Genomic DNA, 72,089 nt, shown 5'->3' with positions numbered 1-72,089 from the left:
GACGTGACTTTTAGTGATGGAGATATGGCCTTAATGTTATTAAGTTCACTTCCCGATGAGTACGAGCACCTCGAAACAACTCTACTTCATGGGAATGATGATGTATCTCTCAAATAAGTTTGTTCTGCATTATGCAGCTATGAACAAAGAAAGAGAGAAAAACAAAAAAGTGGAGAAGGAGAAGCACTGGTTGTGAGAGGTCGTTCTCAAAATCATATGAGAACGAAGAAAGGAAGATCCAAGTCAAGATCCATACCTAGCAAAGATGAATGCGCCTTTTGCCGAGAAAAAGGGCACTGGAAGAAAGATTGTCTAAAGTTGAAAAACAAGGCCAAACCTAACAATGGGAAGGTTGTCATGGATTCAAATATAGCTGATTGTGACGATTCTGATTTCTCACTAGTTACAACTGATCCATTCAAACTATCTGACATATGGCTAATGGATTCAGCTTGTAGCTATCATATGTGTCCCAACAGGGACTGGGTCATTGATTTTCAAGAAGGGGAATGTGAAGTTATTCACACTGCGAATAACAATCCTCTTACCGCATATGGTATTGGTTCAATCCGATTAAGGAACCATGATGGATTGATCAGAACATTAACAGATGTTCGATACGTATTGGAATTGAAGAAAAATCTCATTTCTGTAGGAGCCCTAGAGTCAAAGGGGCTCAAAGTCGTTGCAGAAAATGAGATAATTTGAATATGCTCCGGTGCACTAGTGGTAATGAAGGGAATTCGGCGAAATAATAACATGTACCACTATCACGGTAGTACAGTTATTGGGAAAACAACAGTGACATCTAGTGATGACAAGGAGGCAGAAGCAACCAAGCTATGGCACATGCGTTTGGGACATGCTAGAGGAAAATCCTTGAAGATTTTATTAGATCAAGGATTGTTAAAAGGAATAAAGACTTGCAATTTGGAGTTTTGTGAGCATTGTGTCAAGGGGAAAAAGACAAGGGTTAAATTTGGAACAGGAATCCATAATACTAAAGGTATTTTGGATTATGTTCACTCTGATGTTTGGAGTGCTTCCAAAACACCTTCATTAGGTGGGAAACACTATTTTGTAACCTTTATTGATGACTTTTTCCGGAGAGTGTGGGTGTATACTATGAAAACCAAAGATGAGGTGCTGGGAAATTTTTTCAAATGGAAGGCGATGATAGAGACTCAAACAGGCAGAAAGATAAAGTGTCTCCGAACAGATAACGGTAGAGAATACAAAAATGATCTTTACAATAAGATTTGTGAAGATGATGGCATTTTGAGACATTTCACCGTCAGAAATACACCACAACAGAATGGAGTGACAGAACGCATGAACCGGACTTTGCTGGAGAAGGTTCGGTGTATATTGTCCAATGCTGGCTTGGGCAAAGAATTTTGGGCTGAGGCAATAACATATGCATGCCACCTCATTAATCGCCTACCATCTGCCGCTATTGGTGGCAAGACACCATTTGAAAAATGGTATGGAAAACCTGCTGAAGATTATAATTTTTACATGTGTTTGGCTCAATTGCATACTATCATGTGAAAAAGTCAAAATTGGATCCGAGAGCAAAGAAAGCTATATTTATGAGGATTACTTCTGGAGTCAAAGGATACCGATTATGGTGTCTAGAGACAAGAAAAATTATATTCAGAAGAGATGTTACCTTTGATAAATCTACCATAACAGATAAAGTGACAGTTGAAGATGTCAAACAAACTGATGGTACTTCAAAGCAGGTGGAGTTTGAGGGAAAATTAATTTTTCCAACACAGGGAGAAAACGAGGAAACAATAGAAGATTTTTCCCTAGAAGAAGAGTCAGTGGAAAGGGAGATTCCAACTCAGGAACCCCAACAGCAACTTGAATCAATAGCAACCAGCAAGCCAAAAAGAACAATAAAGAAACATGTTAGTCTCATAGAGACGGTGGCTTGTGCAGCCTCAATTGTAGCTGATGGTGTTTCTACCACTTATAAAGATGCAATCCAAAGTTCAGAAGAAGATAAGTGAAGGATTTCCATGAATGAAGAAATACAGTCCCTTCATCAGAATCGCACATGAAAATTGGTCAATCTCCCGAAGGGCAAGAAAGCAATTGGGTGCAAATGGGTATTTGCAAAGAAAGAAGGATTTCCTAACCAAGAAGATGTTCGCTACAAAGCAAGATTGGTGGCCAAAGGGTACACTCAAAAGGAGGGAATTGATTACAATGAGGTGTTTTCTCCAGTTGTGAAACACTCCTCCATTAGAGTTTTGTTGGCTTTAGTAGCACAATTGAATTTGGAACTAGTTCAGTTAGATGTAAAAACTGCATTTTTACATGGAGACTTGGAAGAGGAAATCTATATGACTCAGCCAGAAGGATTCAAAGTTGCTGAAAAGGAAAATATGGTGTGCAAACTTGAAAAATCGTTGTACGGATTGAAACAATCTTCTAGACAATGGTACAAACGATTTGACAAGTTCATGTTGCGGCAGAAGTACAGAAGAAGCAAATACGATCATTGTGTGTATTTGCGCAAGCTTGAAGACGGATATTTCATATATCTTCTCCTATACGTTGATGATATGTTGATAGCTTCCAAAAATCAAGAAGAAATTGAGAAGTTGAAGATTCAACTAAGAAAGGAGTTTGAGATGAAGGATTTGGGTAAGGCGAAGAAAATTCTTGACAATGGAGATAAAAAAAGATAGACATTCAGAAAAACTCTATCTATATCAGAAAGAATACTTGAAGAGAGTAATAGATCGATTTGGCATGAATGAGAACACAAAGTCGGTTAGCACTGCTCTTGCTCCTCACTTTAAGCTTAGTGCTTCTATATCGCCGAAGAATGAAGCTGAACGAGAGTATATGTCAAGAGTGCCATATGCGAATGCCGTTGGTAGCTTGATGTATGCAATGGTTTGCATAAGACCTGATATTTCAAATGTTATCGGAGTTGTAAGCAGGTATATGCATGATCCAGGAAAGGAGCATTGGCAAGCTGTGAAATGGATTCTACGGTATATTTGTAATACTATAGATGTTGGATTGATTTTTGAGCAGGAAGATAGTCAGTATCTGGTTGGATATTGTGACTAGGATTATGCGGGTGATTTGGACAAGAGTAGATCAACTATTGGTTATGTTTTCACTTTTGCAAATGCACCAGTTAGTTGGAAGTCTACTTTGTAGTCAACGGTTGCTTTGTCTACTACTGAGGCAGAGTACATGGCAATTACGGAGGCTGTAATGGAGGCAATTTGGCTTCAAGGGTTGCTTAGAGATCTTGATATTGGCCAAGAAAGCATCACACTATTTTGTGATAGTCAGAGTGCTATCCAATTAGCAAAGAACGAAGTTTATCATGCAAGGACGAAGCATATTGATGTTCGATATCACTTTGTACGAGATATTATAGAAGAAGGTGGAGTCATGGTGCAGAAAATTCGGACTACGGACAACCCTGCCGATATGCTAACAAAAGTAGTCACTGCGATCAAGTTTCAACATTGTTTGAACTTGATCAACATTGTTGAACTTTGAAGATTGAAGTTGAAGACACAATCAAAATTTATCAGTAAGAGAAAATTGCAAAAGTAGACTCTTGCCAAGGTGGAGATTTGTTGAATTTGATAAGATTAATGTGAACTAGTGTGAACATTTGAAGCCTCCTTTAAGGAAGAAATTGGTAGATGCAATTTTCATGCATTTACATTGCATGTTCACACTTAATATGATGTCATGCATGACATTATTAAGGCAATTTCCCTTTTATAAATAGCAAGGGTTTTGTTCATTTGAAATCATCTCTCACTTGCCTTCTTATCTCTAAGGCATTTGAATCTTCTTTCTCTCTTGTAGTATTTCACTTGTATTTTTGGAGTGAAATAAATTTGAGTTGATCGTGTCCGAGGACTAGGCAAAAATCAAATTTTGCCGAACCTCATTAATTTCTGGTGTTCATTTTATTATTGTCCCATTTACTATTTTTTAGCTACCTTTAAATATAGTAGTTGTGATTTAATCACTCTCTATATATTCGGCTTCCGCAACAAAAAGTACTTCTGATATAATATCAGTGTCTATGGTACAATGCTGGAAAGAGAGTTCCTCAAATGCTCATCTTCATGAGGACTCCCGAAAAAAAAGGCCAAACTGGGGAGCTTTCATAAAAGGGATTGCATATCATCACCATTTTTCTCAAAAAGAACTAGAAAACATTTGATCTGAACGTTGGTTTAAAGAAAAAGTATTTTATATAATTAGTTCAACACAAGTAAATGGCATTTAAAGAGTGTACATACAATATTCAGGAATCGGGCTGACAAGGAGCAATTGAAAGGTGCTTGAATGGCCAACAAAAGATAATATAGTAATGCCAAAAGGAGAAAGCTATCCACCATAAAAGTAACTCGCAATGCAACTAAGGCTCCACCAAATTAAACTTCAGCAAAATTTGACGTTTTCTGGATGTGCTTGTTCTTTATTTCTTTGTTTTTTATTCCCTCTTTTTCTTATTTTTTGGTTTGGGGATGGTGGAGGCAAGAGGAGGAGGGGTAGAGGTGCACAAACTCACTACTGGACTTTCTACTTCATCGTGACATAAGCAACATGATTGCTCAACACTGCCAGCATCTGTATTCCAACTAGCATAATATGTGTCAGAGTATTCCACAAGGTAAGGATGATCAACTGCCTGCCAATTAAAGAAAGACGTTAGCCAGACATTTGCCACAACCAAATTTGCCTGAAGACCCGTAATAAGACAAATACACATATATTGTGAAAAGTCAAATTGCGTGTTTTAGCTGTTTAAACTGTTACTTTCTCATGAGCATATCATTCGAGAGGCAAGTACAGAAGAAGCAAAAGAAAAAAGGGCTCATGTATAAGGGAGGTAATAGTACATAATACCTGGGCCAAGCATAATAGAAGGGAAAGAAACTAAAAGCAGCCGCTTCAAATTTAAGTTCACAAAAGAAAAGAATAAAGGACTATCACAAAAGATTTAGCTTTGACATAAGATAATTTAAGCAAGTAAATATGTTTAATAACCTTCACCAGTCGTGTGATAAGCTGGATGGTACAATGTACATCAAATAAGTCTTCCATAGTCCAATCTTTACACAGTCCAGTGCCAGATTAATTCCTGAGGTTACATAAATCCCTTGACCAAATTGTATTAACTGTCCATTATTATTGTCCAAATATGCATCCACTCATAAAATTTACCAATCCAAGACTTCATTAAACTAAAACAATGTAATATGTAGTGATGAAATTATAACGAGACAATGTTTATATAATAATTACAGCAGAAAATGGAATAAGAAACAGAAGATGAAATTATAAAAGAAGCTGCAGAACAATCATATACACGCACACATAAGAAATCAATGAAGTTCACTCAAAGGTAATGGATTCAAGCAACTTGAAGGCAAACTTCCTTGAATAACAATGTTAGGATCGAAACCCGGATAGTGCGAAATTTAGCCAAACGACGGTATAATGACAATAACAAATACAATGGAAGTTGATAACAACAGCAATTAAAGCATATAAAGAAGACACAAATTTAACGTGATTCGGTCAAAGTGACCTACGTCCACAAGCGGAGAGGAGCAATTTTACTATACCAATAAGAGTACAAAATTAGAGTAAATACTCTAATTAATCCCAAATACCCTAAGAGAATAACCTCACAAGATCACTCCAAAGAAAGGGTTCACACAAGTGCTTCCCAACGCTAACTCTCGTACAAAACACTCTTAATAAAGAAGGAAAGGAAAAAACAAGAAATGAAGACTCAAGTCTTGTTGGTGTGTCTAAAATGAACTAACGGCCTTCCCTTTTATAGGCAAAAATGTCTTAGTGTCTTAGGTGTAAAAGAAGAGATACAACTTGTGCAAATGATGTTCACCACACAATGCAATATTTTGGGGTCCCAAAGAATATTGCCAACAAAGTCTATACTTTGCAAATATGCTTATACTTATGTGAGATGGACTCCATTAGCTAAAATATTGGTCATATTACAAATCTCCACCTTGGCCTATTTTTGGATGATATAGTAAGTTTGCTCCACCTTCTCCGCAAAAGCCCAAATGGGCATATGTCAAAATTTAATGCCATCAAAATCAGACAAGTTGCCTGATACCGAAACTGTAGTAGGTCCTATAATAGTGGAGCCCAATAAAGTATACAACGAACCAGATCTGTGTGCTTTCATGATCACAAGAGCACCATGAGAAACTTTCAGAACTCCACCTTCACGTGCGTACTTGCACCCAAGAGATTCTAGAGTGCCCAAAGAGATGGGATTTTTCTTCAAGTCAGGAACATGTCTAACATTGGTGAGAATTCTCACTACACCATCGTGCATTTTGATTCGGACTGTACCTTTTTCAAAAACTTTGCAGGCAGCATTGTTGCCCATCAAGACAACTCCACCTACAATAGATTCATATGTGGTAAATAAATCCCGATTGGGACACATATGATAAGAACAACCTGAATCTAAAATCCACTCATTGTTAGAGTTGAAACTATTATTAGTTGCTAAAAAAACAGTTTCCTTAGTCTCATCAGCAGCTACACTTGCTTCGGCAGTGTCAGTATTTTTGTGCTCATTTTTCCTTTTCTTATGCTTTTCTTTATTTTTTAGCTTATAGCATTCGTAGATAATGTGACGTTTCTTATGACTATAGCGACACTCTAAATTATTGTATCTGGATATGGAGTCGAATTTGCTGCTAACAAACAAGTCAACTTCCGCTTGAGTTCCACTAACTTCCCCAGTAATATCACTATCTATCTATTCTTTTGATTTTAAGATAGATTTAATATCCTTATAAGAGATATTATCTTTTGCATAAAACATAGTATCTCTCGTATGCTTAAAGGATGAGGGTAGAGAACAAAGCAGTAACACGGCTTGATCCTCATCTTTAATTTCAGCATCTATATTACTCAAATCCATAAGAATGGAATCAAAGGTGTCAAGATGAGAGAGAATAAATGTACCTTTACCCATACGAATTGTATAAAGCCTCTGCTTCAAGTAAAAATCTATTTTCCACCGTCCTCTTCATATATAAGGTTTTTAATTTTTTCCACATACCTTTGGCTGTGGTTTCTATAGAAACTTCACGTAAAACCTCATTCGAGAGATTTAAGATGATACCTGATTTTGCCTTTTTTATCTATGATGACAAACTCCTCGTCCGTCATTTTATCTGGCTTCTTCTCCTTTCCTTGCAACGCCAAGTCTAAGCCATCCTCAATTAGGATAGCTTCCATCTTTAATTGCCACATTCCGAAGTTTGCACTTCGGTCAAATTTCTCAACATAGGTCTTTGTTAGAGTCATTTTGGCTACTGAAACAAACCCGGTTAGATCTGGCTCTGATACCAATTTGTTAGGATCAGAAACCCGGGTAGTGCGAAATTTAGCCAAACAACGGTATAATGACAATAACAAATACAATGGAAGTTGATAACAACGGCAATTAAAGCATATAAAGAAGACACAAATTTAACGTGGTTCGGTCAAAGTGGCCTACGTCCACAAGCGGAGAGGAGCAATTTCACTATACCAATAAGAGTACAAAAGAGAGTACAAAATTAGAGTAAATACTCTAATTAATCCCAAATATCCTAAGAAAATAACCTCACAAGATCACTCCAAAGAAAGGGTCCACACAAGTGCTTCCCAACACTAACTCTCATACAAAACACTCTTAATAAAGGAGAAAAGGAAGAAACAAGAAATGAAGACTCAAGTCTTGTTGGTGTGTCTAAAATGAACTAATGGCCTTCCGTTTTATAGGCAAAAATGTCTTGGCCTCTTAGGTGTAAAAGAAGAGATGCAACTTGTGCAAATGGTGTCCACCACACAATGCAATTTTGAGGTCCCAAAGAATATTGCCAACAAAGTGTACACTTTGCAAATATGCTTATACTTATGTGAGATGGACTCCATTAGCCAAAATATTGGTCGTATTACAAACAAGAATACACATGAACATGTTGAAAGCAATAAAAAGTTAAGCAAGGATATTATAGATCAGACTAGGATATAAAACAAAATCAAACAATTGATAGCTTGATCCCTTGTAATCACTATCTAACAGTCAAACCCAATTAAGAAGAAAGAAAGGTCAAATCAAATACATGAAGCAATTAGTCCACAACAAGCAACAAGACTTGAGACAAACTAATTAACTATCAAAGGCAAGAAGAGAAAATTGGAAAGATATTGTAGACACAAAGGTCTGGGGAGGATCATGTTGACCAAATCATGAGGGATGGGAGGGTAATACATAGGAGTAGGGACAAGTCAAGAAAAAGAAAGTCGGAGGACGGCAATCTGTGATGGGAGGAAGTTGATGGAAAGAAGAAAGATGAAAAGAAGTTGAAAGAAAAAGAATGAGAAAATGAACGGTTTTCTCTTATCAATTCATATCCAAGGAGCAAAATACCATTCACTCTAATCTGGAGGGATTGTATAATCTCCCCCTCTATGAGTATTTCTATCCAGTGATTCTGGATGACTTATCCTAATCTGGCCTTGATCTCTGATGCTGATCATTTGTATAATAATTCTATCAGGTCCAGTTTGAAAGCTTATTCCACTTATCAAATGACCTTGCATGACGAAGGATAAAACATGCTTCTACTATTTGCACTAAACACCATGAATCCAATAAAAAATGGATAAAGTTGATTTAGAAAGTTTTAGTACTGAAAACACCTCGCAAAAAAATGAATCAAGAAAGAGAGTGAAATCAGAAATAAACAAGTAGATGAATGCAAGAACCCATTACAATTATCAAGAACGTTTAAGGTTCCACGCATGTCAAGCATTTATACAACACAGTCTTGGTACCTGCTGTAGGCGTGTGAACATAGCAAGCAAGTTATTTCTTTGAGTTCCAGCCCGATCATATCTGCACAAAAGACAACACGAGAAAAAATACAGTTAGAAATAACAATATCCTCGTTGTACTTTTTGTAGGCAAGGTAATGACACAAATGATTGAGAATTTTACGGGAAGAAAAAGATATGTAAGATCTTAAGTATTTAGTATACCAGGATACTAATCCAATATGTTCCAGAACTACTTAAGAACAAATAATTGTAGGAAGAACATTCCATGCAAGTAATCTATGCATAAGACAAGAAAACGGAATATGCAACCAAAAAAAGGAAAAAATGAGCCAGCCCCATGAAATAAATTCTATGGAAACACTACTTCAGTGTAAGCAGCAAATTTGTGGAGCAAGAAACAAGCTAAGTGAACTTGCAAGCAAAAAGAGCTCGAGTTTGAGAATAAAAATATCAGAGAAATAGCATACCTATCCATCTTTGACATGGCTTCTTCGCACAGTGATATGTAGTAGTCTTTTTCATTGTCATCCAAAGAATCTTTTCGCAGAGTAATCTGAACCCAAAAATAAGTAACAAGCTCCACCCATGAGAAGATTATATCAAATTGAACCACACGGCATTAGTGTAAGACAGAACTTACAATCTTCGGGGGAAGTGCAAGCTCAGCAGCTCTCTCCTTTTTGGTACGTTTTAGCAATAGGTTTTTCAGAATTTTGTGCTTCAACAAAACCATCGCATCTCTACCAGCCCCATTGTATTTAATCTTTCTTAAAGGTCTTGCGATACACTAGAAAGAGAAGATGTTTCAACTTTACCATGTCAGCATTAACATGAAGCGTCAAAAGTATGTATATTAATTATTAACTTACTTTCTTCCACCAGAGAAAGTGGCGTGCACGGTTGTGGTGGCACTGTGGGCACTCAGTTGAGAAGCTGTAGTACATATAACATTTATCAAAGAACAGATTATAAAAAGTGATTTCAGACAGTTGTTGGACCATTTTCAATAACATTGGTTGAGAAGCAAAGAATAACATATATAAAGTAAAATAGAGTTTAGCCCTTGCATTTTTCACCCTCAAGGATAGGAATAAAGATTGTAAAGAAAAAAGAGAAACTTATTGTCTACCTATAATCAAGTCCTCTGCAATCACAATCTTTGCAAAAGTAATAAGCATAAGGAATAACTTGTAAGAAACGGACCTGTGCAAAAGTAAAGAATTTAATCAACCTCACAACAATAGAAAGTTCTGGAAAAAGTTAAACCTGCAGATGTTAACTTACAAATGAGTACAGTTCTCCCATATGGTTCTGCAGGGATATACCAGTTAAGGCCCACTTGTAAGAAGATTCCAACGCAAAAGCAGCTCTTGCCGTGTTGCAGCGTGCATCTTTTACATAATGAGCCTATGCCACAGAAGTGCAATCAGGTAAAAATGTTGCAGACAAAATGATTTTGTATCACAAAAAATTTAGGAATTCTACTCTCAGCGACTAGTTCTAATGACTAGAGCAGGCAGAAACTACAAATCACATGCAGTGTCGTTCAACATAGGAACCCAAACTACAATTGCAGATAAAATTTCACTTGATGAACAGTTAAGCAAAGCAATTAATTAACTTTGGGACAAAGATAAATTTCATGTTCTTATATTCGGCTAGAGTTTAATACCTAAAGTATCATAGAGGTATATAGGTACACTCACCTACATTATTCAATAGTTAACTGCACATGTTTCATCATAACCACAGTAAGACTCTTCACATTTCGCATTCTAAGCACGTCTGGTTCTTACATGAAGAGGTTGCAGACGACCAAATGAACACCATATACAGGAAAACCAACTACATTATTCTCAAACCTCAGCTACTACAGACAAATAAGAGCTATGAGAGAATGCCAATTGAATAAAGCAACATATATATGAATGCAGGAGTATGTGAATGTATGACTTGCCTCATCCAGAATAATGCGATCCCACTTCACTGAATGTAACACGGACTTCCTCCTGGACACGTCTTCATCAGAACTGGCTGAATTATCAATAGAACCATTGTTGCTCCATTTTCCTGTCATGGTACTATGCCTCATGCCCTTTCTGCGACCTCTTTTCCGTATATCAGTCTCTGGGTCACTGTCAGTCTTTCCTTTGCCTCCTTTAAGAACTGTTTTCTGGTCCAACATTTCTACCAGAGGTTTTAAGTTCTTACTCTGCTGTTTTGACGGGATCGTATACTTGCTATAGTCATCCTCAATGGTGGAGTAGGTAGTAATGACAAAATCATATTCCGCCAATTTGTGCATATGTTTCTCCCTGTCAGTGCCATGATAAACAAGAATTTTGTTGCTTCCTTTAGTGGTGCAATGATCAATCTCACTAAACCATTGCATCACACCAACCACAGGACACACAACAAGAGTTCCTTTGACTGCTGGGAATTTCTGGGAAGTACCGGGTGAAGATGACAATATACTGGAATCACTAGTTGTTTTCTGTAATTGGCGTTTAGCAAGCACAAGTGCTATGGCTTGAACAGTCTTCCCCATTCCCATCTCATCAGCAAGAATACCTCCTCTTGTTGCAGATTCTTCTTGCTTTAATGACCAAGCCAACCACTCCCTCTGGTACCTCAGCAGTGGCAAGGTCAAATTGGATGGTGGCTCGGCAGTTTCAGACACCAACACATTCTGATTATCCAAGTCTAAATCATCTGAATAATTTTCAAGAAGGCACATACTGTTTTCTTCTTCCCATGTCTCCCACATCAAAGCTGGTCTTTTCTTTTTTTTCCTCTCACGTTCCTTTTTCCTAACTTGTAACCTTACCAACAACCGATTCATCGCATACTTCACATAACGATGGCCATTTCCATTCCTTTGATCTTCTGGCAGCGAAAAGAATGGATTTTCAGATACATTGACAATTCCTAATTTAAAAAAACTGCATAATTAAAAGTCATAAGGAACTTGACACCAATAAATTTAAAATAAGATAAAAGGATAAGAGTCCATTAAAAGATGCATTGCGTGCTCACTAGGGCTTGCATGCCTATTGCTGGCATTGTATGAAGGCGTAGCATGTTGAACATACTTTCCATTTTGGGGCATTTCAGAATACTCAAGGTATTTCAATTTAAATGTCATTCTTTCAATTATTTTGGACATTTCAGTATGTTGAACATCATCCAATTTCACATAATTTTTCAAGAATTCAAGAAATGGGTTGCTTTGGAAGAAAACTTAAAAGAAAAGAACAAGAAGAATGAAGAAAATGAACCTGGAATTGAAGGATCCATTATATTCCTCGGGAAAGCAGAGAGAAATCAGAGCTTTGCAGAGAGCTAGTTGGGGAATTGTTGATCGTTTGTTATCACAGAGTGGTGAGAGAGCTAGTTGAAATGGAACTGGGACGTTGGGCGGGAAGGACTATTATATCGAGACAATTTGATTCATGCGTTTTCTAGCAAAATCATCCACCTTTTTTAAAGTTGCACGAATCTTTTCGGTGAAATTATATACACCCTCAAAATTTTACTTTAAGGGTGTGTTTGGTATAACCGAAAATATTTTCCAAGAAAATATTTTATTGGAAAACAAGTAGTAATCTTATTTATTTTCCGGTGTTTGATACGCAAATTAAGGAAAATAACTTTTCAAGAGTATTCATAAATAATTTAGATACAATAAACATAAAGCCATAAACTTTCGAACCAACAACCTTCCGAACTCACAAATTTCATAAACTTCTGAAGCGCTAAACTTTCGAAACCGCAAAATTTCGAACTCGTAAGCTTTATAATTTCTAAACCCGTAAACTTCCAAACGCATAAACCTCTGAACTCATAACTTTGGAACTTGTAAAATTTCGAACTTGTAAACTGAAAGATGAAAAACCTAATTTTGGATAGATTGAGGTCATTGGAGGCCGTTTGATTACTGTTCTAGACGTTGCAAGGTCGGGAAACTTCCCGTTAGTGAGGTAAGTGAGACTTAAGCTTTGATCCTTGCTTTTCAAAACATGAAAATTATATTTTGTCTGCCTGGTCCGTGTGTTGGGACGAGCGTGCGCTTGGCAGAATCGGTGGTATTTGACCAGCCTCAAATATATATTATTTTGTTAAAAGCTGAAATTACTTAATAAGTGATTTGTGGTGTGGTGTGGCGTAGCCTCGTGCTATGGCGTTGGGGCGTTAGAAATTATTTCTTCGCTGCCGTAATATATTTGGGGTATTGTATATGCCGTCGTGATAGATTTGAGACATTGTGTATGCTGCCACGGACTCGTTAGGGTGTTTGGTTAATTTCCTGGACTATCGTTAATGACAAGTCCTTGGTATAGATTATATTGAGATATATATAGTATTGTTGTTGAATAATTGTTTAGAACTTATAAAGTAATTATATGGTGAAAGAACTTTTATGCATATTATTTATGTGCTCGTTGTGTGTTTGTATTTTCTAACACTTGTTCCAGGGGTATTCAAAGTGGCGGGTCAAGGATCTTACTGGGTTATATTTACGTATAACTCACTCCTTACCTGCATGTCCATGCAGATAGTGTTGCTGAGGACGAGGCTAGTGGCTAACGATTTCGTTGAGTAGATTCTGTTGCTGAGGTGAGCCACCGCATTATTCGTGGAGGCCGCTATTTCAGTTCTACCTATCTTATGATTATTATTTCTTTCGGGTCTGCGTGCCTATCAGTTAAACTTCCATTACTCTATTAGCTGCTCCATGGTCTCAGTATGGAATTTGGGTTATAGATCCATTGTTTGAGTGCTCATTAGAATTTATAAAAAAAATTATGGTTTTAGTTGGATAATTATTTCGTATTTAGTAATATTTAATGCGTTTGGACTTGTACGTATTTCTCTCGGTGCTTATATAAAAGGTTAAGAGTACAGGAATTGGTCCACTTGGTGGGTGGTGTTAGTTGGGTGCCAGTCACGTCTAGGGAGTAGTTTGGAATGTGACGAATCAGTTAAGGATGATCATATTTTCATGATGATGAATGGGGTCGATTTTATGATGGACTCTGCTGTGCTGGGATCTATTCTAGGTGTGCCTGCTGAGGGGTTGTGTTCTGTTTAAGGCTCTTGTTCTTCAAACTTTAGAAATGCTATTGTGAAGGATAAGGCAGTTCAGCAAGGGAATGGGTACACAAGAAGTCCCTCATTCCAGTGTACCAATTGTTGTTTGAGTTAGTGAACAAGTTCTTCCTCCCTCTTGCTCAGAGAAGGTCAATTACATCTCGAGAAGACCTGATTCTCATGGAAGCACTATGTAATGACTCGGCCAGTCGTTTTGAGATTTAGAGCCCCGAACCCCTATTAACTGCTTTCCCCATATCTATTTCTGCTATTGTGACTTGCCGGGATGATTGGTTTTGAGTTTCGGAGTGTTTTGGGACACTTAGTCCCTAAATGAGAGCTTAAGCCTTAGAATTTGGACCGTAGTCGGAACTATGTGAAGATGATTCCAGAATGGAATTCTGTTGGTTCTGTTAGCTCCGTTAGGTGATTTTGGACTTAAGGACGCGTCCGTAATGTGTTTTAAGGGCCCGTAGCTCATTTAGACTTGAAATGGCGAAAGTTGAAATTTTGGAGTTTTGTACCGGTAGTGGAAATTTTGATATCGGGGTCAGAATCCTATTCCGGAAGTTGGAGTAGTTCCGTAGTGTTTAATATGAATTGTGTGCAAAATTTGGGGTCAATCGGACGTGGCTTGGTTAGTTTCGACATCGGTTGTCGAATTTGGAAGTTTCAAGTTCTTTAAGTTTGAATCGGAGGATGATTTGTGATTTTAGCATTGTTTGATGTGATTTTTGGGTTCAACTATGTTCGTATGGTGTTTTAGGATTGGTTGGTATGTTTGGTTGAGGTCCCGGGGGGCTCGGGTGCGTTTCGAGTGCTTAACAGATCAAAAGTTGGATTTTTGTTGCTGCTGAAGTCTTCAGGCATCTGTCATTTTTGCACCTGCGGTGGAAAGATCGCAGGTGCGTTATCACACGTGCGGAGAAGCAAGCCAGAAGCGGATTTGGAATGTGTGGTCAGGGGCCGCAGGTGCGAAGGGAAATGCCGCATCTGCAATACTCGCAAATGCGCTAAAGGACCCGCAGACGCGGATGAGATCGCAAAAGCAGACAATAATCCGCAGGCGCGCACTCACAGGTGCGACCCATTTTCCGCAGAAGCGGACCCAACCTTCTTATGTCGTTTTTGCACTTGTGAAGGAAATTCTGCATGTGTGGCGTCGCAGGTGCGACCCCAGGTTGGCATATGCGGAATAACTGGGCAGAAAAGGGGCAGATTCGAGGGTTTGAAGTTCGCTTCACAAATTTGATTGAGAGCTCGGTAGAAGGCAGAATTTGGAGATATTTTCTGAGGAAGTTTTTGGGTAATGATTCTTAACTTCCTTATGGTTATATTCCACTAATCTATGCTAGAATTCATCGTTTAAATTCGGATTTGGGGTGAAAATTTTAGAAAAGTTCTTACGCCGATTTTTGGGGTTTTGATCGAGATTTTGGTGTCGGATTTTAGTAAATTTGTTATGGTTAGACTCGTGAGTGAAGGAGCTTTCGTATTTTATGACTTTTATTTGATTTCGAGAAGTGGGCCCCACGAGAGATGTTTGAGTTAAATTTTGAAATTTTCGTTAAATGTTTATTTCGTTAATTAGATGAGTCTATTATTGTTGTATTTACGATACGTAATTTCTTTTTGCTAGATTTGGTCCATTCAGAGCCGGATATTCATGGGAAAGGCATTGTGACCGATTAATTGAGCTTGACTCGAGGTAAGTGGCTTGTCTAACTTTGTGTGGGGGAAATCCCCTTAAGATTTGGAACTATTGTGCTATGTGAGCGCCGTGTACGTGAGGTGACGAGTACGTACACGGGCTAGTTGTGGAAAACCCGAATTTCTTACTGAGCAGCAACATGTTTTCCTGTTATTTTGAGTTATACCATTTTAATGAGTACTTATCTATTTTCATTCTTAATTGAGTTATTCCAATATGTGTAGCTATCATGTTTAGTCTAATACAATGTGTCTACATGTCTTAATTGTTTATGTGAATTATGTGCAGCATGTTAAATGAATTTCCTGCTTCTTCCCTGACTGGTACTTAGTCTAAATTGTAAGAATTTCGTGATGTAGTTGTATTTCTATCATTCTTGCTGTATATTTACTCTGGGACTACGGAACGGTATTCTGGGAGATCCCCCCCCTCCCCTTTGTCTTGCATATTTACTTGGGGACTACGGAACAGTGTTCCGGGAGATGCCCCTGCACATTTATTTTGGGACTACAGAACGGTATTCCGGGTGATCCCCCTGTATATTTATTTTGAGACTACGGAACTGTATTTCGGGAGATCCCCCTACACATTTATTTTGGGACTACGGAACGGTATTCCGGGAGATCCCCATGCACTTTTACGTTTGGGACTACGGGACGGTATCTCGGGAGATCCCATGTTGTGTTTCTATGTACTCAGCTATTACCTTCTATGATTTCATTGTTGTTAAATTTCACCCTTTATTTCATTGCGGTATAACACTCTATATTGTTTTATTATATATTTACCAGTATGGCCCTGACCTGGTCACTACTCGAGGTAAGGTTTGGCCCTTACTGGGTATCTACTGTGGTGTAATCATGCTATTTTTTTCGTGTGCAGATCCAGATGTACCTTATCAGCTACACTATCAGTAAACCGGGATAGCTTTGGAGATTTCAAGGTTTGTCTGTCGCGTCCGCAGACCTCAGAGTCCCCTTGTACTCTTTCTCATGTCCATTATCTTCTGTATTTTTCCTTGTTAGATTCTAAGGTATAAAGACACTAGATTTTACCTTCTGTAGTTTGTGATTCATGATGTTCCGGGTTTTGGGATTTATTGTGTATTTTTGAATAGTTGGTTAAATTTATATTTTTATTTCATTATTCCGCAAAGTGTTAGGCTTACCTAGTTCTAGAGACTAGGTGTCGTCAGGACGTCACACAGAGGGGAAATTAGGTTGTGACAAGTTGGTATCAGAGCTCTAGGTTCATAAGTGTCGTGAGTCACAAGCCCGTTTATTAGGGTCTCGCGGATCGGTACGGAAACATCTGTACTTATCTTCGGGAGGCTATGAAACTATTAGGAAAGTTTCACTACTTTGATTCCTTGTTGTGCGAAAATTTGTTGACTTCAGAGATTCTAAGTTTTTGTATTCTATTCTCTTACAGATGGTGAGGGCACGTACATGCGGATCTGATGAATAGGCACCTGCGCCCCCTACTAGAGCCCCGAGAGGCCGGGGCTGGGGTAGAGGCCGAGGACGTCCACGTAGTGTAGCCAGAGCACCCGCACGAGCTGCTACAGAGGAGCCCCCAGTAGCTCAAGCTGGAGGGCAGACACCTGAGATACCTGTTGCTGCACCAGCCCTCCAGGAGACTCTAGCCCAATTTCTGAGCATGTTCAACACCTTAGCTCAGGCTGGATTGATTCCACTTGCTCCTGCCACATCTTAGGCCGGGGGAGGAACACAGACTCCCGTCGCCGGTACTCCAGAGTAGCTGGTTTAGGTCGACCAGGTTCCAGAGATTGTACCAATTCAGCCGGTAGATCCAGCTCAGCCCGAGGTTATGGCAGCAGCTTCTGAGGCGGAGCAGCTCAGACTTGAGAGGTATAAGAAGTACCACCCACCTACCTTCAACGGATTGTCTACAGATGATGCTCAGGGTTTTCTGGAGGAGTGTCATCGTATTCTCCGTACTATGGGCGTAGCGGAGACGAACGAGGTTTCTTTTACTACATTCCAGCTTAGAGGAGAAGCCTATCAGTGGTGGTGTGCTTATGAGTTGAGTAGTCTGGCCGAGGCAACTTCACCTACATGGACTCAGTTCTCTGACATGTTTTTGAGAGAGTATGTCCCTCAGAGCCTCAGGAACTCATGGCACGCGGAGTTTGAGCAGTTGCGCCAGGGTGCTATGACTGTGTCAGAGTATGCAGTTTGCTTCAGTGATTTGGCCCGACATGCACCGGCCTTAGTTGCCAAAGTTCGAGAGAGGGTTCGATGGTTTATTGAGGGTTTCCATCCCAGCATCTGGAGTAGTATGGCTAGGGAATTGGAGATGAATATTTCTTATCAGCAGGTTGTGGGTATTGCCAGGAGATTCGAGGGCATGTTTGCCCGGGATAGAGAGGAGAGGGAGGCCAAGAGGTCTCGAGAGGCTGGTTATTATTCAGGAGCTCGTGTACCAACAGCTCGCCATGGTAGGGGTTATGTGAGCCGCCCCGTTCATTCAGCTCTTTCAGCCTCCAGCGGTGTTCCAGCTCCTTCTAGACCCCAGGAGCCTTATTATGCACCGCCAGTATCTAGTGTGCCTCCTGCACGAGGTGTTCCTAGTGGCCAGTCCAGCAGACCTGGCCTGAGCCAGTCACAGTAGCCACAACCCTCCGAGAGCTTGTTTTGAGTATGGCGACACTCGCCACATGATGAGGGATTGCCCCGGGATAAGGAGGGGTGCACCTCCACAAACTTTTCAGCCACAACGTGCTCCACCGGGTCCTCAGGCTATGATTACATCACCAGCTGCCACCCCACCTGTTCAGCTAGCTCGAGGTGGAGGTTGGGGTGGTAGAGGTCGCCTTAGAGGGGGAGGCCAGGCTAGATATTATGCACTTCCTGCTCATACAGAGGAAGTTGCTTCTGATTCTGTCATTACAGGTATTGTTCCTGTCTGTCATAGAGATGTGTCGATATTATTTGACCCAGGCTCTACATATTCTTATATGTCCTCTTATTTTGCCCCGTATTTAGGCGTATCTCGGGATTCTTTGAGTTCCCTTATTTATGTATCTACTCCTGTGGGAGATTCTTTTGTTGTGGACCGTGTGTATCGGTCGTGTCTGATTGCTCTTAGTGGTTTTGATACCAGAGCCGATTTATTATTGCTCAGCATGGTGGACTTTGATATTATTTTGGACATGGACTGGTTGTCGCCCCATTATGCTATTCTTGATTGTCATGCTAAAACCGTGATGCTAGCTATACTAGGTTTACCATGATTAAAGTGGAGAGGTACCTTAGAGTATACTCCTAGTAGAGTTATTTCTTTTCTTAAAGCTCAACGAATGGTTAAGAAGGGGTGTGACCCATATCTAGCTTATGTGAGAGATGTCAGTATTGATACCCCTACAGTTGAGTCAGTTCCAGTAGTGAGGGACTTTCAAGATATGTTTCCAGCTGATCTTACGGGCATGCCGTCCGACAGAGATATTGATTTTGACATTGATTTGTTGTCGGGCACTCAGCCCATCTCTATTCCTCCATATCGTATGGCTTCTCCTGAATTGAAGGAGTTGAAAGAGAAGTTACAAGAATTGCTTGATAAAGGCTTCATTCGGCTCAGTGTGTCACCTTTGGGGTGCTCTTGTCTTATTTGTGAAGAAGAAGGATGGTTCTATGCGGATGTCTATTGATTACCGCCAGTTGAACAAAGTCACAGTGAAGAACAGGTACCCATTGCCTCGTATTGATGACTTATTTGATCAGTTACAGGGTGCCAGAGTGTTTTCCAAGATTGACTTATGTTCAGGTTATCATCAGTTGAAGATTCGTGAGTCGGATATCTTGAAGACTGCTTTATGCATTTGATGCACAGTGTGTTCCGGCCTTATCTTGATTCCTTCGTCATTATATTTATTGATGACATCCTGGTATATTCCCGGTCTCAGGAAGATCATGAGCAGCACCTGAGGACTGTGCTTCAGACTTTGAGGGAGAAGATGTTGAATGCAAAATTTTCTAAGTGTGAATTCTGGCTTGATTCAGTGGCATTCTTGGGCCACATACTGTCTTGTGATGGGATCAAGGTAGATCCAAAGAAGATTGAAGCAGTGCAGAGTTGGCCCAGGCCGTCCTCAGCTACAGAGATCCAAAGTTTTCTTAGTTTTGCGGGGTATTACCGTCTCTTTGTAGAGGGATTCTCATCTATTGCAGCACCTATGACCAGGCTGACCTAGAAGGGTGCTCCGTTCAAGTGGACAGAGGAATGTGAGGAGAGCTTTCAGAAGCTCAAGAAAGCTTTGACTACAGCCCCAATATTGGTATTACCTACATGTTCGGGGTCTTATACTGTATATTGTGATGCATCGCGAATTGGTCTCGGCGCGATGTTGATGCAGGACTGTAGGGTGATTTCCTACCCGTCCAGACAGCTGAAGGTGAACGATAATAACTATACTGTCCATGACCTTGAGTTAGCAGCTATTGTTCATTCCTTGAAGATATGGTGACATTATTTGTACGGTGTTCCTTGTGAGATTTACACAGATCATCGGAGTTTGCAGCATCTGTTTAAGCAGAAAGATCTTAACTTATGTCAGTGGAGGTGGTTGGATCTACTTAAGGATTATGATATCACTATTTTGTACCATCCTGGGAAGGCCAATGTGGTTGTCGATGCTTTGATTCGCCGGGCAGAGAGTTTGGGGAGTTTAGCATATCTACCAGCAGTAGAGAGTCCATTGGCATTGGATGTTCAGGCCTTAGCCAGCCAGTTTGTGAGATTGGATATTTCGGAGCCGAGTCGAGTATTGGCTTGTATGGTCTCTCGGTCTTCTCTTTATGATCGTATCAGGGAGCGTCAGTATGATGATCCCCATTTGCTTGTCCTTAAGGACACGGTCCAGCACGGTGATGCTAAGGAGGTCGCTATTAGAGATGATGGTGCATTGAGAATGCAGGGTAGGCTATGTGTTCCCAATGTAGATGGTTTGCGTGAGTTAATTCTTCAGGAGACTCACAGCTCACGGTACTCCATTCATCTGGGTGCCGCGAAGATGTATCAGGACCTGAGGCAGCATTATTGGTGGAGGAGGATGAAGAAAGACATAGTAGAGTATGTGGTTAAATGTCTAAATTGCCAGCAGGTGAAGTATGAGCATCAGCGACCGGGTGGGTTGTTTCAGAAGATAGAAATTCCGGAGTGGAAATGGGAGCGGATCACTATGGACTTCGTTGTTGGTCTCCCACGGACTCAGCGGAAGTTTGATGCAATTTGGGTGATTGTGGATAGGTTGACCAAGTCGGCTCATTTCATTCCTGTGATGACTACTTATTCTTCCTAGCAGCTAGGTCAAATCTACATCCGTGAGATCATCAGGCTTCATGGCGTACCGGTATCTATTATCTGTGACTGGGGTACGTAGTTTACATCACGGTTTTGGAGAGCTATACAGCATGAGTTGTGTACTAGGGTTGAGTTGAGCATAAGTCCGAGAGCACTATTTAGATATTAGAAGGTATGTGATAGATTTTAGGGGTGCTTGGGATCAGTTCTTGCCACTTGCAGAGTTTGCTTACAATAACAGTTATCAGTCCAACATTCAGATGGCACTTTATGAGACTCTGTACGGTAGGCAGTGTCGGTCCCTAGTGGGTTGGTTCGAACCCGATGAGGCTAGATTATTGGGTACGAACTTGGTTCAGGATGCCTTGGAAAATGCAAAGGTGATTCACGATAGACTTCGCATAGCCCAGTCAAGACAGAAGAGTTATGCGGACCAGAAGGTTCGCGATGGGGAATTCATGGTTGGAGAGCGAGTCTTGCTCCGTGTTTCGCCTATGAAGGGCGTTATGAGGTTTGGAAAGATGGGCAAGCTGAGCCCAAGGTTCATCGGTCCATTTGAGGTGTTGCGTCGAGTTGGGGAGGTTGCTTATGAGCTTGCCATGCCTCCCAGTCTAGAAGGAGTTCATCCGGTATTCCATGTTTCTATGCTTCGAAAGTAACCTGGCGATCTGTCCCATGTGTTAGATTTCAGCTCAGTTCAATTGGACAAGGATCTATCCTATGTTGAGGAGCCAGTGGCTATTTTAGACAGGCAGGTCAGAAAGCTAAGATCAAAGAACATTGCTTCCGTGAAGGTTCATTGGAGGGGACAGCCGGTCGAGGAGGCAACTTGGGAGGCCAAGAAGGAGATGCGCAGCCAGTACCCTCATCTTTTCACAGTTTCAAGTATGTCTTTATAGTCGTTCGAGGATGAACGATTGTTTTAAGAGGGGGAGAATGTAACGACCCGGCCGGTCGTTTTGAGAGTTAGAGCCCCGAACCCCTATTAACTGCTTTTCCCATATCTATTTCTGCTATTGTGACTTGCCGGGATGATTGGTTTTGAGTTTCGGAGTTTTTTGTGACACTTAGTCCCTAAATGAGAGGGGGTTCTGGTGTCGGTTCTTCAGTGACAGCAGGCGAAATGTTCTCAGACGATCTCGAGGAAGAAAGATTTTCTTTTTGAGAAACGAATTTTGATGTACCATTGCTTCTAAATAGAGAAGAAAAGAAGGAGGCGTAATTAGAAGATAACTTATGAAAGCTTTCAGAAAACCAGAAGGGAAGAAGTTTTAAACTTAAGTTTTCAGAAAACTAGAAGATGAGAGTGATCAAGTTTTCTTAAAACACAAGAGCAAATGTTTGAATGTAAAAGTTCTAATGAATGGATGGAAAGGGTATTTATAGTTTTCTCAAACGGATGTTCGCATCCTGTAGCGCCGACTGTTAACTGACACACATTTAATGTCTTGAAGACCGGACCAACGAGACGTTTCAACTATTCTTATCACTTATGTCATGAGTTCATCATCGTGATTTATCGGAGTGAGAATCGGAAGCTCATATCGTTTCTCGTCATTTACTCTTCAAAAAATAAGGGGATTTGACGTCATGTTTTTGTCACTTACGTCATGATATATCCAAGTGATAATCTGAGGCTCATGTCGTTCCTCGTCATCTACTCTCCGAAAAACGAGGGGACTATCTGTAAACGGGTAAAACTGAGCTCGATATTCGATCGAGCTTCCGAACTCCCTGATTAGGCCAGGGTCGGAATATTTGTGATCGGGTGGAGTCGAGCTCGAAGATCGATTTGGCGTCTAACACCATCAACCAAGATCGGCACATGGTGGTTATGATCGAACCCAAAGCATTGTCAAAGTTAGCCATCGAAACCATCAGATTTGCCCTCGAGTTTACCGAAGGCGTAACCGGTCCTGTTTCTAACGGTCTCGAAGAAAGTTTTGCCAACTCATCCGACAGGGGTCCATAATTCTCGCCATTAACCAACCATTATGGGAGAAATCACGGAACGAGTCAAAAAGGGACCAACGGTCAGCAAATCATCGACTTTTGCCTTTTATAGAACAATAAGATAATATCTTAAAAGGTAGGTCTCTCCTAATATATTTATAAAGGGGATTTAAAAATTCATGAGACATATTGTAACATACACGGATAAGCAATACATTCTCTGAGTTCTTACTCTTTGGTATCTTTGTGTCAACAAAAGTGCATTCATTTCAAGGGTGGCTTGCTTACCTGTATACTCGAAAAAGGGATAGAGTTGAATTTATAGTAGTTCTAAGGATACGTGGTATAACTCGGCACAAATTGGAAAAATAAGTAGGTATATATTGAATATTGACTGTAAAAAAGAATGAATACAAACCCTAATTGAGTAGAGAATGATTGATAAATGAACAAGATGAATCAATATCAAAAGCCCAAAAAAGGATAATATTTGCTAGATGTTATGTAAATCTCAATAATCTTTGAATGTGAGAATGTGTGAATGTATATCAATCTGCCCTTTACAAATGTTAGCCACTCCTAATATAGTGGAGGAATCCTACTTTGGATATAATTTAAAATATATAGTGGGGATCCCATGATAGATTAATTGGCTTTTCCTTGGTTCAAGCCATGATTTTAACCGAGATTCTCTCCCCAAATGCGGCTATAATGGCTTTGTTATTCCTTAGCTTGGTCTCGATCTTGGTTGGTCTCTGGATCTCGAGTTCGACATTGACTCGATCTCGGTATTTTATCGGTTTCTGGGTCTCGAGCTCGACCTTGACTCGATCTAGGTACTGATCGGTCTATGGGTCTCGAGCTCAACTTCCAATTTCACATCACAGCTCGATATTATAATGACAAACCTCGGTCCATCATGCTCCAATCTTGATTAGTTGCACAAAGGGCAAACTCGATTTTGACCGTATACAGATAGTCCCCTTGTTTCTCGGAAAGAAGGTGGCAAGAAACGATATGATTTTTCAACCTCTGACTAGATACATACTGACGTCTGTGACGAGCCCGATTGTGACGTATGTGACAAATGTCCCGTCGGTCCAGTTGCCAAGGCATTAAATGTGCGTCAGTCGATGGTCGGCCACTGCCAATTTTGAACCATCACTATGAAATCTATAAATAGCCCCCTTCTTCATTATTTCAAACTTTTACCTTCAAATCTCTTTTCATTCTAATCTTCACAGTTCTTCGCCTTCCCCAAAGTTCTCTATTTTCAGGATTTGGAATTTCTTTGCTTGTTCTTCTCAAAACACCAAATACTTCACTCTCCCTTCTTCTTTGTTCATAAAATTTTAGATGGCAAAAATTGGGTGACTTACTGGTACCAAATAAGATACCATCTCTGGGAGCTGGCGGGTCTTCTTCAAGCCCAAAATTAGTGAATCGGTTCCCATCTCCGAGTGTTGATCCTACCCGGAAGCGAGCAATATTTATGTCAATTCCAGAGTTTGTCCGGGTTCTCTCTATCCCCGTAAGTATTGCCAGTTACCTTCGGTGATTGGTGACCGAAGAGGATCAGGCCAAAATGAACGAGGTGGAAGCGCCTTGCATGTTCAACGAAGCTCAACATGCGTTGAATCGGGTAACTTTGAATGTCCCTTTATTATATACTTAGATTTAGTCGTAAATAATTGTAACATTTTCCTTTGTGCTTGCAGGTCTCGGTACTTCAGCACAAGGCATTTCTTCGATACCGGGAAGAGTTCAAATGTCACGAGGTCAAGACTTGGGAGCTTACTGAGAAGAAGGATGCTTACAATCTTCTTCGTGAGAAATCCCAGGCTGATCTAGAAGCGGCTCGGAATGAGCATACCGACTTGCTCGAGCAGGTGAGAAAAGTTTTTGAAGTTAGTCATGATGAGTCAGACACAGTGGCTAACGATCCGAACCCGCAAGTTCAAAATAAGCTTGACCAGATCGAGCAGCTCTGAGGGAAGGTGGATACGGTCAAAGCCGAGGCCAAAGAATGGAGGAAAAACATGGATCGCATGGCCTCGAAGAAGGATACTGGCCGAGCTCAGTTGACTTCGGCTGAGGTTCAGCTTCGGGCTGCAAAGGAGGAAAACTTGGTGCCGGCCAAAATGATCAAGGGGCTTCAGTCTCAGCTGAACTCGGTTGTCTCCGGTCAACAGAATCTGGCCAAGGAGCTTGAGGTAACCATGTCAGAGGTTGCCGTGGTCAGGGCCGGGGCCGATGATAAGTTGGCCTAGCACAAGGCCGATACCGAGGTGATTCAGAACCAAGCGAGAAACATGGTGAAGCATGCGAAGTGGCAATCCCGAAGGGAGGCCCTCGAGGGAGTCCATGCTCAGAATTTTGACTTATTGGCTGAAATCGAGATAGCCAAGATATACGAAGCCAAGATCAGGAAGATGGCTTATCCCGAGGAAGATTCCGAGGGGTCTAAAGAGTCGGGTGAGTCCGATGGTGGCGAAGACCCCGTAGGTGATGACGTGGCCCCCGATGAAGATTAGGCCGTTTAGGATCATTTTAGGCATTTTTGCCTTTTGTTTTTTGTACTATCTTTTTGTTGAGGTCGTTCGGCCTTTGTAAAAATTTGTATCGGGGCTATTCAGCTCTTGTAAAAAGAAATTTTGATATATATCTAAGGCTTTTCCCTTTCGCAGCTTTTGAATTTTTCCTTCGCTTTTTTATTTGTATTCGCAAAGGTCAAAATGCCTTAGCATGAAATAATTAGGTTGTGTTCTAAGGTTCGAACAAACCTTGCCTTTAACATTATTTTGTGTTTAGGCATCAGAGGGATTCGGTGTTACCGAAAACTTTTCCCCAAAATAGTTTAGGTTTATGGTTTGTCGATGGTAGCCTTTAGACCCGGTTATAAAAAAAGAATTTTTTGAAGGCCTTTTTTTTGTTACGAGTCTTAGACGTCTCCGAGCTGTGTTAATATGGTCGTATCCTTTTTAGTTCAGGCGTCGCCCAGTGGGCTTGCTAATCCGAGTTATCCGGGCATACCTAATATAACTATCCCCGAGTGGGGGTGGTCGTGGCCTTTGAAATTCGGGCATTGCCTAATGGTCTTGTGCCCCCGAGATCTGATAGCTCGGACCGCCCAAGATTATTTTCGGTCGGCAGTCCCCGAGTGAGAGTGAATGTTCGAACTCGGATTAAGGTGGCCCTTGGGCTCGATAGCTTTAGGAAATTCCTTGAAAAATGAAAGAAACATTTTAAAGGAAAAGATGCTTATGTGCAAGGAAGAGTCTTCTTTTTTATTCTTGTGCACAATAGTTGTATATATATACATATTTTGTGCCAGGGCTCGAGCAGTGTATGTGGGTACGGTTCATTTGACTGTTTGGCCCTTACAATAAATCTTGTTGATCGAGACCCTTCAATCACGAAGTTTTCTTTCCTTGTTAAAGTCGATATCCGAGGGTATTGGCCCCAGTGTTCGGGGCTAACCGAAGAGAGGCCTTGAATGATGTTGTGATCATTGTCACTGGTTCGTAGCCAGCCTTCAATTCTAAGTTAGCACGATTTACTTGTTGCCTCGTTTAAAACCTTGCCGGAAAACCCATTTGGGACAAAGCTGGTTCAAGGGAAAAATAGTGCAACGCGTGCTTTCAGGCCTAGGATCTCGTATCATCCTGTAAAAATAAAAGAAAGAATCGGGGCCGTACCTTAGCAGTAATATCGCTTTAAGTGAGTTATATTCCATTTGTTCGGTAATTGCTCGCCGTTCATTGTTCCGATCTTGTAGGACCCTTTTCCGATGATCTCGATAATTTGGTATGGTCCTTCCTAGTTCGGCCCTAATTTCCATTCGTTCGGGTTTCAGGTACTCAGTGTAACTTTTCTTAGTACCAAGTCTCCTGTATTGAAGTGTCGAAGGTTGGCCCTTTAATTGTAATATCTTTCAATCCTCCGTTTTTGGGCGGCCAGCCGGACGAGGGCGGCTTCGTGCCTTTCATCTAATAGCTCCAGGCCCGTACTCATAGCATCATCGTTCGATTCCTTTGTTGCATATCAGAAACTGATGCTTGGTTCTCCGACCTCAACTGATATTAAAGCTTTGGTGCCATAAACAAAATAAAATGGGATGGCCCCAGTACTGGACTTCGAGGTTGTGCGGTACACCTATAGGACCTCAGGTAGCATTTCCTTCCATTTTCCTTTGGTGTCGGTTAACCTTTTTTAAGGCTTTGGAGTATGGTTTTGTTGGTAGATTCAGCTTGTCCATTCCCACTAGAGTGATAGGGTGTCGATAGAATCCTTTTGATCTTATGGTCTTCGAGGAATTTGGTTACTTTGCTTCTGATGAATTGTTTCCCATTATCGCATACAATCTCGGTCGGCATCCCGAATTGGCATATGATGTGGTCTCAAATGAAATCTATAACTTCCTTCTCTCTGACCTTTTCATATGCCTGGGCTTCCACCCATTTAGAAAAGTAGTCAGTCAGAAATAATATAAATCGAGCCTTACCGGGTGCCCATAGAAGGTGGCCGACGATGTCCATTCCTCACCTCATGAACGACCATGGTGACAAAACTGAATACAGCAGCTCTCCAGGTTGATGAATCATCTGAGCGTGTCTTTGGCATTCATTACATTTTCGAACGAACCCCTTTGCGTCTTTTTCCATGTCTATCCAGTAGTAATCGACTCTGATTATTTTTCGAACCAGTGATTCGGCGCCCGAATGATTTCCACAGGTACCTTTGTGGATTTCCCTCAAAACGTACTCAGTATCCCCCAGCCCTAGACATATTGCAAGTGGGCTATCGAATGTCCTTCTAAATATGGTTCCGTCTTTGGACAGGCAAAATCGGGCTGCCTTTGTACGTAGGGCCCTCGATTTTTTCGGTTCCGAGGACAGTTTTTCGGTCCTGAGATATTCCACATACTTATTACTTCAGTCCCAAGTTAGGCTCGTTGAGTTGATCACGGCATGGCCTTCTTCCACCACCGATCTCATAAGTTGTATGACTTCTCCCGAGTTGATCTTGTTGTCTTCGACCGACGATCCCAAGTTAGCGAGGGCATCGGCCTCGCTGTTTTGATCCTGAGGTACATGTTGCAAAGTCCATTCTTTGAACTAATATAATGTCACTTGTAACTTTTCCAAGTATCTCTGCATTCATTCTTCCATGACCTCGAATGTCCCATTAACTAGGTTTACCACAAGGAGTGAGTCACACTTGGCTTCGATCACCTCTGCCCCCAAGCTTTTGGCTAATTCAAGGCCTGCAATCATGGCCCCATATTCGGCCTCGTTATTAGTCAATTTCACAGTCTTAATAGATTGCCTTATTATATTACCTGTTGGTGGCTTTAGTACGATGCCAAGTCTGGACCCTTTTGCGTTTGAGGCATCATTCGTAAAGAGGGTCCTGATTCCCGAGGAATTCCCTGAGTTAATCAATAACTCTCTTTCGACCTCGGATATTAGGGTTGGGGTAAAGTCGTACACGAAGTCTGCCAAAATTTGGGACTTAATGGCGGTCCGAGGTCGGTACTCAATATCGTAACCACTTACTTCCATGACCCATTTGACCAATCGGCCCGAGAGTTCGGGCTTATGCATAATGTTCCTTAATGGGTAAGTTATTACAATACATATGGGGTGATATTGGAAGTATGGTTTTAGCTTCCTGGAGCCGTTTAGCAAGGCGAGCATCAGTTTTTCTATGTGAGGGTACCTAGTTTCGGCCTTACCTAAGGTCCTACTAATATAATAAATCAAAAATTGCGTACCTCGTTGTCACACCCCGGTTTACCCCGAAACGATATGTATGTTATGTATCGTTGTGGATTGTGGGTTAAAGAGTTTTTCCAATTAAAGTGACAAACTTGAGTAGGGATTACTTTATTTAGAGAGTCGCCACTTGGAATTGATTTTTGGTGTTCCAAGTCACCTATTATTTGAACCCCTATTCAAAGGAAGATTTGACTCTTTTATTATTGGTATGCAAAAATAAAGTCCGGGTAAGAAATTCTGTTGACTGGGGAGAAGGTGTAAGGCATTCCCCGAGTCCCGTGGTTCTAGCACGGTCGCTTTATTGACTGCAACTTGGCTTGAATTAATTTTGGATAAACTGTGATTTATTAGTTTCCATGTTTTATCTATCTGCTTTTAATTATTAAAATATGAAATTATCTTTGAAACGAATCACGTGTGTGAATTCGTTTTGTTTATTGTGCCAAAATTATGTCACGCATACGTGTACACAATTAATAGCATTTTATTATATTAAGATTATTTTGGCCAAAGTTGCGCGAACACATACTATGGTTTTAATTTTGAAAATCACAATTATGTCACGCGAACGTATACATAATCGCGATAAACTAATTAAAAGTTTCGTGAGTTATTTTCCTAAACTACTTTTGAGATTATTGTAAGGTCACGAATTATGAAATTATTGTGGGAGAAATGCTATGAATTGATAAGTATGGAAGACATGAAAATGGGCTAGCAACATGTATATTACTTAAAAACTTGGGCGACGTTACATTATTTGGCTCAGGTCTAATAAAAAAAATTAGAATTCAGTCCGACATCATGTAAATACCAATTTCTTTCAATTGTGATTAACCCCACCACTTACCAAAATTAGTAAAGATAACACTGCCACACTTCCTTAACATTCAAATATGCTCAAACTAAATTCTCTCATTCTAGTTTAAATAAAGCAACTCAAACAATGTGTACTACCAAACACGTACAGTGGTAAAAGTTATAAATAAATTAAAATGGTCATGAGCTAATCTTCATAATACCAGACAAAGACAAATTCTTGATTTAGCATGGAGTAAATTAAACTAGACAGATATTATTCACATACCAATAAGAAATAAGATCTGAAATAAAAATGAACAAAGTTGGAGTATAACCTTAAGCAAAGCAAATCGTCTTCCAATTGAAGAAGAAATTTCGAGTATCGCATATGTGCACAAGCCATGGTTGACCAAGAGCAGGAACAAAATCTGAAACATGGACCGCGAACCGGGAAAAGCAACTCCCCGGCGATCTCGACTTAACCGAAAAATCTCATTAGCGGCCTCGAAAAAAGCCTCGTCTCAGTAGGGTCGGAGCTGCTTTTTTGTTGGTGGAGATGCTGCGTTTTTGCAGCTTTTGGGGTCATTTTTTTTTGGCTACTTCGATGGCTAAAAATGGTTAAGAAACCAGTGCTTCAAAGCTAGTTTTTACATCTGAAAAAATGATGTTACAAAGGTGACGTTTCAGCTGTGTGAAAGGTGGTTTTGGGGTGATTCAAAGCTGAAGTTTGGGGGTGTTTTGAAGCATTTTAATGGAGATTTTTCACTGGATTTTTTTTTTGGAGGAGAAGAACTGGCTTCAATGGGGTTTTAATGGCTTTTTCAGCTGCATTTGGGGCTGTTTTGGGGGTGTTTTGGATGGGTTTTGGTGTGTTTTTGCTGTTGGGTTTGCTGCTAATTTTCAGTTAGAGTTTTAGTGGCTAAAGATTATCTCACATGGCTAAAAATGGATCAAAGAAAATGGCTGGTTTGTGGTTAGGTGGTAGGAAAAAGATGAAATAGAAGAGAGGAGGTGTTGCTGCATTTTTTTTCCGCAGATCTGTGCCTTCTTTTCTTCGTCCTCCCTCCCCTCTCAATGTCTCTCTCTATCTATATTCCCCCATTTCTCTCTGTTTTGCAAAGAATCTCCTCTCTTTTTTGACTTTTCTCCTCCCCTTTTTAATTTTTCTCCTCCCTTTTTGACTTTCCTCTTCCCCTTTTTGACTTTCCTCCCCCCTTTTTGATTTTCCTCCTCCCCTTTTTGACTTTTTATTATATGTGTTTATATTAGTAAGAGAGGGTGGGAGTGTGAATTGATAAAGAGTAAGAGTGAGGGAAGTGGAAAGTTAGGTATTGGTGAGATGAGTGGAAAACAATTCACACATAGTCAAAAAATAGGTGCTCACAACATGCCCCTCTTTGCTTGAAAACATGAAGAGTTTTCAGGCAAAGAAAAGATGAGCGATATGACTAATCTTTGGCTATACCATTATTCAAAAGGGAAAAGATAAGAGAAAAGAGTGCAACCGAGTCCTGATTTTGGACAGCCTACATATCCCAGGTTATAAGGGAATCAAGTCGCGTGTAGTTCAATGAAAAGGATGGAATTCTGAGTTGGAGAGTCGAGTGAGATTTCGTCGAGGCTTCGGTCTGTGGTCATGTTATTACATCAAAATCAAAAGAAACTAAACAAGCATATCAGCTATGAGTTACAAGATTCCTATTTATAAGTCTTCTAAAACTTGATCTTGAATCTTGACCGGTTCTTCACGCAGACTCTGATCTGAACCTTGATGCTTGCTAGCTGTAGGTGCCAGTTCATTCTTCTATGGCCTCTTCTGATGAAGATGGAAAATACAATTCTCGTGACTTTAGTCATGTCTTGAGCAGTTCACATCTTTTCATCCGCTTCTGCATTCTGGATTCACTTTTTTTCTTTTCTTTTCTTTATTCTGCATTGAGAATTCTTCTATTTTTCATCTCGAACCCGTGCCTCGAGGTAAAACCTGCTCAGATACCAAAACAAACAAACGAACAAAATTTTCCTGCCCCAGTTTTCACTAGGAAAATTTCGTGAGTTATTTGTAATAAAACTCTATACTACTTCATTATTGAAAGCATTAAAAGGTCGGGATTGGTGTACAATGGGAAAATATGAATCTTTGGGAATGGTGTACCATGATTGTCTAAATGGTGTCTCAACTAAAGATTGGTATACCTTATGTTAGGGAAATGCGATGGGAATAGTGTACCCTGATACTAGTAAGGAGACTAAGGAGTGGAGACCCTATGTCTAAAAAATAAAAACTAACTAAGGAGTGGAGACCCTATGTCATAAAATACAGCTAGGGATTGGTGTACCCTGATACTGGTGAGGAAAAGTAACCAGGGGTTGGTACCCTGTATTACGGAAAAAGAATGTAATCAGGGATTGGTACCCTGTATTACTGAAATAAAATGTAACCAGGGATTGGTACCATGTATTACTGAAATAAAATATAACCAGGGGTTGGCGCCCTGTATTATTGAAGAGGAAATGTAACAAGGGGTTGGTACCCTCTATTACTCAAAAGGAAAATGTAACTAGAGGTTGGTACACTGTATTACTGAAAGAAAATGTAACCAGGGGTTGGTACCTTTTATCACTGATAAAATGCCGGATCCCTTGGGCAAAAAGGTTTTACCTGGGGTAAACTACCAAAAGCAAGCCTGGGAAAAAATTACTTCTACCCGAAAATAAGAGCTGGATCCCCCTAGGCGAAAAGGTTCTACCTGTGTTAAGCTACGTAAAACAGCCTGAGCAAAAAGTACTTCTACCCGAAAATATGAGCTGGATCTCCCTAGGCAAAAAGGTTCTAACTGGGTTAAGCTACGTAAAACATCCTGAGCGAAGAGTACTTCAACCAGGAACAATGAGCTGGATCCCCCTAGGTGAAAAGGTTCTACCTGGGTTAAGCTACGTAAAACATCCTGAGAAAGAGTACTTCTACCCGAAACTATGAGCTGGATCCCCCTAAGCGAAAAGGTTCTAGCTGGGTTAAGCTACGTAAAACATCCTAAGCGAAGAGTACTTCTACCCAGAACTATGAGCTGGATCCCCCTAGGCAAAAAGGTTATACTTAGGTTAAGCTACGTAAAACAGCCTGAGCGAAGAATACTTCTACCCGGAACTATGAGCTGGATCCCCCTAGGCGAAAAGGTTCTACCCGAGTTAAGCTATGTAAAACATCCTGAGCGAAGAGTACTTCTACCCGGAACAATGAGCTGGATCCCCCTAGGAGAAAAGGTTCTACCCGAGTTAAGTTACGTAAAACAACCTGAGCAAAGAGTACTTCTACCTGGAACTATGAGCTGGATCCCCCCTAGGCGAAAAGGTTCTACCCGAGTTAAGCTACGTAAAACATCCTGAGCGAAGAGTACTTCTACCTGGAACTATGAGCTGGATCCCCCTAGGCGAAAAGGTTCTACCCGAGTTAAGCTACGTAAAACATCCTGAGCGAAGAGTACTTCTACCCAGAACTATGAGCTGGATCCTCCTACGTGAAAAGATTCTACCTGAGTTAAGCTACGTAAAACATCCCAAGCGAAGAGTACTTCTACCCGGAACTGTGAGCTGGATCCCCCTAGGCAAAAAAGTTCTACTTGGGTTAAGCTACGTAAAACAACCTGAGCGAAGAGTACTTCTACCCGTAATTATGAGCTGGATCCCCTAGGCGAAAAGGTTCTACCTGGGTAAAGCTACGTAAAACATCCTGAGCAAAGAGTACTTCTACCTGGAACTATGAGCTGGATCCCCCTAGGCGAAAAGGTTCTACCCGAGTTAAGCTACGTAAAACATCCTGAGCGAAGAGTACTTCTACACAGAACTATGAGCTGGATCCCCCTAGACGAAAAGGTTCTACCTAGGTTAAGCTATGTGAAACATCCTAAGCAAAGAGTATTTCTACCCGAAAATATGAGCTGGATCCCCCTAGGCGAAAAGGTTCTACCTGAGTTAAGCTACGTAAAATAGCCTGAGTGAAGAGTACTTCTACCCGAAAATATGAGATGGATCCCCCTAGGCGAAAAGGTTCTATCTGGGTTAAGATAAATAAAACATCTTGAGCGAAGAGTACTTATACCCGGAACTATGAGTTGGATCCCCCTAGGCAAAAAGGTTCTACCTGGGTTAAGCTACGTAAAGCACCCTGAGCGAAAAGTACTTCTACCCGGAACTATGAGCTGGATCCCCCTAGGCGAAAAGGTTCTACCGGAGTTAAGCTACGTAAAACATCCTGAGCGAAGAGTACTTCTACCCGGAACTATGAGTTGGATCCCCCTAGGCGAAAAGGTTCTACCTGGGTTAAGCTACGTAAAACATCCTGAGCGAAGAGTACTTCTACCCGGAAATAAGAGCTGGATCCCCCTAGGCGAAAAGGTTCTACCTGTGTTAAGCTACGTAAAATAGCCTGAGCAAAAAGTACTTCTACCCGAAAATATAAGCTGGATCCCCCTAAGCGAAAATGTTCTACCTGGGTTAAGCTACGTAAAACATCCTGAGCAGAGAGTATTTCTACCTCAAAAATATGAGCTGGATCCCCCTAGGCAAAAAGGTTCTACCTGGGTTAAGCTACGTAAAACATCCTGAGCGAAGAGTACTTCTACCCGGAACTATGAGTTGGATCCCCCTAGGCGAAAAGGTTCTACCTAGGTTAAGCTACGTAAAACATCATGAGCGAAGAGTACTTACACCTCGAAACTATGAGCTGGATCCCCCTAGACGAAATGGTTCTACCTGAGTTAAGCTTCGTAAAAATACCCCGAGTAAAGAGTACTTCAACCCGGAACTATGAGCTGGATCCCCCTAGGCGAAAAGGTTCTACCCGAGTTAAGCTAGGTAAAACATCCTGAGCGAAGAGTACTTCTACCCGGAACTATGAGCTGGATCCCCCTAGGCAAAAAATTTCTACCTGGGTTAAGCTACGTAAAACATCCTGAGCAAAGAGTACTTCTACCCGAAACTATGAGCTGGATCCCCCTAGGCGGAAAGGTTCTACCTGGGTTAACTACGTAAAATAACCTGAGCAAAGAGTACTTCTACCCGGAACTATGAGCTGGATCCCCTTAGGCGAAAAGGTTCTACCTGAGTTAAGCTACGTAAAATAGCCTGAGCAAAAAGTACTTCTACCCGAAAATATGAGTTGGATCCCCTTAGGCGACAAGGTTCTACCTGGGTTAAGCTACGGAAATGAGAGGCATGAATAGTAGTGACGTATGCTGAAAATAAAAGAAAAATGGATATTTTGAGGAACTTACCTTTGGTGGCATTCGTCCTTTGAGAATCGCCACTCTGCACTGCTTTATTCCTGCTTCAAATAAAGAAATATTGTGAGTTTTCAAAGTGGTGGTCCGTTTGTGGCCTTGATGTCTTTGGCAGCTTGGCTTTGTGCGCATTCGCTTCAGGAAGACCGACTGTATTGGTAGTTGGCTACACTGCTGGTAGACTCTGTTGTTGCTTTCAAGAGGTTTTTGCTCTCTGTACCATCCCTGGTTGTGTGTGTGGCTCAATCAGCCTTATCCCAACTGGAGATCTTTGCTTAGGTGACCTTTTCTGATATCTTGAATGGCTTCTTGCTTTTCGAGCAATTTGTTTGTCACGTAGAATTGCAACAGGGTATGCACCTTTTGGATGATGTGCACACTTCATAGTTTCTGTTCAGTACTATAGGGAATCCGTAATCAATCTTGCGATCTTTTCTTTGCTTATTTTTGACAAGTAGGCAGACAAAAATATCTTTTGGGGGATCCTTTGTATTGTACGAATCCTCAAGACTTGTCGACTGTAACAACTGTGTGTGCATGTTAATTCTCCAATAATGTTATCTTGAATGTTCTAGCCAGTATTTGTTTTGTGCAACTGAAAAGCTGGTAGCAGATTTTGAAATCCTTTCTTATTTGTTTTGACAAGGACTGACTCAAAGCAAAGGATATAATGATGCGAAGAAACAAAATTTACAAGAGATCCCTTCATCAGGAAGGAAAGAAGGAAGGTTTTTTTTTTTAATTATATATATATAAAGAAGGAAGAGGCTCTGTTTTTTTTTTGAATGAGGTAACTAGCCATAATGATCATGACATGCATTTTGGACTCAACGACCTGATCTATCAAACTGATCTAATCATTCCTTTCGTTATTCCTTCGGGCCTTGAAGTCGGGTTGGTTTGTGTTAATTCTTTGCATCAGTTTTATGACTTACTTTCGACTAGTGGTGCCCCTAGATATTTTCACCAACAAGTCTCTCTCATTTATTTATCTCTACTTACCGTCATCTTACAGTGCCTGTGAGGGTTTTCACTAGTAAGACTCTCTCATTTATTTATCTCTACTTACCGTCGTCTTACAGTGCCTGTGAGGGTTTTCACTAGTAAGACTCTCTCATTTTTTTATTTTTCTTATTTTGTTTTCTTGATCCCTTGAGTGAGGACCATGACCATGCCCTCCATATGACAACCATTGCTCATTGCGGATTTCTCTTGGCATTCTCAAAACTGATCAGGAGGTCTGGTTTGAAAGGCTTTTGGATATGGTTAGAAAGAAAGGACGGCAAGAAGTCTTAAAGTAGACTCAATATTATGGGTTTTACACTTACAACTCTTGGTATCGACTCTTTCAAAAAAAAAACTAAAACAAACTAATGTCCTAGTTTTAGATACTGGATTTTTTTTATATATTTGGAATACTTATTTGGTTGGACCGAACAGTGTAAGGTTGCCTACGTATCCCTTCTTTAGGGAATCATGTCAAACGTAGTTCAAACATTCGACCTAACTATTTCTGTTTTCATCTTTCTTTCTTTTTTTTCTTTTTTTTTCTTTTTTCTTTTGGTTGCAAAATGCCCCAACTCTTATGTTCTAGGGGCATAGAACTTAGACTATTTTGTTTTTGGACTTTTGACTCTAGACTTGATTCCAAGAGGAGGGGGGGGTCAAAGATTATAACAAAGTTCAAAAGGGGTAACAAATGGTATAAAGTATTTGGGTAGCAGAAAAAAGGGTCTCCTAGCCTCAAGAACGCCAAACATATTATCTCTTCACGATCATGACATTGATAAACATGTTGTCTTCTGGGTCTTGTCCAGCGTAAAGCTGTATGAGCAATAATTTCCTTGTAAGGAATGACCCTTGTCAATTTGGGTGATCTTTCTTTCTTGATATGGAAGTGTGCATTTCGATACTGATTGATTCGTTTCAAATTATATGTATTGCACCTTATTTTGAAAAACACTTTCTATCTTTTAGTGCTAAACAGACTTCAACCCATCTGATCATCCTTAAGCCCGATCTTCACAACAGTTCATAGGTAGAGATCCTTAACCTCCATGGGTATGACTGCTTTGGTTCCACGTATACTTGGCTTATACTTATTTTTCAAATATTTTATGTCTTTATTCAACTTCAAAAATATCTCTTTCTCACTTATCCAATTCAAGACTAAATCAGTTTTCTAAGATCTTGTCAAAACTTTTGCATGCATGTCATGTCACTAGAACTAGCATGAAAATAACTATGCACAAAATGGACACAAAATGACTGACTGTTTTTTATTGAATAAAGGATAGCAGGGTCCGATAACACAAAAACAGGAAGAAAAGATGACAAAATAAGCTACCATGTCTCCTTAATGGCTAAAAGAGCAGTGGCTTTCCAGTTACTAAGTGACATCTTAGCCACAAATTTGCAAATCAACACTACTACAACATTCAACCCTTTTATTCCTTCTAATTCAACACTCAAATTTTGACTTTTTGATCAAAACATTCCCAATATTGGCTGTCAGATTTCAGGACTGACGACATGGGAAATTTCATAGCAACTAATTTCCTAAAGGACTTGAAAGAATTTTCATGTCTCCCCATCATCAAACCATCCCGAGCAGCACATGTCTTATTGCTTAAACCTGGTAAAGTCAACCAACATTTGCCTCCACTTTTGATTTTTCATCGCCAACTTGCCTACTTGCTTTTTCGTGACTTTGGATCAACAACAGTGGTGTTTGTCCCATTGGTTGAGAAGATGCTTTTATTTCCGAGGGATCTTGGATTGTTTTTGTGACTCGCCATTGCAAACCAACAAGTCGACTATCTTTGACAAGCTTTTATTTTAAAACAACACTTTTTTCTCTTTCTTTTCTCTTTTTTTTCTTGTTTTTTTTAACCATTCGATCGAACCTGACGTGGGTTGCCTACGTATCATGTGGGAACATGAATTATATCTTGCATAGTTTGGGAAGATCAGGAAAAAAGAAAGTAAACTAAATCTTTTTTTTTTTACTTATATACAAATAATCCCACAAAAACTTCTAAAGAAGAAATATTTTTTTTGGAATTGGTGAAAGAAAGACTTCTAAAGAAGAAAGAACATATTTTTGAATTTTGAATTTTTTTTTGGTAGATTTCACAAGAAAGAAAATATATTTTTGTATTTTGATTTTTTTTTGAATTTTGGAAGAAAGACTTTTTTTTTAAAAAGAAAGAAAATATTTTTGGATTGTTGGATTTGACGTCTCAAAGAAAAAATTCTAAAGAAGGAATTAAAGAAAAATATCTTTTTGGATTTTTTGAAAATTGGGGGCCGAAACCGATGAGGTTTGCCTACGTATCTCACATCCGGTGAGAATCAGACCCGCGTAGTTCAGTCGGTGTTGACATAACAGAAAAACATGATTTTTTTAAAAAGATATTTAGCTTATTTTTGAAATGACTCTTCTTCTTCTTCTTTTTTCAAAATTTCGGCAGAGTTTCAGGATTTTTTAAATACTTGGATTTTTCAAAACCGGATAAGTTTCTCTCTCCCCACTCTTTATTTTTGTTGATTTTCTTTTCCTATTCTAGAATATGATCAACATGCAAGCCGAAACAAATAAGTGCACAAGTAGCACGTTAAATGCATCAGCATGGTCTTTTAAATTGGGTACACCTATCATAGACGGACCCAACCCCTATGTTAAGTCCCCAAAGTCAAATGCACGTGATGCAAATAAACGTACCTACTAGGGATCCGACATGAGGTTTGTTATTCTAGGTTTAAATCCTGGTGGAGAAGGTATTTAGACTGGCTTACTCGAGCAGACAACCCAAGCCGAGGAGGGTCAGCATACCGGTAGCATTACTTTTCGGCTTAGCTAGTGGTGCTCCTCGCCTAAAATATGTGTGACTAAAATCTTTCACCTGATGACAAGCACCTCGGCTATCTCAAAGAAAGCGGGCTATGTCAAGCAAATGCCCAATTTAAATTCAAGAAGGCTCAGAGGGGTGCGAGAGAAGACCGTTTATATGTACAGTTCAACAATATCAAAGCGGTAAAAAACGGGCAAATAGCACATTAGGCCCAAATAAATTACAGTATATACAAAAATTAATAAAGCCAAATAAAGTCAATGTACAAGCTCGAATTCTTGAGATTCTCCGGTAGAGTCGCCAGAGCAGTCACACCCATTTTTACCCCGAAAAGATATGTATGTTATGTATCGTTGTGGATTGTGGGTTAAAATATTTTTTCAATTATAGTGACAAACTTGAGTAGGGATTACTTTATTTACCGAGTCGTCACTTGGAATTGATTTTTGGTGTTCCAAGTCACCTATTATTTGAACCCCTATTCAAAAGAAGATTTGACTCTTTTATTATTGGTATGCAAAAATGAAGTTCGGGTAAGGAATTCTGTTGACCGGGGAGAAGGTGTAAGGCATTCCCCGAGTCCTGTGGTTCTAGCACGGTCGCTTTATTGACTACAACTTGGCTTGAATTAATTTTGGATAAACTGTGATTTATTAGTTTCCATGTTTTATCTATCTGCTTTTAATTATTAAAATATGGAATTATCTTTGAAACGAATCACGTGTGTGAATTCGTTTTGTTTATTGTTCCAAAATTATGTCACGCATACGTGTACACAATTAAAAGCATTTTATTATATTAAGATTGTTTTGGCCAAAGTTGCACGAACACATACTTCGATTTTAATTTTGTAAATCACAATTATGTCACGCGAACGTATACATAATCGCGATAAACTAATTAAAAGTTTCGTGAGTTATTTCCCTAAACTTCTTTTGAGATTATTGTAAGGTCACGAATTATAAAATTATTGTGGGAGAAATGGTATGAATTGATAAGTATGGAAGACGTGAAAATGGGCTAGCAACATGTATATTACTTAAAACCTTGGGCGACGTTAAATTATTTGGCTCAGGTCTAATAAAAAAAAATTAGAATTCAGTCTGTCATCATGTAAAGCCCAATTTCTTTCAATTGTGATTAACCCCACCACTCACCAAAATTAGCAAAGATAAAACTGCCACACTTCGTTAACATTTCAAATATGCTCAAACTAAATTCTATCATTCTAGTTTAAATAAAGCAACTCAAACAATGTGTACTACTAAACACGTACAGTCATAAAAGTTATAAATAAATTAAAATGGTCATGGGCTAATATTCATAATACCAAACAAAGAAAAATTCTCGTTTTAGCATGGAGTAAATTAAACTAGACAGATATTATTCACACACCAATAAGAAATAAGATCTGAAATAAAAATGAACAAAGTTGGAGTATAACCTTAAGCAAAGCAAATCGTCTTCCAATTTAAGAAGAAATTTCGAGTATCGCATATATGCACAAGCAATGGTTGACCAAGAGCAGGAACAAAATCTGAAACATGGACCGCGAACAGGGAAAAGCAACTCGCCGGCGATCTCGACTTAACCAGAAAACCTCACTAGCGGCCTCGAAAAGAGCCTCGTCTCAGTAAGGTCAGAGCTGCTTTTTTGTTGGTGGAGATGCTGCATTTTTGTGGCTTTTGGGGTCATTTTTTTTTGGCTACTTCGATGGCTAAAAATGGTTAAGAAAGCAGTGCTTCAAAGCTGGTTTTTATAGCTGAAAAAATGATGTTACAAAGGTGACGTTTCAGCTGTGTAAAAGGTGGTTTTGGGGTGATTCAAAGATAAAGTTTGGGGGTATTTTGAAGCATTTTAATGGAAATTTTTCACTGAATTTTTTTTTTGGAGGAGAAGAACTGGCTTCAATGGGGTTTTAATGGCTGTGCTTTTCAGCTGCATTTGGGGGTATTTTGGATGAGTTTTGGTGTGTTTTTGCTCTTGGGTTTGCTGCTGATTTTCAGCTGGAGTTTGAGCCGATTTTCCCCTCTTTTCTGACTTTCCTCCTCCCCTTTTTGACTTTCCTCCTCCCTTTTTGATTTTTCTCCTCCCCTTTTTGACTTTTTGTTGTATGTGTTTATATTAGTAAGAGAGAGTGGGAGTGTGAAATGTTAAAGAGTAAGAGTGGGGGAAGTGAAAAGTTAGGAATTGGTGAGATGAGTGGAAAACAATTCACACATAGTCAAAAATTAGGTGCTCACACTCTTTCTTTCCGAACCAGGACTCCACTTACCGCTATCTCCGAGACCGCCAAATACAAGTACAGCTGTTCGTTTGTCTTTGGTGTGTAAAGCAGCGGCAGGCTCGATAAGTACCTCTTTAGCTCCTCCAAAGATCGTTGGCATTCTGAAGTCCATAAAAAGTTATTCTTCTTTTTCAATAGTGCGAAGAATCAGTGGCTTTTATCGGACGACCTCGAAATAAATCGCCTTAGGGCGGCTATGCGCCCGGTTAGCCTTTGCACGACCTTTACGTTGTCCACGAACGTGATATTTTCGATGACTTTGATCTTGTCGGCATTGATATCGATTCCTCGGTTGGATACCATGAACCCGAGGAATTTACGTGATCCGACTCCGAACTCACATTTTTCCGGGTTCAGCTTCATATTGTACTTCTTCAATATGCTGAAGGTTTTTTGCAAATGTTTTAAATGGTCATCTGCTCGCAGGGACTTAACCAACATATCATCAATGTAAACCTCCATCGATTTTCCTATTTGTTCCTCAAACATCCGGTTTACTAGTCGTTGATAAGTGGCACCGGTATTTTTTTAATCTGAATGGCATCACGTTATAGCACTGTGTGTCGTACTTAATGATGAAGGAGGTTTTTTCCTGATCATCCGGGTCCATCCGTATCTGGTTGTATCCTGAATAAGCATCGAGAAAACTAAAGGTCTCATGGCCGATCGTGACATCGATCATGCGATCAATGTTGGGCAGAGGAAAAGAGTCCTTGGGAAATGCTTTGTTCAGATCCTTATAATCTACCCACATTCTTAATTTTTTCCCCTTTTAGGGACTACCACTACATTTGCTAACCAATCCGGGTATTTAACCTCCCGAATGGACCCTATTTAAAGGAGTTTAGATACATCATCCTTGATGAAAGCATGTTTGACCTCGGGCTGGGGCCTTCTCTTCTGCTTGACCGGATTGATTTTTGGGTTCATGCTTACCTTGTGAGTGGTTATCTCCGGTGGGATCCCTGTCATATCAATATGGGACCAAGCAAAATAATTTATATTAGCGACAAGAAATTGAATAAGTTTTTTTCTCAGATCGGGAGTTAATCCCGTGCCCAGGTATACCTTCCGATCGAGAAGATGTTCGATCAATATAACATGTTCCAGCTCTTCGACCGTCGATTTGGTTGCGTCGGAGTCGTCGGGAATTATAAAAGATAGGGGAACCCCGTAATCATCATCTTCATAAGTCCTCTGCTTATCCGGTTGGGTCGTGGCCGGTATCAGTGACTACTATTTGGCCTCTTGGTTTGCGCCCAAATTCGGTTCCTTCAATGTTGCGAGCGTTGATATTGGAATCACTTCTTCGACTGCAAACATCTCTTTTGCGACCGGTTGTTCCCCGTAGATTGTCTTAATCCCCCAAGAGTTGGGAATTTTAACACCTGGTGAAGAGTTAAGGGCACTGCCCTCATATTGTGGATCCATGCCCTTCCGAGATAGGCGTTGTACCTCATGTCTCCTTCAATCACATAAAACTTGGCCTCTCATATGATTTCGGTGGTATTGATCGGTAACATTATCTCCCCCTTAGTGGTTTCACATGCCATGTTGAACCCATTTAGAACTCGGACTGTAGGCATGATTTTGTCTTGTAGACCGAGCTGCTCCACAACCCTTGACCGAATGATGTTGGCCGAACTACCTGGATCAATCAACACACGTTTAATTCGAGTTTTATTTATGAGTACAGATATTACCAGTGTATCATTGTGAGGCTGTACGATCCCTTCCGCATCCTCGTCTCTGAAAGATAAAATTCCTTCCGATATGTAGTCTCGAGTTTGTTTCTCCCTAGTGATGGATACTTTGGTGCGTTTCAACATCGGCCCCCGTGGGATATCGACTCCACCGATGATCATATTAATGACGTGTTGAGGTTCGGTATCTTCTTGTTCTGTCTGTTTGTTATAATCTTTGTTCCTGAAATGATTCTTGGTCCGGTCGCTCAATAATTCTCGAAGGTGCCCATTGTTGAATAATCGGGCTACTTCTTCTCTTAGTTGTCGACAATTTTCCGTTCTATGACCGTGAGTCCCATGATATTTGCACATCTGGTTAGGATCCCGGACCCACTGCTCCTCCAATCTCAATTATATGGCAGATATCGATCCCTGTTTTATCTTGATTCACGATCGATGTCTCTCTTGACTCTGTCGAGGGTTCTGACGGGATAAACAGACTCCGAAGGGGGCCCGATTTGCTGACCGTTGGTCTCTTTTTGACTCGTTCCGTGATTTCTGTCATAATGGTTGGTTAATGGCGAGAATTAGGACCCCTGTCGGATGAGTTGGCAAAGCTTTCTTCGAGACCGTTAGAAACAGGACCGGTTACGCCTTCGGTAAACTCGAGGGCAAATCTGATGGTTTCGATGGCTAACTATGACAATGTTTTGGGTTCTATCGTAATCACCATGTGCCGATCTTGGCTGATGGTGTTAGACGTCAGATCGATCTTCGAGCTCGACTCCACCCGATCACAGATATTCTGATCCTTGTCTAATCAGGGAGTTCGAAAACTCGATTGAATATCGAGTTCGGTTTTATCCGTATACAATATGCATATGTATGTGGTATGGTCACAGAATAAAATAAACTGCTAGTATAAAAGGATGCAACTAAGGAATTTTTATTTATTTAAGCAGTGAAATTTATGAAAGATTTTAAAAATTTTACTTAATTTTTTCAATGTACCAAAAAATAAATACTATACAGGTCTCACGATGGTAGATCTTTATTCTCCTCAGTACAAGTAACCAACAAGCAGAGAGGACCACATTTTTACAGTTCTAATTGGGTCCCACTATGCTGCCACGCAAAGCTTCTTCAGCACGAAATTGACGTGTACGGATATTGTATGGTATTTCAGCTTATACATCAGGCATAAGATGGTGTACCCTCTGTCACTAGCAAAAAAACGATTGGCATTATCAAAATCTCTCTCTCTCTCTCTCCTCCCTATAAAAGACTTTCCCGCTTTCTCAACTTCTCAGTTTCCTCCTCCTCCTCACCGTCTCTCTCCCTTTCTCTCTGTTTAGAGAAAGAGAAACGAAAAACTGCTGCTCATTGCTCAGAATGGAGCTTCCGTCTCAGCATTCTTCTCTTCCCGTAAACATTCACTCGATCATTCTCTTTGTAATTCTATTTTGCTTATTTTCATGTGTTATACCCTTTTTTTTTCTGCGCAAAAGTTAATTTAAGATTGAAACATAGTAGTACTAGTTCGTTTTGACTATAATTTTTGTGTTTCCCAACTTTTATTGCTTATCCAAATTGGTTTCATACAGCGATTGTCCGATTGAGAGGAAGTGTGGGAATTTTTTGTGTGAGATGAACTTTTTCTATAACATAAATATGTTTTCATGTACCTATATCTAAGGTTTGGATGTTTTTCCACTTCACCCTTGGAAAAAAATTAGGTGATCAAAGTACCCAATACTGGGAGAGCTCCAACGAGTATGATTATCGTGCTATGTCTTCAGATTCGAAGCACAACGCAACCTCAAGTAATGAAGGTATTCCATAGGCGCGTATGCTACTTAGTACTTACTGTACAATTTTTTTGCAATAATGTATAGAGTGTTATCTGGCTGTTTTTTTCTTTTTGGGGCAAAGGCGTAACTTACGGGTTCGGCCGAACCGTGGTTCAAGCATGTAGTTGTCTTAACAAATTTATTGAATATATACCCATTATTAATTTAGAATCCAGTAACTTAAAGTTGTTAGAATTCTAAGCTCATAAGCTTCAAATCTTGGTTCCGCTTCTCCATATACCGTATACACATTATTAATTTAGAATCCAGTAACTTAAAGTTGTTAGAATTCTAAGCTCATAAGCTTCAAATCTTGGTTCCCCTACTCCATATACCGTGTAAACATGACAAAAATGACATGCTTCGCATTGTTAACTTCGTTGTTTAGTCATATAATGTATCTGTTCTGATTAATTAGTCCATGCAGCAGAAGATTTCAACATGGTGAAAGAAGAACAAACGAATGGAGTTACTGATCAAGATAGCGAATATCTTGCATTGATGGAAAGAATAAGGGAAAGGAAATTCGACCGCGCTAAGAGGCTGATACGCAACCAAGTTGTTAGACCAACTTTAATGTGGGAGAAATGGGAAGAAGAGAATGACAAATGGCTTGCAGAACATTATCCCAATGATTTTGACTTAGATAATCAGAATGAGTTACTTTGTGAAACAGCGGAGCCACCATCAAGTATGATTGTGCCACTGTTTAGGTACCAGAAGGAGTGGTTGTTTTGGTCACTCAAGCAAGAAGAATCTTCGACCAAAGGGGGTATTCTTGCTGATGAGATGGGGATGGGGAAAACTATCCAAGCGATAGCACTTGTGCTTGCTAAACGGGAATTAGGGAAAGCAATTAGTGAATCCGGCTTATTGTCATCTTCACTCAGTACAACACAGGAACTCCCAGCAGTAAAAGGCACTCTTATCATATGTCCTGTGGTTGCTGCCATTCAGTGGGTTAATGAGATCAATCGATGCGCCGCTGAAGGAAGCAACAAGATTCTTGTTTATCATGGCAACAAAAGGAAGCATATCCACAATATCGAGGAATATGATTTTGTCATCACTACTTACTCCACTGTTGAGGCTGAATATAGGAAAAATGTGATGCCGCCAAAACAGAAGTGTCAGTGGTGTGGAAAATCTTATTTTGAAGAAAAGTTTTCCATTCACCAGAAGAAGTGTGGACCTGATTCTGTTAAAAATTCCAATCAGTCAAAGAAGAAGAGGAAGAAGTTAAATCTTGGGGTAGAATTGTTGAAGCAGGAAACAGATTCTATGGAGTCAGCAACTAATATGCAGAAAACAGATTCTACGGAGTTAGAGGCTAATGTGCAGAAAGCCGATTCTATTGAGTCAGAGACTGATATGCAGAAAGCAGGTCATAGGAAGAGCATGAAGCGTAGTAGCATGACAGAAGAAGGGAAGAATGATGGTTCTATTAACAATTCAGCAAGTGTATCCTAAGATTTGTCACGGAAGAAGTCGATTTTGCATACAGTAAAGTGGGATCGCATCATCTTGGATGAGGTAGGTCATTCATTCACATATCATGCAAACTTATATTTGTTGTTGCTTTCTTCAATTATCATTTTCTCATAGTTCTTATTTGTCAGTATTAGCTGAGAATGTATATGGTTTGTTTCCTTGGATATGTTTTCATGTTCTGTTCATGATGCTTTTGATAAAAGTACTAGTTTTCTCCCAGAAGATCAAGTTGTTCACAAAGCCTAAAAGTTAGAAACATGGAGATCTGTAGTGATTTCTTAAGGAGCTAGAATGTGAAGAGTCTTGTGATTTATGCAGAAACACTATGGTAACTGCTGAGTAATATAGATGAAAGTACCTACCGGCCTCTATGATGATTTAGGCCATCAACCTTTAATTAGCAGTATGAAAGAAACAAAATATTTATCCGTCCTAATGCTCATTTTTTTGCTCAACTGCTCATCATGTTAAATATTATCTGCAATTCAAGTTTGATCTCTACCTTCTATCCTCACAATGGATCTGAGCATTCTGTTCTCTCTGTTCCTACTGAATGATGTATTTGATCTGTAGTGTGTGCCTGCTCCAAACTCCCAATCATCTCACTGCGTCTAGAATTCCTTAGTCGCATGTGATGCAATGTCATTTGTCTGCAATGTTTCAACTGATTGCACTTCTCTTGCACAGGCTCATTATGTAAAAGGTAGGCGCTGCAACACAACAAAAGCTATTCTTGCTTTGGAGTCTTCTTATAAGTGGGCCTTAAGTGGTACTCCAATTCAGAATCTTGTTGGAGAATTGTATTCACTTGTAAGTTTAACTTTTGCTGGTTAATGTCTTCCAGATGTTTGTGTTATGAGATTAATTAAATGCTTTACTTTTGCACAGGTCCGTTTCCTACAAATAGTACCCTACTCTTTTTACTTTTGCAAGGATTGTGATTGCAGAACACCTGACTATAGGTAAACTTATAGCTTCTTCTTGATCTTTGTACCTACCCCAAGGGCTAAAAACATATTTTATCTCTTCTTTCTTTTTCTCCTCACCCACTGTTATCTGAAATCTTTTCTCTTGTGTGTCCTTTGATAAATTTTATGTCTTGCAGCTCTACAGCTGAGTGCCCACAATGCCCCCACAAATCTGTACGGCACTTTTGCTGGTGGAATAGAGTAAGTTAAATTGACATTCAAACTTTTGAGGCTCCCTCTTGTTGCCAAAAATTAAATTTATTGCTGACATGGTGAGGTTGATGTGTATTCTCTTTCTAGTACATTGCTACACCTATAAAACATGAAGGAAATTCTGGGAGTGGTAGAGATGCAATGGTTCTTTTGAAACACAAAATTCTAAAAAGCATCCTACTAAGACGTAGCAAAAAAGGAAGAGCTGCTGATCTTGCACTTCCTATGAAAATTGTAAGTTTTGTTGGGCACTAATGTAGGTTGATTCAATTTGATAATCATCTTCTCTCCAGCTTATCTGTTACTTGTATATGGTCTCAGGTTACTTTGAGAAAAGATTCTTTGGATATCAAAGAAGAAGACTACTACATGTCATTGTACAATAAAAGCCAGGCACAGTTTAATATGTATGCTTCTTAGCCGATATATGCTGTTCCAGCCCAAGATTTTATTGCTTGCCAACCATTCTTTGCTTGTCTGTGGTTCCCCAGTTTGCTGGTCACCCTAAAAATAGTGTTTCTCTATATTTGTATCACGAGGCTAGCACATTTATTTTGTTTTCTTGTCTTATGTGTTGACAAATCTCATGGAGTATGGTTCCTATGATTGCTCGGTCTTGAGTATTTCTGGAACATATTGGTTCCATTTCTTGGAATACTGAATGATTAAGATCACGTGCTTTCCTTTTCCTACCAATGTGTTAGATCATGAAAATACTGCTATTATCTGATAGCGTTTATCTTTCTTCTCTCTCTCTCAAAATCTCTTTGTCTCTCTGTCTATTCTTTTCTTTTTCTTCCATTCTCATTTCTTCTCCTTACCTCCCTTCTCCCTTCTCGTCTCTACATCACCATGAATTTCTTTTCTTATTATTTTTACCTTGCAAAAAAGTTACAAAAAGAGTAAGGGTAGTTTTAGATCTAGTTATACCTTTTACCCATTATGTATTTTGGTGCAGTTATGTTCAAGCTGGAACAGTGATGAATAACTATGCACACATTTTTGAGCTGCTCATACGCCTACGGCAGGTACCAAGATGATGCTGTATAAATGCTTGCCTTGCATGGAACTAATTGTTGTTGGTAATTGTTATGTATACATGCATTCATATACGTGTTCGTTTTGATTCTCTAGTTATTACCTCCCAGTCCTCGCAATTGATCTACCATGCCCCTCACTGCATCTTTGTGTCTATAATCTCTATCCAATTTTTTTTCCCTGCAAATATTATTACGTTCAACTACTTTTCCTTGGTCCTTTCTTTTAAGGGGTCTTTATAAGTAGCCGGTCAGATTCCTTGTTTACTTTTTCTAGCCGGTATACATAGATTATATACTGCTTATATACGATTATAAACATATTATATATAAAATATATATATTATACATCCGCATGTTATTTTTAATTTAAGCCGTTCGGTGGGTGTCTATTTGGATTACTTTTTTTTTTTTTTTAACTTCAACTTATTTCTTGTAATATACACAGAGAGATGCTGTGCAACTTCTTTTATCTTGGCCTATTCTTTTTAATATTCTCCAACTTCTTTTATGTTCTCCTCTTCTTATTCCTATCTCATTTTTTGCTGTAATTTAATAAAATTTCTCATTATAAGTTTAACCTTCTGGTATTACATTTTTTTGCTTTGTTAAATTTTTGAAGTGATAACTTTAGATAGTTGGACGTGTATTTGATTATAGCTTAACGTATAGTATATACAATTTGGTCAAAGGGGACCACAAAAGTTATTCTGTACTCAACCAAAGTGTAGGACTGGAGCATAGATTGGATTGCAGAACTTATCTGATGTGCAATCCCGCTCACTAGATGAGCCCTAAAGGTTAACTTAAACATATTTGTTTGCTTGAATTATTTTCTCGCGGCCGAGTTCTTATGTTTTGTTGTGCTGGTCGCTTTTGTGAATATAATTTTGAAGTACCTGACCCTCTTATCATGCTAGGCCCAAGGTATACATTTAGTTTCCTGTCACTTGTTACATGCGGTTAGTATTCACTTTTCTTTTTGGATCTTCCAAATACGCCTCTTGAATAGCGGGGTTGCAATAAAATAACAGTTCAAACACCCGTAATAAAGTAGAAACTTGACGATCTATAACATGCAAGTGTTTGTTTTATTTCAGTCAAGTTTCGTTGTGTTAAACGTTTGATTGATATCTTTTCTTAATTCGGCAGGCAGTTCTTCATCCTTACCTTGTGGTATACTCGAGTACTGCTTTGGCAAAAAATGGGAGCATGGACTCTGGAAATATTGAGCAACCTTGTGGATTATGTCAAGATACAGTGGAAGATCCAGTAGTGAGTTTATGCACCCCTTTTCCCTTCCATCCAAAAACAGGAAGAGAAAGTTCCAGCACCTTTCAGCTTCTCATTTTCTGCCTGAATATTATATGTACAATCGTTAAATGCACTTTTCTTGCATTACATGTTTAAAGTTTTATTTCTTTAATGATTATTGAAGGATCACATTTGTACTAGTTCTTTCTAGCGAAAATGGTGATGATATGGCCAGTGCTTTTACAAAAGCTACTCCATATACTATTTCCATTTTCCAAAAGTCCTCTGAAGTTCATGAATATCTTGGATAGTCTTTCTCCGGTATTACCAAAGACTTTAATAATTTATATATAGTTCTTTTATTTATCTTTGACGATCAAAAATACTTTATTAAACTCTTCTGATGGCATGCTGTCCTTATCCATTAGACGGTCTTTTTCTGAACTGTGCATCTCTTTTGATTATTGCAGATTACTTCTTGCAACCATGCCTTTTGCAAGACGTGTTTGATAGACTTCGCTGCAAGTGGGACAAGTGTCATGCCCTCTGTGTTCTGAACTACTTACAGTTGACTTGCGTGCAAATAATGATAAGGCGGATCAGAATTCTAAACCGACTCTCAAAAGGTTTAGGTCCTCAAGCATACTAAACAGAATTCAGCTCGATGATTTCCAGTCCAGCACTAAAATAGATGCATTGGTATCTTATCTTCTCCTTTATTATTATATTTTCCTCACCTTACTTTTACTCCTTGCTTTATGTTTTTTTCCCTTCTCACAAAGAGACCAAGTAGGTGTCGTACCACATCCCGTACAGGCATCAAGCAACTAATTATGATTCTAAGACTTACATGGCATCTACCAGATGTAGCTCATGATGTTGTACCTTGATGTATGTGCTTTTGCAATGAGGAAAACCAACATATTCTTGTCAACTTAGTTAGTGTTCCAACCAGGAAAACAAGTTGAAGCTTATGGATTAAATGTTTTCCCCATTTGAAGTTTGAATAAATGGAGGAATCTCATTCTTACCATTTTCTATTCAGATTGTTCTCGAAATCTTCTATTATTTATCTTCCTACAGAAATAATATTCACAGTAATAAAAGCGGAATAATCACGTAGCACCGAGATACGGTAATTAACAAGAATAAAAGAGTGACAACGGCACCAAGATTTTTACGTGGAAAACCCTTTGAATAAGGGAAAAAAACCACGACCCCGAGACGAGCAACTGATATCACTATAGCAAGAAATTTTACACTTTGTAGGTCCGAGTAAAATACTCCAAAGACCACTACAACACTCAAAAAAATAACCATCTTTTGATATTCTCACCCAACTACAATATCGTTCACTCTCTATTTTTCTCACAGACTATTTTCTTATACCTTGTCTGTGAAACCTCACTCTTTCTTTCTCTCTTTGTTGGTGTAGAAATGAGAGTTGAAACTCTCCTTTTATAGCCGGAGCCTCACTCTCTAAAGCCTACTAAATTTGACAATTTGCACACACTTTTCCTTCTTTTTCTTCAATGTTGACAATTCAACAAAATTGGCTACCAAACCAAAGAAATTCAACAAAGTTGGCTACCAAACCAAAGAAATTTTCCTTAGGCACATGCTTATTACTTTGGCTATTGAATGAGATGGACCCCATCAATCTCCCCCTCCAGTCTCATTCATCTAGAGGAGGTAGCACTGTCTTCTAGTTTGAGCGCATGCCGACAAGTTCTTTGCATAACTCGAACTTGTCTTTTGGTACCACCTTGGTCAACATATCAGTAGGATTTTCACTCGTGTGGATCTTTTTGACCTGTAAAGATTCGTTCTCCATATGCTCACGAATCCAATAATATCTCACATCTATATGCTTTGATCTTGCATGGTGCATGGAGTTCTTGGTCAAGTCTATTGCACTTTGACTGCCACAATAGACGACATACTCCTTTTGATGCAATTCCAGCTCTTGAAGAAACCGCTTGAGCCATACCATCTCCTTGCCAGCTTTTGTAGCTGCAATGCACTCTGCTTTAGTTGTTGAAAGTGTATTACACTTCTGCAATTTAAACTGCCATAATATAGCTCTCCCTGAAAATGTAAACAAATATCCAGTAGTGTATTTTCTGTTATCAATGTCACCTGCCATATCAGCATATGTATAGCTCTTCAAAATTGGATGAGATCCTCCAAAGCATAAATAATCTCCCGTGGTACCTCTCAGGCACCTGAGTATCCACTTGACTGCTTCCCAATGTTCATTTCCAGGATTTTCAAGGAATCTGCTAACAACACCAACTGCATGAGCAATATCATATCTGGTGCATACCATTGCATACATCAAGCTTCCGAATGCTGAAGAAAAAGGAACTCTAGCCATGTTCCCTTTCTCCTCCACTGTTGTAGGACACATCTTCTTGCTCAACTTTAGATAACTAGCAAGAGGTGTGCTGACTAGCTTAGCATTCTTCATGTTGAAGCGTTCCACTACACGTTCAATGTACTTCTCCTGAGACATCCACAACTTTCTGCTTGTTCGCTCTCGAACTATCTTCATACCCAGAATTTGTTGTGCTGGGCCCAAGTCCTTCATATCAAATGACTTGGACAAATATCCCTTCAACTTTGCGATCAGCCCCTTGTCTTTTCCTACAATTAACATGTCATCCACATACAACAACAATATAATAAAGTTATTTCAGAAAATCTTTTAAAGTATACACATGGATCAGAATATGTCTTTGTGTAAATTTGACTTTCCATGAATGAGTCAAACTTCTTGTACCACACAGCCTTGGTGCCTGCTTCAACACATAAAAACTCTTATTCAGTTTGCACACCATTTGTTTTCTTTCAGCTACTTCAAATCCTTCTGGCTGCTCCATATACATCTCCTCTTCCAAATCTCTGTGAAGAAATGCAGTTTTCACGTCCAACTACTCCACTTCAAGATCTAGGCTAGCTGCTAAGCTCAAGATTGTTCGAATAGAAGCCATTTTGACAACAGGTGAGAAAATTTCGTCAAAATCAATACCTTTCTTCTGTTCGAAGCCTTTAACCACCAATCGAGCTTTGTATCTGACCGGGTTTTCATTTTCATCTTTCTTGATTTTAAAGACCCACTTACACTTGAGTGGTCTTTTACCCTTTTGAAATTCAACCAGCTTGTAAGTGCTATTTTTTTGTAGAGATTACATCTCTTCTTGCATGGATTTCATTCACTAGTTCTTTCTGGATGGGAAAACACCTCCTTAAGACTTTCTGGCTCTCCCTCATCACTGATGAGGACATATTCCATGGTAGGGTACCTGCATGACTCTACCCTTGGCCTTTTTGATCTCCTCAGAGGTTAAGGTTGTTCTTCTCCCTGAGTGGGATGATCCACTTGCTCGACATCGTCATCAAGTTGCTCCACCTTCTCAATAACCTCACCAGGTTGCCCCCCTGCTCGGCAACCTCGTCAGTCGTACTTTCTACACTTGTGGGAGTGTTAGAAGTATAAGGAATAGTAACAGGGTTAGGAATTATACCATTCTTGGCTTTCTCTGGCATATCATCAGCAGTTCCAACTTCACTTTCTCGGAAGACTACATCTCTGCTTTTGATGACCTTCTCCTTTACAGGATCCCGGATCCCACAATCTGTATCTGAATTCTTCATCTCCATATCCAATGAATATGCAAGAAACAAATTTATCATCCATCTTTGTTTTCTGCTCCTTTGGTTGGTACATGTGCAAAAGCTCTGCAACCGAACACCTTCACATGTGAGTAGGACACCTCCTTGTTGGTCCAAACTCTCTCCGGGATGTCAAACTCCAACGGAACTGATGGACTCTTATTGATCAGGTAACAGGCTGTCTAAACTGCTTCACCCCAGAATGACTTAGGCAGTTTAGCCATTCTGAGCATGCTTCTCACCATCTACACAATGGTGCGGTTCATCCTTTCTGCTACGCCATTGTGTTGTGGGGTTCCAGGAACTGTCTTTTCATGTCTGATCCCATGGTTCGAACAGTACTCTTCAAATTCCCTTGAAGTGTACTCACCTCCATTGTCACTTTGGAGACGCTTTAGCTTTTGGCCTGTCTCCCTTTCCACCGTAGCATGAAACTTCTGAAAAACTTAAAACACCTGATCTTTGGTTTTCAAAATATAAACCCATAATTTTCGTGAAGCATCATCACTAAAAGTAACAAAATATTTGTTACCGCCTATCGTTTCAATTTCCATTGGACCACAAACATCAGAATATACCAAATCAAGTATATTCAATTTTCTTTTAGACGATGTCTGAAATAAGACTCTATGCTGCTTACCAAATAAACAGTAGTCACAGGGTTTTACCGTTGTACCTTTGGCATAAGAAATGAGTGATTTCTTGGCAAAAATCTGCAATCCCTTCTCGCTCATATGACCCATTCTTTTGTGCCACAAATCTGCATAAATCTCATCTTGTGCCGCGTTCAATGCACTTTGGCATATTTCTGCATTTGTCCTGTACAACATGCCATAAGCAACTCCTTTTGCAATCACCAATGATCCCTTAGTGAGTCTCCACTTTTGATTTGCAAAATAGTTCTCGTATCCATCTCGGTCTAAAGCAATTCCCGAGATCAAGTTCATTCGAAAATCAGGTACATGTCGCACGTCCTTGAGAACCAATGTACATTCGACATTTGTCTTGATACAAATGGCACCAATCCCCGCAATCTTTGAGAAACTTGTGTTACCCATTCTCACAAGGCCGAAATCACCTGCTACATATCTGCAAAAAAGATCTCTTACCGGTGTGGCATGGTAAGATGCTGTTGTATCAACCATCTATTCCGACTCTGGACCTGATAAGTGCATGCATTCCCCTTCCTCGTTTATACAGAGGAAAACATTATCATTGTTTTGCACCATGGCGGCTATATTGTCGTCATTCTTGTGGCCACTAGTTTCACCTTTGCCTTTCCTTGGATTTGGGCAATCTCTTTTGAAGTGACCTGGTTAGATCACAATTGTAGCAATTTTTAGCTCTTGATTTGGATCGGTTCTTAGACTTCCCACGAGCTCCGGATCTACCATAGTTGCTCGAACTCCTTTGATAACTCCTGCCTCTACCTTCTGTGATGAGAGCATGTCCTTGATTTTCAGGCTTCTTTCTCATCTTCTTATTGAGTAAAAGAGCTGATGTGACATCTTTTAACTCAATGGTAGTCTTACCGTGCATGATGGTTGTTGCCAGATTATCGTACGAAGATGGTAACGAGTTCAACAACAAGATGACTTTATCTTCTTCTTCGATTTTCACTCCAAGATTGGCGAGCTGTGTGATTAGTCCGTTAAACACATTTAAATGTGACAAAAAATTCGTACCTTCACCCATGTGTAGGGCGTATAGCTGCTTCTTCAGGTACAATTTATTTGTTAGCATTTTGGACATGTATATGCTTTCCAACCTTGCCTAAATGTCACGTGCGGTATCTTCATCAATGATGTTATTTACCACATCATCTGATAAGTGCAACCTGATTGCACTAGCAGCCCTTTCATCCAAGTCAGCCCAATCCTCAGCTTTCATGGTATCAGACATTTTGGCATCAACATCTAGTACCTTGTGTAATCCTTATTGGATGAGTAGATCTCTCATCCTTCTTTGCCATATTGAGAAACCGCTATCTCCGTTAAATTTTGCTACCTCGTACTTTACTCCGGACATTTTTATTTTTCATCGAGTATAGTACTACCGATAGTGAATAGTATTTCTATGAACGAGCATAACCTGTGCTCTGATACCAGTTGTTGGGAATAAACCCCCTACAGAAATAATATTCACAGTAATAAAAACAGAATAATCACGTAGCACCGAGATACGGTAATTAACAAGAATAAAAGAGTGACAACGACACCAAGATTTTTACGTGGAAAACCCTTTGAATAAGGGAAAAAACTACGACCTCAAGACGAGCAACTGATATCACTATTGCAAGGAATTTTATACTTTGTAGGTCCGAGTAAAATACTCCAAAGACTACTACAACACTCAAAAGAAATAACTCTCTTTTGATATTCTCACCTCACTACAATATCGTTCACTCTCTATTTTTCTCACAGACTATTTTCTTATACCTTGTCTGTGAAACCTCACTCTTTCTTTCTCTCTTTGTTGGTGTGTAGAAATGAGAGTTGAAGCTCTCCTTTTATAGCCGAAGGCTCACTCTCTAAAGCCTACTAAATTTGACAATTTGCACACACTTTTCCTTATTTTTCTTCAATGTTGACAATTCAACAAAATTGGCTACCAAACCAAAGAAATTCAACAAAGTTGGCTACCAAACCAAAGGAATTTTCCTTAGACACATGCCTATTACTTTGGCTATTGAATGCAATGGACCCTATCATAAAGCACCTTTATTTTGATACTCTCTTTGTTCCAATTTATGTGACATTTTTCAAGAACTTAATTCACCTAATTCAAATTCAAATTTGTTGTGATATTATCTCTGTCAAACTGACTTCTCAACCTTTAATTTATGTTTCTTCCGTTTCATGGTGTAATAGTGAAATCCAATTAACATCTTAAACTCAATATCCAGTAGGAAGATCCCATCTTGAGATTCAAAGTGAGAGGGGGTCTGTGGAGTACATGATTGATGCTCATTGCTTGTTTTATTGATTCTAGAGGGAAGAAATCAGGTTCATGATTGAAAGAGATGGTTCTGCAAAAGGAATAGTTTTCAGCCAGTTCTCTACATTTTTGGATCTGATACACTATTCTCTTCAGAAGGTAAGATATAAAGAGATCTTTGCTCCCTTCCTACTCTTTCCTCCTTTCTTTTTCAGTCTGTGTAACAAGAAAATCTTGCCTTGTAAACTCTTCAGTCGGGCATCAATTGTGTTCAATTAGTTGGATCCATGTCTATTGCTGCAAGAGCTGCAGCAGTTACCAGATTTACTGAAGATCCAGATTGCAGCATTTTTCTTATAAGCTTGAAAGCTGGAAGTGTTGCACTCAATCTTACAGTTGCATCACATGTAAGCTTTTTTTCATTTTTCTGTCAACACCGACTGTGACAACTTTTTTCAAATGCCAAAGGGTTTTAATATCTAGTGTTTTATTCTATCGCTCTTCAGATCTCCTGTTGTTTGGTTCATTTAACATATTCCAACTTCACTTGTCTGTGCACTTAAAGAGCCAGCTCAAGTACCATCATCACATGTATTTATATGCTGAATAAGCGCACAATTCGTGGTGATACGTGGCTTCTCTTTGGCTATGCTAGGTTTTCATAATGGATCCTTGGTGGAATTCTGCTGTGGAGCGCCAAGCCCAAGATAGAATCCATCGAATAGGGCAATATAAACCTGTTAGGTCTGTTTTGCATTTCTTGTATTTTTATGTTATTGAGTGGAACTTATTTTATCTTTTCTCATTTCTAGGATTATGAGATTTGCGATTGAGAATACAATTGAGGAGAAGATCTTAAAGTTGCAGGAGAAGAAGGAACTTGTTTTTGAAGGGTAAGTGGGTTTTTTCTTATGGATGGTTGCATATGTATTGTGACGAAAATAGGTGATGAGTTGAAAGTTGAAGTGATTTATATATATATATATATATGCTATCTTAGTTGGAGAGGTCTCAAGAAATTATGGAAATTAAGTAATTTTCTTCTAACTATTCTATAACTAAATGGTGAGACACTTGGTGAGCATCCTCATCTTCCACCGTGTAGGTTGAGGGTTCAAATACGTACACAAGTAGCTTCTCTTCCCCCTTCTACTTTGTCTAGTTGCAGCTCATCCTACCCTATCCACATTGTTCATGATTCTCTCAATCAATTCTTTGGTATCACAGTTGTATATCATCCCACTGTTCAGTTGCCTTTGATTTGAATCTGAAGTAAACTATATTGAAATCTTTGATTTCTTCCATTTAGCTACATATACTATTTCATGTGCGATTTCCCTCACAGTGTGAGTAATTATCAGATGATACTCTCATCAGTTCAAAGCATAAAGAATAATTTCTTAGTGCCTAATCTCACTGTAGTTAGTTCTTTTGCTTCCTCTTCCCTATGCAATAACCGAAAAAGGTCAAAAATTGAAGAAAAGGATAGTTGGCTACAGTGAGAGCTCAAATAACTTTCAGTGTTTTCTCATTCAAATAATTTCCAAAGATAGACCATTTGATGATTTCCCCTGAAAGATGTTATTGACCACCATTTTGTTTTACGTTTTGCTTTCTTGTTCCCTTCTTTACTCTCCCCACCCCCAAATACTCTCTCCAAAACCATTTTCCCCTTCTTTTCCTCGACATACTGAAACTTTCAAGTTGGTTGCAGGACGATTGGTGGCTCTTCAGAGGCCTTTGGGAAACTAACGGAAGAAGACTTGAAATTCTTGTTTGTGACTTAAATTGGACTATGTTCTGTTCTTTGGTTTAGCAAACAAATTCTCTGGTATTTTGTTTAGCTTCTATCACAAAGTATGTACATAGACTTATGAATTTAGCCAGTAGGAAGCCGTACTGCTTTTGATTTGTCCAGGGGAGTTTATGTTTGTTTTGCATTACAATGATTAGCTTATAATTTCATTCCAGTCAAAGAGTGAACAATTAACACTGAGGTGGGCAGAATGTCCAAGGCGTTCTTTTTTTTCATCTTAACCAAAATTTCTCATGTCTTGGCAGTGTTATAGCCTGTTTGGCCAAGATTCTAATATCAACATATTTTGAAAAGTAATTTTTTTTCAAAAGTTCATTTTTTTTTTGAAAAGTACTTTTGATGCAGAGCAGTTTGTGTTTAACTAATTAATTTGAAAAGCACTTCTGCCTAGCAATTTATTTTGAGAAGTGATTTTTCTCAAAAGTGTTGGTCTGAAAAGTATTTTTGTTGAGAAATAGCTTGTGTTTGACTAATTAATTTGAAAAATACTTTTGAGCAGCAATTAATGTTTGACCAAACTTTTAAAAACTACTTCTAAATGTATTTTTCTCCAAAATATTTTAAAAAAAATATTTTTGGAGAGAAGTTAGAGAATTTGTTTTAAGAAAAAGAAGCAGAATCAGAATGTGTTGAGCAGTGTTAGTCGTTTCTTATCATACTTGGTTGGGATCATTGCCATCACTGTATCTCCTCTTTCTGCATCATACGAGATCAAATTAAAGCGTATCTACGTTCATCTTCCACTCTAAATGCCTTTTCGAAGTGACTTTTACTGGCTTGAATTTGGGACTGTGTCATAGTTTTCTTTTTAATAAGAAAATTTAACTGACCAACTACAAAAGCCTTTGGGGAGTCGCGCGCAGTTTGGTGCTCACTGCTGCAGCGCTGCTAACATGTAGTAGTAATAATATTTAAGTACTACTCCCTCCGTTCCAATTTATTTGAACCTGTTTTACTGGCCACGAAATTTAAGAAAAAATGAAGACTTTTGTAATTTGTGGTCCTAAACAATTCAAAAAGGGCTCCAAAGTATTTGTGTGATTATAAAAGCTTCTCATTAAGGGTATAATTGTAATTTTAAGCAAAATTATTTCCAAATTTAGAAATGGGTAATTCTTTTTGGAACGAACCAAAAAGAAAATAGGTTCACATAAATTGGAACGGAAATAGTACTGTAGATTATAGAAAAGGATTTTTCTTTGTGGTAAAAGTTTTGGATGTAAATTAGGAAGCTTTATACCAACAAGGGGCAAGTTTTTAAAGGAAAGAGCAGCCTTGAGCTAACATTTTGGCATGCTTCTTGTCAAGAGGTTTTTGTTTTGCCCCAAAGTAAGAATTGTAGGTATATTTGGCTTATGCTTATCTTGAGTCTATCTAATTCCATTGAGGTAAATGTTTGACCAAAAAGTATATCTTTCGGCTACACTATTAAATTTATATAATAAAGGATTAAATCTAGTTAATATAATAACTCTAGATGTGAATCTTGAAAACATGTATGAGATGGGACATATTCAGTGAAGTGTTGACAATGATAAGCACAAAATGTTCATAAAGTATGAGCAATAATGGAGGTGTAACTAGCAATAAATAGCAATAAGTGGCTTTTAAGTAAATAAGAGGAATGATTCACTTAATAAAGGATGGATTGGACGAATGTTCTGCCTGACAATGATGAATGACAGATAAATCCAAGATTTGTTCGAATTGTTCTCGGATCTGGTAGAAAAATATGGAATAATATAGGCAATAATCTTCATAAAAAGGTAGTCTTTGTATCTTTACAAGAGAGAGAATCTTTTTGTAAAGTCTGCTCTTATCACAATGAATATCCCCCCTCCTTTTTCCTTCTCTATTTCCTTATTTATCTCAGACAAGTCTTTAGCAAACCCTAATAGTATAAGTGCAGAGAATATTCACTAGAATATTCTCTTTAATATCCTATTTCAAAAACTAGCCGTTACTGCTCTGTCAGCGGTGCTCGACCTCAGTCATTATTGACATCTCGACCATGAATCTTGCTGCTCCCTGGCCGACCTCGACTGACTCTTTCCTTAATGCTATATTACCCTAAATATTCTAGGGTGGATTTTGTTCTATACAGTTAGTCCCTCCGCTTATTGAGGCCGGTCTCAGGCGGGCTCGATGAGCGGATATTGTATAATATGGTTGAAGCATTTGGACTACCTGAATGAGCCGTGATGATTGGGGCGAGTTGGCAGCGTGTCCCTTTGTGAGCCGTAATTCGTGGGGTTGTAAGTCCCACAAATCAGGGTGACGTTATGGCGATAGACGTCATTATGACGCGATTTTCTGATACGTTGCTTCGTTTCACGTGCGTCTTCTGATTGAGTCTGCCGCTTCGGTTACAGTCCCATGTAATGATGATTATTTCCTTGATTTTCGACGCTTGAGTTTTTATAAATAGGGGTGCGTGGGTAACGTTTCAATTGTTACGAAACCCTTACATCAAAGAACTCTGTATCTTCTTCTTCTTCCTCCATTGTCGTGTATTTTCTCACTGGTTTTAGATATTCTCGCTGCTTCTAACACTTCTTTTCTTGAATATCCTCCCTTAACAACATGGCTAATGTACCCCCTGTTTCCGGTATGGCAACTAACCCTATCCCTTTGGCGGTGCTTATACCCCCTCATGCTGATAGGGTCTTCGTCGCTACTGAAGAAGAGAATATTCCTACGATAGAGGAAATAATCCTTCGTAGTGAGAAAGTTAGGTTCGATTTTTCGAAGGCGCCTGAAGGTGAGCATGAAATCTCAGAATCAGTAATGGAAGAGGCCGATCTGGCCGAGCTTAGGGCAAAATTCAACATTCCTACCCATATCAATCTGGTCCCAGTAGGACGCGTCGTGGTGCAAATCCACGCCCCGGATATTGCGCGTTCTATGCGTATCCTTTCCAGGTCGGCTATACTCCCCCTTCTCCTATTGGCGGAGGAATTTTGCTGTTGTTACGGTGTCTGCCCGGCCCAACTCTCTCTGTACATCTACAAGCTTATTAGGATGCTCTCGAAATTCGCCGAGTTGGACAGGGTCGAGGTTACACTCCGCCATCTGATGCATCTCTTCGCCCCTAGCTTTTATAGGGGGACGATGTTGCATCTTCGCTACCGAGAAAGTAAATGCATGGTAGTGAAGATGGACGACTAAGCGAATCGTCAGTTCTGGCTCAACTACTTTTTCGTCAGAAATGAAGATGTGGTGGCCAATGCGGACGGCTTTCCTGAGACTTGGAATCGTGCTCGTAAGTATCCATATTTTATGTAAGGTATTTGATTTATCCGTTTCTAGTCGTGGGCTCTAACATGTTATCTCTTCCTTGTATAGCCAAGGCTATGCCTCCTCCTTTGGTCGTGGACATTTCCAACTGGGTTGGCCGGATTCTACCTCACACTATGGGGATTCGTGAGTGGCCGAGCTTTCTCAAGAGGTTCGGGCCTTCTTCTTCCTTGGATGGTGAGTTCGTCGATTGTATATTTTTTTTGTTTTTTGTTTTGACCTCATGGTCGCTTGCACGCTATAGCTTATTACTGGTGGTGACAACCTTCGATCATTCTTTTTCAGTTTGAGGAACTTCGAGGAGTCTGACGGCTCCTCCTCCTGCGTTTCGTAAGAGAAAAGCTGCTTCTTCAGAGTCTGTTCCTGCTGTGATCGCGGCTAGGCTTGCTCGGTCATCTACTTATGTTCGTTCTTCTGCTGCGGCCAGGTCTACTCATTCGTTGGCCATACCTACTGCTGCTTCCGTGCCGGCTTCTTTTGCGCCCACAGATATATCGTCAACGGATCTTCCGGCTTCCCCTTTGCTTCATCTAGTGGACGAGGAAGAGGAATCATCGCCGAGTGATGGGAATTTGGTTCCTCGTAAGAGGAGATTGGTGGATGTCAGTGATGGGATTGCCCGGGCGGTGGATTCAGTGATAGAGCTTGAAGATGACGCCGAGTTATCGCCCGTGGTTCTGCCATCGACTGAAGCTGCAGATGGTATGTCTCTTCCTGAAACCACGATGGAAGCTGAAAGGCTATCAGTGAGAGTCTCTGATAACTTGCAGAGGGATGAGCCATCGGCCTCACGACCGACCGAAGGTTCTTCTTCGATGGATGACTTAAAAGGAAAATGTGTAGCCGAGGATGATTACTAGACGTGCTCCGATATGGATGCCGATGAGGTGAGGATGATGGGGGAGGGATTTACCCGACTCGAAGTAATGTTGGAGGGGTCCACTGATTTCGTCCAATTTCACTCCTCTATTTGAGGATATGAAAACGGTTGATGCAATAGTAATACCCAACAAGGAGTCGGGGTCAATTTTCCACAGGGAGCTATGAATGAGTCTTAGGGATATATATTATAGTGTATGAGCTTGAATTATCTCAAATTGCACTTCCACTAACTTGGGTTGTTTCTAGGTCTAATTTAAACGAAGATTACAAACTAAGAATTTAAACTAGGAAAGTGGTTTTGGTTGTTTTTCAAATGATATAAAAGGCCTATGGCTATGAACTTCACCTAGGTGTTCGCCTAATGGGTTGTAAACTTTAAAGCTTATTTTATTGGTCAGAGTGTATTATAGCTATCAACACCCAAGTACCCACTCAATACCTCTCGGCCAGAGAGTAATTTTGCCCAATTTGGCTTTCTCAAGTCCAAATGGGTATTAAACAAAACAGTTGATGATAATCTCATGTCGGGTTTTACAATCTCTAGGTTCAACCCTTTAATTGGGCTTATCAGTCTCTCGATTGACCCAATTTCTTGCTAGCCAAGTTTTCCTAGACTAAGTCTCTCTTTCTCAAGTAGATACCAAGTCAAATAGGCATGAAATAATTTTTGCAACCATTAATTCTTCACATAAAAGCAAGAACTAGGCTAGATAATTAACACCCAACCATAAACAAGCAATAAATCAAACACCCATTAAGTTTACACACTAGGGTTAGGTCACAACCCTAGTGAAAATCTAGCTACTCATGCTTAAATTGGAAGAAAAAGAAGAAGAAGTGATAATTAAATCTATATTGATATTTAAAATGATCAAATCAATATTCAAAAAACTCAAAATAGCAAAAACTACTAAAAAAAGTAAAAGAAAACGTCTACTATAGCTGCTGGTGTCAAAACTTGACCTAAAAAAGTGAAACTCTTCAATACAGTGCTGGAATTTTTAGACAAAAATGCCCTTACGTAGGTTCTGCGGCCGCACAATTCCATGTGCGGTCCGCACTTTGCTTCAGCCTGACATGAATGGAAACCTGCGGCCGCATAATTCTGAACAGCGACCCACTTCTCTCTTTCTGCGGTCCGCGCATTTCCGAGTGCGGCCGCACATTGCTCTTCTATGGACTGCACAAATGTGACTGCGGTCGTGTAGCTGTTCTTCTGCGATCGCACAATAATTGTGCGGTCCACATTTTTGTTAAACTTGCGATGCAAGTTCTCTGAACTTTTGCTCTTGCCTAGGTTCTGCGGCCGCATATGTCATGTGCAGGCCGCACTTTACACCTGTCTCTTATAGGAGTTTCTTCACAATCTGCGTCCCTGATGAAAATCTGCGGTCCGCACTTCTGAGCTTCTGTGCCTGTTTGTGTCCTTGAGTTCAAATCACTTCTTCTTGAGGTAGGATTTCATCTTGGGAGCTCATTTTCCACTATTCCTGCAATTAAACATATTTTATCAGTTTTCGGGAACACAATTAAATGCTTTTGGACTAAAACGAAAGCAAAAATATGCTAATAAGTAGTTAAAATCCCCACTTATCAACTCCCCAAACTTAAGCTTTTGCTTGTCCTCAAGCAAATAAGGTAGTTACCACCTCCACAAGTTAAGAGCTATTCCTACTAATCAAAGATTCATCAATCACGCATCAATTGGGACCAATAATTACCCACAACACTTATGAATTATTAACAAGGCAATGGATTGAACTTTTAAGCACAAATAATTCTAATGTGACACTTGAGCAACAAGAGTTGACTTCACTCATCAAGGAAGCTCGCTCTTTCATGTAGATCATTGTGGATCCCAAACTCCTCCTTTCTACTCTCCGTTTGCATATCTTACTTAAGAATGTAGCAATCAATTCAAAGATTAGTTCGCTCATCTATCTCAAAAGAATGTCATAAGTACGACTTTAAGTACCATAGGCTTGCCCCTCATGTAAATCACCACTAATGTAAGCTCACTCGGCTTGAAATCACGTAGGGCTTTTTCTGAATGTAATGAAGGATTTTGGACTACGGTTGGATATGCTATAATAGAACAGGTTCATCTTTCCTTAAGCACTCCATTTTCTCTTATCGGCTCATGCTTTGCCAACTCTTTGAGGCATTTTATTTTCCATAGGGGGATTAGAGAGACTTAGCATCACTCTTTCTTGGTCATGATATTCATTTTCTCCATGCTTTGCATCATTACTTTTCTTTGAATCCCTTCAACTCTTCAACTTATTCACTTTCTTTTTGCATTTTTCTTTTTGTTCTTTATTTCTTTTTCTTGACTTTCCTTCTCTTCATTTATTTTCTCTTTTTGTGCCTTGATACCTTTTTCAAACTCCTCGTCTCTTCCCCATACTTATATTTTTAGCTAATTGTTTCACAAGAGTGTTAAGGAAAGCTCGGGTGCCAAGAGAGGGTCATGACAGAACGGGTAAAGGCTTGTAACATGGTTATCAAATGAGAAAGGTTTTTGGCTCAAATGGGTTGACTAGGGATAACAACATTGGTGGGCCATGGAAAATTTCAAGCGGGTCAAGGAGAGCCTACAATCACTTCTCAAGCCAAGCAAAACTTAAAATTTTGCCTAGAGACACATTCGGGGTAAGTTCTAGATAATTCAAACGGGCACTTGGACTTGAATTAAAAAAATCTCACCTCTCATGCAACGGGATTGTTAAAGAGGATAGAGTTGAGGGCCCACAATGACCATATTCAAGATTGAAAATCACTATGGTTCGACTAAACCACTCGATGATTGCCTAAGTCAACACAAGAGTCACAAGGTCACTAACTAGGTATATATCTTTCCAAAAACCTTGTTTTTAACCATAAGCACGTAGTTAAGTGTGTTGGTACCAAGTAAAGCATGTTTTACTCTTCGAGCCTGACTCAATTAGGTCTTTTTATTCATTATTACTACTACTCTTACCTAAACACCAAAAACGGACTCAATCCCTTAAGAAGATTGTCATGCTATCCATCTTTGGGAAGAGTCACCCGGTTCACACAAAAATGACCTTTGAAAAGAACCGTGGCATTAAGAAAACCAAAGGCTTATTGTTCACTAAAACATAAAAAGAAGCTACAAAATTAAAAAGAAGCTATTAGATTAAACATAAACTAATAAGAAGACATAATAAAAAAGCTAAGAAAAATCAAACTACTGAAAGCATAACGAATATACATAATGAGAGAGGAAAAGAGAGAACACATACATCCAGAGAGAACAGAGAGAATATATAAACATAATAAAGAGAAAGAAAAAAATATTGTTAGTTATTACAAACCAAATGTCTAAAAGTCATCCAAATAGCAAATCAAATAACCCCCCCCCCCCCGAATAAAAATAAGCATTGTCCCCAATACTTAATCAAAACAAGAATAAAGAAGGGTAAGAGTGAAAAAGACTCCCTATGTGGCCTTGGACATCTCCGTGTCCATATCAGCGTCACCGCCCTCAGTCTCCTCTAACTGGATCGATCATCATCGGCTCTGGGAGTAACTGGGTTGGTGAACATCTGGCGCACTGCCTTGGCAGTGTCGGTAGCCAGGTCTGGTTCCTCATACTGGCCAACTGGTACCACTGGAGCTGATGGTGCTGGTGGGTCTGACCCCATGAGCATATCAAATGAAAGATCACCAGCTGCTTCTATCTTGGCCACCTCTCTCCTCAGCCTGTCAACTGATTTCTTGGACGCTGGGATTTCCTCATTTTCTTTACCTGCTTCCCCAGCTCCTCAATCACTGTTCCATGTGCTACCAAGGTGTTCATGATGGTGGTCTGGTTCTCCAAGATCTTCTTCAATGTATCCTCCATTGTCGGAGGAATCTGGGGTGCCAGAGTGGATGACTGTGCTGCAACAGCACTGAATATGTCAGACATCTTTGTAGTAGCTGTCTGCATCCAGTTGTTGAGGCTCGGTAGTATTTGGGAGACTCGCACCGCATATAGTTGATAAGCAGGCACGGGCACCGGCTTCAAAGCCGATGTGGAAGGCACTGATACTGAGGGACCTGAAGAAGGAGGTGGAGGCATAGCTGCTGCACCATCAGCAGGCTCTGCTGAAGTAGATGGCATGTCAACTGTCTTAGTAGTTACCCCTACGGGCTCATCAGACTGGCCTGCAGTAGTAGAGGGTTGACCCTTTTTCTTTGGGTTTCCACCACCCATAAAAGAATACCATGAAAAGGGCTTCTTCGCCCACACCTTGGTATCAAAATCCCTCAACTCCACACCCGCATCCGTAAGGTACTTAGTGATAGTGTTGGGATACGGGTAGGGGGTGTCACCTTGCCTGGCAACCACATACATGTTGGTCGACATCATGACACCCACATTGATTGGGTACCCGGCCATGATAGAAACGACTAGCACTGCCCGCTGAATACGAAGATTTGTTTCATTTTTGCACGGGTCTAATCTGCTAGACACGAATGTTTGCCATCCCTTTGCCTCAAAATTTAGGGTGTTTCGCTGAATGTGAACCCCTACTGTAGGCGGCCTCGGAGCTGCAAGAATCTCAGCTAGCCATGGTCAAACTGCATCTCCCAGTGCTAACCTTTCTAGGAATTGCACAGGCTCCACATCCTCAAACCTTAAATACATGTGCAGGGTGCTCTAATCGAATTGCACCTTTATATTTCTCACTTTTGTTACCTTGGTCCCATTCTTTATATGCGCCACATTGGTGTAAAATTCCCGGACCAGGTATTCCTTGGCATCTACCATACTTTTGGTGAACCGCATCCACCCCTTCCGCTCCCAAAACTGTCTCAACACTATCAGGTTGTATTTGTCAAGGTCTTTTATCATGTAATGATGCTCAAGAGTGAGCGATCCCATTGGCCACCACTCTCGGAAGCTTGTGAATGCATCCAGACTGACAAACCTATCTTTCTAAATCTCTTTCTTCTTCGACCCCTCAAGGCCGGCAACTATGGTATCACCTCTCAGCCATCATCCAGAATATCATCAACATCCACTGTAGTAGCAAGTGCATCGGGGGAATGTGTGGATGAGGGCTATGAAGCATGACTGTCACCTTATGAACCCTCGAAAGTGCTCTCAGAGGAGGAATGCTCGTCTCTAAGTTGGTATCTACCCTGTGGCTGTGATTGAACAATAGGCTGCTCTTGCATTGAGTCACCCTCTGATGCTTCCCGAGATGGGGCATATGAACTAGACTCGGAAGACTCGGGCTGTCTTCCTCGGCTTGCTATGGTTTTCTTACTGATTGCCCTTTGGAGGGCGAGGGGTAAATTACTTTTGCTTCTGCCTCTGGAAGGTTCACCCCTCCCCTTTGATGTATCACCACGACCTCTGATCTAACCATTTTCTGTAACAAACATAAGCAGGAGTCAGTTCCAATTCAATTGCTGATAAATAGAAAGTCACAGAACAAAACATGTTGCAGGGTGGGGAAGTGCGGTTCGCACAATTGCAAGTGCGCCAGCAGCCTGGGTTGTGCGGACCACACAATTTTAAAGTGCGGACACAACAATGAAACTGCGGTCCAAACAATTTTGAGTGCGACCGCAGAATTGATGTGCGGTCCGCAAAATTGCAAGTGCGGCCGCACATGAAATTTTCCAAAAGTGCCAACTCTCTGATGACAGAGATTGGCTTGATCTGCGGCCGCACACACTTTTCTGTGGCTGCTATGTAATTACTGCGGTCCGTACAATCTTAAGTGCGGTCCGCATAATCTTACCTCACCTAATGCCCTAATCTATACTTATGCGGACCGTACAATTCCTTGTGCAGCCGCATATTTCAAAATTCAATTGGACAGAGTCCTGTAGGTTTTTGATTTATGCACAAATTAGACATGGTGATAGCAACTAAACATGATAATCAAACTATCCACTACCCAAAAAGCTAGTAAGAGTTAACCCACACAATTTAAACCCCACATGGATATGAAATTGACAAATGGTCTAAACTAACTAACAAATTATAAATTAAACTAAGAAAATCAAAGAATCCTAGAAATGATTTGAACATACCAGTGATGAAGTGGCGCTAAGGAATGATCACAGATGCATAATTAGGTGGTAGATGATTGAATCAGATGTGTGCAAAATTTTGGCCTTTTTTTTTTGATTTCTCAGAGAATGGAAAGTTTCAACAGTAGCCTTAGGGTTTCTATTTATACACAGTGGGTCTGGCTAAGGAATCAAGAGACGAGTGCGGCTGCAGAATTCCTTCTGTGGTCCACACTCTGTTACCTGGTGTTCCACTTCCTTTTGATGATCTGCGGTCCGCAGATTTAGCTATGCGGCCACAGATTTTGGTGCGGACCACAGAATTCGCTGTGCGGCCGCACTTTGGCTGTTTCTCTGACAAACAAACTTCAGAGAGTTTGCATTTTTCCATCTCAAGTTGTGCGGTCCGCACAGGAATTGTGCGGCCACATTTTCCTTCTTTTGTAGCGTCCAAAATTGTGCTTCCGCACTTTTTCCATACTTAGCCAATTTTTCTGAGCATAGTTCCTGTAAAGCACACACCTTCCTGCAACACACTTCAAATCCAGTTAGTACAAAATAAGACCTATCTAAAGAAGAAGAAAAGAAAAAAAGAAAAAAAATATGGGCTGCCTCCCAAGAAGCGCCTGATTTAACGTCGCCCCACGACGTAGATTACCATCACTTCAAATGAATCACTACCACCACCTGGCCATCATCATCTTGTCCAAAATAATGCTTCTCCCGGTGACCATTGACTCGAAATACCTCATCATTTTTGTTCTTCAAGTCCAATGCACCAAAAGGTGTCATACCCATAATTTTAAAGGGACCACTCCATTTGGATTTCAGCTATCCAGGAAACAACATCAATCATGAGTTGAACAACAAAACAAGATCACCCACCTTGAACTCCCTATTTCGGATGTATTTATCATGAAGGTACTTCATTCTTTCTTTGTACAAGGACGAACTTACATATGCATTCAAATGTGCAACCCGCAAGTTAGCAGCTATATCCCAATCAAGATTTAACTTCTTTAAAGCCCACATGGCCTTATGCTCGAGTTCCACCGGAAGATAACAAGCTTTTCCAAACACCAACCGTTATGGAGAAATACCGATAGGAGTTTTGAAAGCAGTCCGATAAGCCCATAGTGCATCATCAAGCTTCTTTGACCAATCCGTCCAAGTTAGCATTCACTGTTTTGGACAAAATACTCTTTATCTCCCTGTTGGAGACTTCCGCTTGACCTCTAGCTTGAGGGTGAGAGGGAGTCTTAACTTTATGAGTGACGCCATACTTTCTAAGCAAGGTATCAAAAGATTTGTTGCAAAAATGCTACCCCCCATCGCTTATGATAGCCCGCGGAGTACCAAATCTTGTGAAGATGTTCTTCTTCAAAAATGCCACCACACCCCTTGCTTCATTGTTGGGTAGAGCAACGGCCTCAACCCATTTAGACACATAATCAACCGCGACCAAGATGTAGGTATTTCCACAAGAACTCACAAAAGGTCCCATGAAGTCAATACCTCACACATCAAAAATATCAATCTCCAAAATGGTGTTGAGGGGCATTTCATTTTTCTTTGAGATTCCACCGGCCCTTTGACATTCATCACAATGCTTGACTGGATCACTTGCATCCTTGTAAAGAGTGGGCTAATAGAAACCGCAACTTAGCACTTTGGCCGTCGTTCTTGCTCCACCATGGTGACCACCAAACGGCGAAAAATGACAACCCCCAGAATTTCAACTTGTTCCTCCCCCGGTATACATCTTCTAATCACTCCATCCATACAAATCTGGAAAAGGTACGGTTCATCCCAATAATAGTCTTGACAATCCCGTTTGAGCTTCTTCCTTTGCTTTGAAGATAACTCATCCGGGGTGATACCACTTACAAGAAAATTTAATAGATCCGCGAACCATGGCACCTTTTTCATTGAAATGGCTAAGAGTTGCTCATCGGGGAATGAGTCATTGATTTCAAGGCCATCATGCGACCTCCCCTCCTCCTCCAAACGAGACAAGTGGTCCGCCACTTGGTTTTCACTTCCTTTTCGATCTTGTATGTCTATATCAAACTCTTGCAGCAAAAGCACCCATCTCATCAACGGGGCATTAGAATCTTTCTTGATCATAAGGTAACTAAGTTCTGCATGATCCGTGTACGGGCGGAACTTCTCAATAGCAAGCACAATGGTAATGAGCTCTTTTTCGGTCACAACATAATTGACTTGGGCATCATTCATGGTCTTACTAATATAGTATACCGGATGAAAGATCTTATTGATACGTTGCCCCAAAACTGCTCCAACCTCTACATCACTAGCATCACACATGAGCTCAAAAGGAATGCTCCAATTAGGAGCGTTGATAATGGGAGTAGTTGTCAACTTGAACTTGATCAATTCAAATTCTCTCATGCAATCATCATTGAAGTGAAATTTAGAATCTTTCTCCAAAAGCTTGCACAAGGGGTTTACCACTTTGGAAAAATCCTTTATGAAACGCCTGTAGAACCCCGTATGACCCAAGAAACTTCTCACGCCCTTCACGAATATTGGAGGTGAAAGTTTAGAAATCACCTCTATTTTCGCTTTGTCGACCTCTATTCCCTTCTTTGAAATCTTGTGGCCAAGGACAATACCCTCCTCGACCATGAAATGGCATTTCTCCCAATTCAATACCAAGTTTGTTTCTTCACACCTTGCCAATACCTTATCCAAATTTGCCAAGCAATCAACAAAATAATCCCCGACTACCGAAAAGTCATCCATGAAGACTTCAAGGTTGTCCTCTACCATATTCGTAAAGATCGCCATCATACACCGTTGAAAAGTTTTTGGTGCATTGCATAAGCCAAATTGCATCCGCTTGAAAGCGAAAGTGCCATAGGGACAAGTGAAAGTTGTTTTCTCTTGATCTTCCGGGGCAATAGGGATTTGATTGTAGCCCGAATATCCATATATAATGCAATAGAATGCCCGACCGGCCAACCTATCAAGCATTTGGTCAAGAAAGGGTAGTGGGAAATGGTCTTTCCTTGTGACTTTGCTTAGCTTCCGATAGTCCATACACACTCTCCATCCGGTTATTGTTCTTATTGGAATCAATTCATTCTTATCATTGGTGACCACTGTTATGCCCCCCTTCTTCGGAACACATTGCACCGGATAAGTCCACAAACTGTCAGAAATGGGGTAGACAACCCCTACATCTAACCACTTTATTACCTCCTTTTTGACCACCTCTTGCATGGCTTCATTAAGTCTCCTTTGATGTTCAATAGAGGGTTTGTCATCTTCCTCCAAATTAATCTTGTGCATGCAAAATGCAAGTCTTATTCCCCAAATATCCGCCAAAGTCCACCCATTAGCTTTCTTCTTCTTGTGGAGCACCGCTAATGTAGAGTCAACCTGCACGTTAGTCAAACAAGAGGAAAGAATAACCGGTAAAGTAGAGCAAGGGACAAGGAATTCATACCTAAAATGTGGAGGTAATGGCTTCAACTCTAAGATAGTAGGCTCTTCAATGGAAGGCTTTGTAGGAGGAGTTTTCATATTCTCAAGATCCAAGAAAAGTTTTCGAGGTGCATAATTTTATGAACCCATCCCTTGCAAAGAATTAACATATTCCATGAAGCTATCCATTTCATCATATCAAAATTGAGCAAAACGGCCTCCAACATGTCACCCACTTAATCGTGGCACTTGTATCATTAATAATCACATCAGTCACCAAGTCCACGAACGAACACACTTCATTGCTATTCGGTTGCCTCATAGATTTGCACACGTGGAACACCACCTTTTCATCACCCACCAGGAAAATGAGTTCACCGGCTTCCACATCAACAAGAGCCTTCCCCGTAGCAAGGAAAGGTCTACCAAGAATAATTGGCACCTCATAGTCCACTTCACAATTAGGAATAACAAAATTCGCCTGGAGAATGAACTTGTCAACTCGAACCAATACATCCTCAATCACCCCTAACGGTC

The 72,089-nt window shown here is 40.0% G+C and overlaps 1 protein-coding gene and 1 pseudogene across 6 annotated transcripts in view; one reads left to right on the top strand and one right to left on the bottom strand.

Annotated features, from left to right (window-relative positions):
- The window catches only part of LOC142173222 (ATP-dependent helicase rhp16-like), a 15,179-nt gene extending 2,827 nt beyond the window's left edge, over window positions 1–12,352 (bottom strand). For 3 of the 6 annotated variants that reach the window (XM_075237728.1, XM_075237742.1, XM_075237744.1), the window contains exons 1-9: window positions 12,162–12,352; window positions 10,841–11,811; window positions 10,168–10,290; window positions 10,013–10,086; window positions 9,753–9,816; window positions 9,524–9,670; window positions 9,351–9,436; window positions 8,881–8,941; window positions 4,571–4,690 (exon numbers count right to left, since the gene is read on the bottom strand). In XM_075237728.1, coding sequence (XP_075093829.1) covers window positions 4,571–4,690; window positions 8,881–8,941; window positions 9,351–9,436; window positions 9,524–9,670; window positions 9,753–9,816; window positions 10,013–10,086; window positions 10,168–10,290; window positions 10,841–11,811; window positions 12,162–12,180 — 1,665 coding nt within the window. In that variant the 5' untranslated portion in view covers window positions 12,181–12,352. Of the gene's footprint in view, window positions 1–4,570; window positions 4,691–8,880; window positions 8,942–9,350; window positions 9,437–9,523; window positions 9,671–9,752; window positions 9,817–10,012; window positions 10,087–10,167; window positions 10,291–10,840; window positions 11,826–12,161 lie in introns of all 6 variants that reach the window. The other 3 variants (XM_075237734.1, XM_075237730.1, XM_075237732.1) reach the window with 3 other exon arrangements.
- A 31,532-nt stretch (window positions 12,353–43,884) lies between these two features.
- On the top strand, window positions 43,885–58,041 carry LOC107819816 (ATP-dependent helicase rhp16-like; annotated as a pseudogene).
- The last annotated feature ends 14,048 nt before the right edge of the window (window positions 58,042–72,089 follow it).

This window comes from Nicotiana tabacum, chromosome 2 (assembly GCF_000715075.1).
Source record: "Nicotiana tabacum cultivar K326 chromosome 2, ASM71507v2, whole genome shotgun sequence".
NCBI lineage: Eukaryota > Viridiplantae > Streptophyta > Magnoliopsida > Solanales > Solanaceae > Nicotiana > Nicotiana tabacum.
The sequence above is the reverse complement of the archived record's forward strand: the minus strand, read 5'-3'. Positions and strand labels throughout refer to the sequence as shown.